We start from the raw sequence: 72,089 nt of genomic DNA, 5'->3' as shown, positions 1-72,089 counted from the left end.
TGACTTTGACCAAGTTTGACTTTAGGTCAAATGGAGTGATATGGGTAGTAGATTGAGGTTTGGTTCCAGTTTATTGCACAGGTGACATGTAGATCCGGTGTTTGGAGCAGTGAACAATTTAGCTATCTTCTAAACTTTATGGTAAGTGTTCCTTACTGTACTTGTGGATCGAAGGCACCAATGCCAAACCACAATGGTTGTGCTATATATCCTGATATATAAGATGACACTATGCTATAGGCTAACAAACCCAGGGGCAATCCAGTCGGGAGACTGTGGGACAGGGGAAATCCAGTCGGGAGACTGTGAACCCAACATGCATTTTTGTATATATTTATCGTGTGGGGTATTTTGGGGGAACTCACTAAGCTTTCGCTTACAGTTTGATTTCATGGTTTCAAGTACATCAAATGACCGGGGCAAAGCGAAGGTGTGATTGTGCACATCATGCTTGGATATTTTATTGATAAATGATTTTGGAATACTCTAATTTATGATTATGGTTTTTGAAAATAATGTTTTGTATGACTCATAGGTTATTAATTTTTATCATGATTTATGGGATGTTACAAAATTTATCAATGATAGGTTTCCAACCTAAAACAACATCCATATTTGCATTAATCGGCATCCCTAATATTTGAAAGGAAACCTATAAGCTTTACATCATGTAATTAATGCCATACAACTTGACACAATCCCCATAAACATTCGAATTTTAAAGTTTTATTTTCAAACCTAATACCAAATTAAAACATCCTATAACCACCACCATATTTTGCATGTTTATGTTAGACCATTCCCCAATGAGAAAAACGCCATCATCATAAAATAAATGATATATTCGGGGGTTAGAATTTCCAACCATAACCTTGTGTATCAAATCAGCCGCAATTGTATCTTTAATGAAACAGAAAAGGAGACAAAGCGTCCCCCTGTCTCAATCCCCATTTCAAATGAAACTCCAAAGTCGAGATTTTGTTCACCAAAACCGAAGAAGTAGTCGAAGAATGGCAAGACCGAATCCACTTGACCCACTTATTATCATAATCCTTTTCAAAATCTATGTTAAAAATCATACATTGCTACTTCTTCTTTTTGTACCAATCCACCAACTCCTCAATTAAAGTTGGATCATCTAACATAGCCTACCTTTTACAAAAACATATTGCTCCATACTAATAGTCGAACCACTAACCACAACCAATATGTCAATAATCTTGTATTGTATTCCAATTAAACTAATAGGTCTATAATATGTTACTAACAATGGACTAGTAACTTTAGGAATAAGAGTGACAAAGGAAGTATTGCAACCCTTAGGAATTTTAGCCTTCTTATAGAAGTCCATCATATATTCCATAATCGTGCTCCATTAAATCCCAATATCTTTTCATAAAAGCAAAAGTAAAATCATCCGGACCCGAAGATTTATAACCTCCACAATCCCATACAACCTGTCTAACCTCCTATATCGAAAAATTACCCTCCAAAAAGTCTCTTTGTTGTTGATCAAGAGATGGATACTGATGACTCTGAGTTTGAACTGGAACACCCAAAAACCGTTGAAATTTCATTTTAAACTCTTGAAAAAAATTGGTTTTCTACAAGAGTCAGGTCCGTCACCTACTCTTTATTTCTTTTTACCTCCCCCCTCCAAACAATCATATGCATTGTATTTCTTTTCAATATCATATGATAGTATTTAGAGTTCTCATCACCCTCAACCACCCTTTTAGTTTTCGCTTTTTGAGTTATATCTTCCAAATCATGCATTTCTACTTCTTGAAGTTTTCTTACTTTTAGAATTTGTTCCATTTTATCTTGGTCAGTGGCCACCTCATCCCTTTCAAACCAAGAATTATATATTTTAAAAGGGAAGGGTCCATAATCCACAAGTTGTTGCTTCAAAATAATAGGTCGGTGATCTGATACCACCATGTTTAACGACATACTAACCAAGTTAGGAAATATCTCTATCACATCTTCTGGCAGTAAAAATCAATCCAATTTACTCATTTTATTCGCAACTGTATTAGTACGAGTAAATGAGTAACCCCCATCATCACCTCAACAACACCTCAACAAGAGTCGTATCTTCAATAAAATTGTTAAAATGAGCAGCCGAAGATTGAGAGAACACCGACCCCAACCTCTCATTCCTCTCTGTAACTGTGTTAAAGTCTCTAAATACAAAATAACACCTTGGCTTACAATTCATAAAAGACCGAATATAACCCCACAACAATACCTTATTACTTTCTTCTTGAGGAGCATAACCATTTACCATGTAACATTTGAGCTTTTCAAAAATCCATTCCCCTTCAACTATTACAACATTATCCATACAATAATTTTTTTATTTCAAGAACACTGTACCAAACCGGTACACCGACATTGGGTGTGTTCGGCACGGAGCGTTTAGGAGCTTCTAGCTTTTAGCTTTTGACAAAACACTCTGTTTTGAACAGAAAGTCTTGTTTGACACTACAAGCTTCTAGCGTTTAGTTTAAACAAAACGCTCCAAATCCAAAATGCTACTTCATGTAGCGTTTAACAAAACGCTACAAGCTACCCACTACACACTACAAGCTACCCGCTACCAGTTAATTTTGCCGAACACACCCATAATACCACTTAATATCCCTCTAGCCCACTACAAGCATAATCAAATTGGTAGTTACTCCATAACCCATACTGCTTTAAATTTTAATAACTCCATTTTAACTGAATGTGTTTCCTGAATTGCAAGAAAAATTGTGCCATGATTCAAGCATAAATTCGCCACCATCCTCGTCGTCCAACTATCTCCCAAACCACACATATGTATGGATAATATATTCATTTATCCACAAACTAGTTTATAACCCGTGGTTTCCACGATTGTTAATTTTATAATTATTGTATAGACAAAAAATAAAATAAATTATAAACAAAAAAGTAACATAACTTTGTTTGTAAGAAAATTAAGAAAAATTAGTTTTTAAAATAAAGATATATTATAAAAAAAATAAATGATTATAAAAGAAATTCCAAAATATAATTTAAAAAATAAAAAAACTAAAACATAATTTAAAAAATATTAGTTACAGTGGATTTGTGCTTATTGGAAATTGGCCACAAAACTTTTTGGATTTGGCTCCTACGTTCCTTCGACTTTAAAGCATTATACCACCTGTTTTAAGCATTTAACTTTAATATAAAAAGAATAATAATGAAATACCATTTTTAACTTCTTTTAAAATGCATAAAATCAGAAAATAAAGCAAAAAAATCTTGTACCTCATGCTTTAAAAGTTGTACATCAGAAATATTAAATCTGGAAAAAAAAAACTACCCCTATTCAACGTAAACCCACCTACATTCCTAATATTTTGCTAAACCCAAGGAAATTGGAATATCAATTCCTGGTTTTTAGGGGTATGATATTTGTAAAATTAATACTGATTGACTAAATTTTAGGACCTGATTTATGAAATCAAATCGTATTGTGATATTAACAGGATGAATTCTGAAAGTTTATTAGGAAGACACATGACACATGACAGTTTTACATTAAACCTATTTATTTATTAGAATAGGAGATTTATCTCCCTTACTATTGATCACCTTCAATAAATCTTATATAGTACCCTTCATTTGATAACCTAATGCACCACCCACTTCAATAAACTTAATTAAATTATTTATAAGGGACACACCTTTGTTTTTCTTGTATATCTTCTTCCTTTTTCCACCACTTCCATTATACTTTGAATCCGATGTAGCTGAGTAGGAGACCGACGGTAAATCAACAAATTAGATTTCTCGCATCTCTCTGCCATTATTTTGGATAAGAATCTTTCTAATAGGCGAATATTGGCTAGGCCTGTACACTTTTCGTCTCTTACATTCTTGATTCTAAATTGAGAGATTCAATACTAAAGATGGTAAACTCTACCATCTAAATGACCAACGTTAGCCCGTGCATGGAAGGTCAATCACAGACAATGATTTGATAATGTGGTACACTCTTTTTTGGAGTGATAAGAGTTATAATATGGTTGTTTCTAATAATCCAATATTATTTTTAAAAAGAAGTTACAACTTCTTAAAGTTAATCTTAAATCCCAAAGGAGCATATATGCTCATGATGCATGTGCATGGATATATTTTTTGAATGTTATGCAAAATCAAATGTATACATGCATATTTTAAAAGTTGCGGTTTGTTGCAACTTTTATAATATTGCAATTGGCTCAGACGAGTTGGATAAATGTTTGTGTTGGGCGATTTGAACGGAAGATATTAGCCAAAAAAAAGTTTTTAAGTTCTTATGATTTTTTGAGTTTTCAAATATATATATATATATATATATATATATATATATATATATATATATATATATATATATATATATATATATATATATATATATATATATATATATACACACACACACACATGCACACACGTGAAATTAAATAAAGAACAATTATTAACAAAGAAAATGTTGTAATTTTTTACATTGGACGCGCATGCACTAGATTATACCAAAAAAACCATTTCTTCTCTCGTTTAATTTTTTAGGCAATGTATTTTATCGAAAATAAAATCAAAATATACCAAAATTTATAACTTTTTATCCTCTTTCCATAGACATCGATATTGATGTATAAAAACAAACTTTTTTTCTCGAAAAACACCAATTTCGTTTTGTATTTTTTTTTTCAAATATTTAGGTTTATTTAAAAAAAAAAACTAAATATACAAAAATTCTCAATTTTTTATCCTCTATAAATATACATCATGTAACACCTAGTTTCTGGTCATTTCTTAATTCAGGGTGTTGGACTGAAGGGTAGAAAGGGGAAAAGTTATAGATTGACTTTCTTGCATGGATTAAGGATTTTTGCTCGATATGCTTTTGTCCAAAGTAACTAGATAAGATTGTGGGGCTCTTCATTACCTTTCTGTGTATATATTGAACGCCGAAAACAGAGTCGAAACGAAGAAATTATGGCCGTTTGAAGTTGAAGTGGAAATTGGGGATCTTTGGGTTACGCATGGTGTAACGGGCCCTTAATGAGTTATGCAGGGCATAACATTTAGTACACAAAGCGTACTAGGTTGAAGTGAAAACGCTAAATTCAGGGTTTTGAGCCCTATTTAAACACCATAACCCCCATAAACCCTTTCCATTCTCAGCCTCCATCTCTCCAAACGACTCCCTTGAAACCCTAACCTCATATTTGTGCCTTGTGAGCTAAAAAGTGTGTTTTTGGGTTGTAAGGTCCCGATTCAGTGATCCAAACCAGTGATCAAAACAAATGCAAACAAGAAATGAGTAGAAGAAGATCAACCAATGCACACGTTCATTCACAAAACGTCTGGTACACCTTGAGTTACACACAGTTGACCGTAAACACTATGGATACGTCACTACTGATAGACTCTGACACATGCTATTTATAGGGACAGATTGGCCGTGAACGGGGTTCACGGCCGAACACTCGTTCACGGTCGAACACCCGTTTACGGCTGTAAACACCAACCCAGCCGTAAACACACATCAACAAGTTACAAACACTTCCAACATGACCAAGACCCTACAAAGATTTATACAGATGATTGCCTAGCCCAAACCACAAATCTATGACCTATCAATCTCCCCCTTGGTTTGCGGCTAACATGAGCTCGGTTTTTTTTTATCTTGGATTCTCCAACAGCACCACATCTGATTTATCTATTGCCCCCATCCATAGCCTCTGGTTAATTATCTTAGCAATCATTCCTGTGAACTCCTTAGTGGCTGCCGCCATGATTTCCGATCTAAAGATTATCTGATGTCTTGCCAAGGTGTAGATATCTCTCTCCCTGAACCTCATAAGATCTTTAGCTTCAACAAGTCGAAGGACAGTGTCATTGTCTGAAAACTTGATTACTGCAGTGGCTGTGACCTCATCAAAAGCCCAGAATTCCATCCGATCCAGATATCCATCATGAAAGTGTTGAGGGATTGGAATTTCTTTTAACTATTTAGTAGCAGGCCACACCACTATCTTCATTGGCTCGTTTGTTTTGGGATCGAGCACCTCCAGATCTCTTCTAATCATAGAGTTAGTTGTTGTCATTCCAGAGAATTTTTCTTTGACCTGTCACTCCAAAAATAACTTGAAATTGAAAGCCTGAGGGTCCTTGGAGGGATTGTGGAATGGAGCATTTGAGAGTTCCGTAAGATTGACTTTTGTCCAAGAACAAAAGTCGTGAGTACTCTTGTAGTATTCAGGAGCGCCAATGTTCCTCTTCACCAACCACAGTTTTAAATCAACATGATATCCCCACATCTTAGTTCCCGATCGATTTCCATACTTGTCACCAAACCTCCGTTTTTCAAGATCAATCACTATGAGTTGATGCTGGTCTGCACTTCGATTCTCATCAGAGTTCTTCATAAACAGCCATCCTTCTTTCTTCGCAGCAGTAACTTTTCTCTTAGCATGCTTGATAGTAATTCGAGGATTGGCATTGACTGGCTCAGTTTCGAATCGATCGACAATTCGTGTGGTTCTGGGAGGTGGAGGATCCACAGGGTTGTCATTTTGAGAGGACTAGATAGGGACGCTAGAAAGACCTTCATTGGCTGCAGGCAGATCCACTGATGACTTGAATTTGTCACCTAGTTCTTCATAAATTTTATTCTTCAAGTCATAGTAGCATGCAGTCAAAGCTCGAAGGTGAGTTTGGAGATCAGTTATTTGCTTTGATTTGGCCCTGTTGTCAGCTTCAACATCTGAAAGACAAATGCCAAGATTACCTATCAAAACATCTTTTTCAATGATCGTCTGTTTCAATACACCAATCTCAACCTTGAGCTCTGTGTTGGAAGGCTCAACTCCCCCTGATCTACCTTCTTCAATAGATATTCCTTTTTCGCGAGGAAGAAGGCCTGTTGCTTCTAGTATTGCCAAGGACTGTGCAAGTCTCTCAGAAGCGATGTTATGATCAGGCCTTGGGAGGGATGAACCTCCAGGAGCTGAAGAGCTCCCTGCTTCAAAGAGGGTTCTTGGTCCTTCATGATCAGGAGCAGTTGAAACAGTTGGAGTAGTAGCTGAAGTTGTGATTGTAGGCTGAATGGGTGAGGTCTGATCCCGAATTAGCACCCCCGGCCTCGGATCATGTCTTCTTCTCTTCAATGGAGGCTGGGAGGTATTTGTCACAAGCGGATCACTCACAGATGGCGTAGATATTGGAACATCAACATTAAGGGGAGGAATCCTCGATGTTTCATCCGTATCAATTGGAATACAGGCCATCTGTTCAGAGGTAGGAGGCGGCATAGCTTCTTGAACATTATCCATTTCCCGTGTCTCTGTTGTCGGTTGAGAAACTTCATAGACACCGTCAAAGAAGGAGTCAAGGTCCTCATTTGTTGGGCAATAGTTATCCATAAATTCAAAATTCATTTCCACATCATCATGTCTAGCCAGGTTGCCACCAAAAATTGAGTCATCATCACTGAAACCCTCATCTTTACCATCATCATCACTATCACCACCCGCGTCTTGACTCTTGTTGAAATCACTCTGTACCTCCATATTGATCATGGTGTCATGTTCCTCTGCTACAATTGCAACAAGAGGAACTCTTTCTAGTTCATGCTCTGAGACGGTAATGACATCGTCTTCAGATTCCAAGTGGTCAGAGGAATCACTGGACTTAGATGCATCATTCAATTCAGCAAACGCCCCAAACTTCACCAAAGGGTATTTTTGGAACATAAATTTACCCTTACGGTTCTGTTTAATTAACCCGATGGTGTTTGACCCAAGGGATTTCATATCTAAAGTTTCTCCTTCCTTCTCAATCTCCGGGAATTGGTTGTTGATGAGCAGCTGAATGAACCTTGGGTACATGAGAAATTTATCTCTTATCTTTCCTTTAATATTCCCGATAAGTTCGTCCAAGATAAACTTAGAGAAGTTGAAATCAAGTCCCGCAGCAAGAGCGGCGATTGCACCTGTGTTCCGTAAAGAGATTTCATCCGCTCCAGATCTCCTTCCCGAGATGCAGCTCACAAAGACATGAGCTAGAAACCTCCAGTATGGTGGTAACAACTTCTTTAGGGTTGGAGGAAATTCTCCTTTATATCCCATTTTACCGAGGAGTTCTTGAGCTTGATCCATTTCAATCTCGGTCAAGAAACTTGGTTGGTCTTCAATTTTCAGAACATCCCGGATGATCTGCTCTGTTGCAATGACCTTGCTTCCTTTAACAATAGCTTCAACAAACATTGAGCCATCATTCCCCTTTTTCACTACTGCAGTCTTACAGAACTCTTTAATCATGCTTTGGTAGATTGCTGGATTTAGAGTCAAAGTAGTAGCTAAGCAGCATTTGTTCAAACCATGGATCATGGACTTGAATTCAGCATGAGCTGCATGAGGGTCAACTAAAAAAATCGCCAAATTGTGACTATCAGCAAACTTGATTCCATCCATTTTGATCTGCACTTAACCAAGCCAAGTGAGAAAACAACTTATTTAATCATTTAAGACTAAGGTTTTACTCATGTAACAATTTAATTAGGCTTTAATGGTGATTAAGTGTTAAAAACAGATTTTAATGTCCAAAAAATTGAGTTTACGGTCAGATAGGGAGTTTACGGCCGTAAACGGGTGTATGGCTGTAAGCCCTTCAATGTCGTAAACAACTCAAGAGCCATAAACGCCGACAGTTTCAATTTCGTTGATTAATCCTTCGATTCAAGGTTGTTTCACTGTTAAAATGACATTCAGATGATCGCAATGGGCATACCTAGGGATGTTAATCGGGTCGGGTCCGAACCGAACCGAACCGACCTGAACCCGAATAAACCGAAAACCGAATAAGGGTAACTGTATGAAACGAAAACTGAACCAAATAAGAAATACGGGTTCAGTTCGGTTCGGGTATTATTCGGTTCGGTTCGGTTCCGGCCCGAATAACCCAAATAACATGTACAAGATGATTAATGAGCCGAATAACCTAAATAACATTTAGAATGTTATTATAAATATTGTATTTTGTATGACTTTTGTAGCTTATGATTTCATAACAAATCGTTTAAAGGAACAAATTAAAAGATTGAGTAGTAGATTAACACATTCAAATTTCAATGAGTAACATACATAATAACACATTGAAAGATTGAGTAGTAGATTAAGATACAAATACTTACTTGAGTTTCTTGAGTTGGAACCCAATTTTCCATGACTTGAATGGAGTTTGATCACACTAGAAACTAGAAAACAAGGATGAGGAGACGATTATTTTTTTCTAGATGCAAGGGCCGACTTTTTTTTTCTTATCGTGAATGGACTTTGAAGTTTGAACTTTGAACTAGTGATGATCGATCAATGAGTCCAGGTTATCGCAAGTCGCAAGGGCAGTAGCCGCAACTGTCGATCAAAGAGTAATGTCGCAAGGATGAGAAAAACCTCAATCGATCAAAGAGTAATGTCGTCGACTCGTCGATTTGGTGTAATACGCTACTATCGATTTGGTGTAATATGGATGATCGAATTCGATTTCGTTGATTCTTTTGGTGTATTACGTGGGTTTTGTTGGGTAACGATCGATAGAAAAGAAGACCGAATAAGTAATCGTGTTAGGAAAAAAATGTGACTTTTCATATTCGGTTCGGTCCTTTTGGAACGAATAAGCCCTTATTCGGGTAACCCGGACCGAATAACCCGAAAACCGAATAAGCCTTATGTAGATACCCGAAAACCGAATCGAATTGCTTATTCGGGTCTATTTCGATTCGGTTCGGGTTTTCGGGCAAAATTCTCATCCCTAGGCATACCTACAAACGTAAACAATCAATTTCGAGTTATAAACACAAAGATAGATGGATCGATGAACAACCTTTGAGGGGATTTGAGGGAGTTTACGGCCGTAGAAAGAAAAATGAGAGTAAAGGAGTGTACAGCCGGACTCAACACCTTATATACCCGGACCCAAGACCCGGTCCAAAACCCATGGACTACAACCCAAAAAGCTTCAAAAATTAAGCCCAATACCCAAAAACAATTATAAAATAATGCATTTTGAGGACTAAAAAATAAAATAAAATAGAAATAAAATAAAGCAAATTCTAAAAATTAAACTAAACAAAATTTTAATTTTTATCAAGATAAAAATAAAAATAAACATAAAAATAAAATTTGAAATTAAAATGAATTAACACTAATTTCACCTCAATTAACGCTAATAATATTTTTATGAGATTGGTATCAAAGTTTTTAGACAGTCCAAATCCGTTTATCGGTACCTCTACCTTCATGTCTAGATCTGGTCGATCGCCAGTATTGTGGTCCACTTAAACACGAAAGATTGTGATAAATTTTTGACATACTATAAATGACAAGGCATTGTGACCTTGCGTTTCTAGATAAAATTCCTAAGGACATTTCATCGACGACGACCAAGGATATTGTTGTCCACCTAAATTGAGCAGCGAGATCTACAGGCAACCTAGTGATTGTTCAATTTTAAATGTACTAGAACATGTTTCCCGCTTCCTGACATACCCCAATAATCAGGGACTTCCAAAGTACTCCTTACTTTAGGTGAGCAAACAATTATTATGGGAGAAGTCAGATTTAGAATGCATATGCTGTACACCCAGGTCGGATCTCTTCCAATCTCGCAGAGGGAGAAACATATGACTAACCAGATTTGGAGGGATTGAGAAGTAGAATGGTGCATATGCTGTGTACCATGTCGGATGTATTTCAATCACGCAAAGGAGACAACATATGGCTAAAAGATAGGAAGAATTGCATAGATAGAAGATGCAGAGAAATAGAATTGCATATGTTGCAGTCCAGGTCGGATGTATTTAGGTACCATATGACTAACATAAAGAAAGCAAGAAAATAATTTCCTACAGACCTACTTTATCGGAATTCCTCAGTTGCCCCGTCAATACCGGAATTAAGGACAGAGTCCGTACATCGAGGAAGAGTTAAACCACGGTTCTAGATACGGATTACTTTAGTGATATCGGTGGATTCTCATGTATATCTCCCTGCTCAATCTACCCAAGCGTCGTATTGTCAGGCTAAATGGAACTATCTAAGTTAAGATTTGTCAAATCTCTAGATTCCTTAAGTTCATCTACACCTAGTCAAGTCCATTTAAATCTTTCGTGTCTACCAGCGCATCGAACATAGTGCCTACACAATTCAACTTTGGTACATTACACATATTCAAATTGCCTGTTATCACATGAATATATCACTTCCCTTCACAACACTTACAGAAAAGCAACTGTTTTCGGATTTTTTTTCTAATTTTTGTTTGGTTTTTGTTTAATTTCTCCCCTAAATTTGTGCATGGGTGAGAATGAAAATTAAATGCGCAAATTTAAACTAACCTAAAACAAAATTTAGTCCTCAAAGCGAATCATTTTTAAAAATCCCACAAACACATTGAGTCGAGCTTTGTTAAACGGTTATGTGAACAAGTCCGCCACATTATTAGTAGTGGAAACCTGTTGCAACCGAATGAGCGAACGCTCATAACAATCTCTGATAAATTGCACTTTGATATCAATGTGCTTGGTTTTCTAGTGTTGGACTGGATTTTTACCAATTTGAATTGCAGCTTCATTATCACAAAAAATAGGGGTTTCTAGAAAATTCAAACCGTAGTCCAGTAATTGATGTTGTATCCAGATAACTTGAGAACAACAGATAGAAGCAGCTACGTATTCCGCCTCTGCTGTTGAGGTTGAGACTGTATGCTGTTTCTTGCACTGCCATGACACCAGCCGGTCTCCAAGAAATTGACATCCGCCAGACGTTGATTTCCTGTCAAGCTCACAACCTCCATAATTACTGTCAGCAAAAGCATATAAATCAAATTCAAAATTTTTCGAATACCAAAGACCCAATTTTGGTCTGCCTTTGAGATACCAAAAAATTCTTTTGACAACAATAAAATGTGAAAGTTTAGGATTAGCCTGATATCGTGCGCATTGACAAACCGCAAACATGATGTCTCGCCTGCTTGCGGTTAGATACATCAACGATCTGATCATCGATCTGTAGTCAGTCTGATCTACGGATTCGCCTTTAATATCTGGAGTCAGCAGGGGTCTCTTAGTCATTGGCGTCAGTGCAGGTTTTGCGTCTCGAAACCCGAACTTCTCTAGCATATCTTCAACATACTTGGCTTGATGTAGCAGGATTCTGGTTGAGTCTTTTTTGACCTGAAGCCCCAAAAACATGGTCATCTCCCTCAGAGAACTCATCTCGAACCTCTTCTTCATCACACATTTGAACTCCTTGTATAGCTGTGGACATGTTGACCCAAAAATGATGTCATCGACGTAGATTTGAACAAGAATCTGATCGGCACCAACATGTTTAAAGAACAAGGTTTGATCAATTATTCCCCGTGAATAGCCATGCTCGAGCAAGTTCTTCGTAAGATTTGCATACCACGCCCTTGGAGCATGATGTAACCCGTATAAAGCCTTGTCAAACTTGTAGACGTGATTCGGAAACTTCTAATTGACAAACCCAGGAGGTTGATCAACATAGATTTCTTCCTTCACAGTGTCGTACAGGAAGGCAGTCTTGACATCCATCTGGTAAACCGTGAAGTTCATGTAAGAAGCGTACGCGAGGAAAATGCGAATAGCCTCCAAGTGAGCCACTAGAGCATAAACTTCAGTGTAGTCAAGACTCTCAATTTGGCGAAATCCAAGTACAACCAATCGGGCCTTATTCCGCACAATAACCCCTGAATCATCTTGCTTGTTTCTATAAACCCAACGCGTGTCGAGTGACTTCTTTCCGTTAGGTAATTCAACCAGCTTCCAAACCCCAAGCTTTTCAAACTGATTCAAATCCTCATGCATAACATCCACCCAACTAGGCTCATTCATAGCCATTTCAACATTCTTTGGCTCTATTTGAGATATGAAGCAAGAATAGAGACATGTATTTACATCTCCACTCCGACTCTGCGTTTGAACACCGTCGCCCAGCTGCCCAATGACGTTTTCAATCGGGTGATCACGTTGAATTCTGGAAGGTAGCTCCTGGATGATGTCATTGAGCGTTACGGGAAGGTTGTGAATATTGACAAATCCATCATCTGCTGAATGATCAACCTCAGACGGTCTGGAATCGTGAGAGGGGCCTGCCACAAACTCATTAGCAATTGGTTTGGGAAAGAGAAGTTCCATGAATGTTTGAGTAAGAGCGGAAGCATCTTTGGACATGAACTCTCTTTCATCAGGAGTAAGAGGAGTAGCATCAGCATCTGGATTGTTTGGTTGACATGGAGACTCTGACGAATCGCTTGGAACATATGCAACCACTGTAGGAGTCGTAGAGGACACCACCGGCGGTCTGTAAACAACTTCTTCGTCGTCATCTTCAATCACAGCCTTCGAACCAGAGATGCAACCATACAAATCATCTGAAAACACATTGAACGACTTGAATAGAGATGTATAATCAAACAACCAATCTGGACCGACTTTGGTATCCATTTCGTTCTCCTCTAACCAGCGCATGTCGAAGGATTCTACGATTTGCTTTGTCTTCTTATTGTAGACCCTGTACGCCGTACAAGCAGCATACCCCACAAAGTAACAATCATCGGCTTTGGCGTTGAATTTTTGATTGGATTCCAGATGAAGGAGGGTGCAAGGACAACCAAAAATACGGAAGTGACTAACAGATGGTTTGTGACTGTAGAGAATTTCTTATGGAGTCTTCATCTGAGCTTTGTTGATCAGAACACAATTTTCAACATAACACGCCGTGTTGATCGCCTCGGCCCAAAAGAAAACTGGATGTTTGGAGTCACATAACATCATCCTTGCGGCGTCTTGTAATGTTCGGTTCCGCCGCTCAGCAACACCATTTTGTTGAGGAGTGCGAGCGGCACTGTATTGATGCACTATCCCCTTTTCCGCACAAAAATGATCGAGAACAGCATTCTTGAATTATGTCCCGTTTTCAGTTCTGAGCGCCTTCACCCGGTGGTTGGTCTGGTTCTCTATCATCACAATAAACTTCTTAATCAAGTCAGCAACCCCAACGTTGTTGGACAAGAATAAAACCCACGTGAACCGCGAGAAGTCATCGATCACAACCAGACAATATGAATTTATGTTGATGTTGAGGACGTTGACCGGACCAAATAAGTCCATATGTAACAATTGGAGCACCTGGTTGATTGAATTGACCTGTTTAGGTAGGTGTGGCTTTCTGTGATGTTTTCCTTGGGCACATGCCACACAGTTTTCAAACGTGATGAAATCCTTGATAGGAAGCCCGCACACTATTTCATTCTTAGCAATTCGATTCAAGTTCTTTGTGTTAGCATGTACGAGTCTTCGATGCCACATCATAGCATTGTGCTCGGAAACTTTTGAGAAAAGGCAAGTGACTTGTTCAGGAAGATTGTTGTTCATGTCAATGATATATGCATTGCCATCCCGTTTTGATTTCACAAGAATCCATTCTTCTGGAATAACAATGTTTGGCTTCAAAATTAGACATTCTTTATCTGTGAAATGCATCGAATAACCCTTGTCACAAATTTGAGAGACGCTCAATAACCTGTGCTTTAAGTCGGGCGCGTAGTTAACATTCTCGAAGCTCAGCACTCCATTGGAAACTGTTCCTTTTTGAGTGATTTTCCACCATCTCCTCCCGCAAAGGAAACGTATCCCCCATTAAAATTCTGAATGTTGTGCAGTTGGCAGATGTCTCTTGTCATGTGCCTGGAACAACCGTTGTCGACATACCATGGTCTGGTGACATTCCTCCGCAGTTGTTCCTGCACAATGAGCGGGATTATTTAGATTTTTGGAATCCAGGTCATTACAGCCCTGGGTGTACCCTTGACTTTGACAGATTTATCATTTTGATTTTTCAAAATTGCATTAATATTATAAATACTTTCAGAGGATGAAGATGATCGGACAATTGTAGATTTGGGCACCCATTGGTAGTTAGGTTTTAAAGTATTCACAGGTGAATTAGAAACATTTTTCCTTTTCTTTGAGCGTTTAGATTTTCGGCTACAATTAGTCGAAGATCCAGACGCACCCTTTGACGAAATTGACCTTGGCTCAGCCGCAGTCGATTTCGGAAAAGTACCTGTGGCTGGTTTAGAGAAAACCTGTTTGTTCGATTTAAGATCATCCCTTTTCTTATTATCATGAATTTTCCGATCATCATCACGAAGATGAGATCTCGAGGACTTTCTCGTTAGAGACCTTCCTTGAGACTCGTTTTCTTTCCTCGGTGATGAAAAATGCACAAATGCCCTGTTGAGACAATTTCGAGCAATGTGTCCGGCAGTACCACAGTTGAAACATATTTGCTTATTATCATTAGACCTGGTACCGCCTTTATCAGATTTCGTGCTCTTATTGACTTTTCTAACTTTCCCACACGTGCAAGTGCATGAGTCAGATTGTGTGACAGGTGTAGAAGATGTGGATGTGCTAGTGTCAGATTCAGATTCAATAGGTTTCACAAAAACAACACCACATTTATCATAAACATTAACATTTGACACCAAATCATCACAGATTAAAACATTAGTCTTAACATCAAAAACAGACTCATCAACTTTTTAAATAGGAACACCAAATTTTAACACAAACTTATTATCAGACTCAATTCTTCCATTCTCCTGCTTTTCCTGGCTTACTGATGAATCTGCATCGGAAGTAGAAACGTTAGTATCTAAATTCCTAGCACTACATTTGGTTGCCTGTTCAGCAACTGGTTTACCATAAACCATAAATCGTTCATGATCAATCTCAGCTTGAGTTAATGGAGTAGCAGTATAATTGTGATTGAATGGGGGATGGACACTCTCATAACCTATTCCTACTTGCTTCTGGTCCCTCCATTTCATTTGGTGTCAATTACTGTTGCAACTCTTATCACTTGACACATCGAATTTCTTGAAGTTAAAATCAGCATTTTCAAAACGTGTCTTCAATGTGTCAAGTTCCGCAGTTACAAAATCAAAATCCTTTTTAAGATATCTATAATGAACACACTTTTCACTATAGTCTGCCTGTAATTTCTTAAAGTCGTTTGTCTTGGCCTCTAATTGATATTTCAATGGTTTCTGGCCTTTCCTAAGTTGGTATCCTTCATACTTTAGTTCCTCTATTTCTCTACGCATTAAATCAGTGTGTTCACATAAAAAGTTGATAGTTTTAATACAAGATGGAGAGCAAGTGATTTCACTGACCTCTGACTTTACAGGCTCTGGCATAGTTTGAACCATGAACGCAAATTGTAGATTCATCATCTCCACCTTTGGATCCACCTCAGCTTCTTCTTCTGCAATGTCGTTAATTTGAGCAAGATGCGCATTTTCAGGTCCTGAGATGTTCAGGGCCTGAATTTGGTCGTCCCAGTCAAACGAATGAGCTACCACAGCAAGATTTGCAGTCTGGTTGCTGGTGGTAGCTCCCCTGTTGTTACCCACTGGCACCATTGTTCTTTCGTTGTTTTCCCTCCTGTCAGGCTTCGGGCAGTCTCTGGCAAAATGGCTAGGTTCATGGCAGTTAAAGCATCGAAGTTTGCCTTTGTTGAACCCCACCTTCTTTTCAGCATTCATTCCCCAATTATTTTTTCCAGTCTTCTTGGAGAACTGTTTTGCCCTGAACACCGCCATAGCGATTTTCCATGTAATATCCATCTCCTCAACATCTTCGGGATGAATTTGATCCAAATCAGCGAAAGATAGTTGAGGAGGTAGCTCGCCAACTACAAAAGCATTGTAGCAGTTGACAAGACCAGTAGCAAGAGCCAAATTTTCATCATTTTCCTTGGGAGCAAGAGATGGAGCAAGTGCTTTTGAAGAAGAAGCAACTTGTGGTAAGATACTGGAGGTTGAACACTTTGCATGAATGGAGTGGCATATGATGATGATTGAGGAGCAACAAACGACTGAACTTGAGGAGTGGTGAAAGATGAGAATACATTGTTGGATTGGATCCCGAGATTAGCAGTGGAGTACGAATTGACGTGATTGATCTCCCTTTGCTTGTCATCCAGGTCACAAGCTTTAATAATTGCCATGGTTTCAGCTAGACTCAGACGGTTAAGGTCCTTCGTCTTCTTAATCATAGACATGTTCATGTCCCATGACTTTGACAAAGAATTGAGCAGCTTCTTATTTATTTCAGACTTGGTGACCAAGATACCTGCAGAGCTCATCTCAGTTGTTAGAGCAGTGAACCTCTGCAGTTGAGCCTCAAGAGATTCTCCCAAAATATGATTGAACATGTTAAACTTTTGTCTCAGCATATCCTGTCGACTTTGTTTCATGTCCTCATTCCCTTCATAAACTTCTATCAGTGCCTCCCATAGTGCCTTCACAGACGTGTATTCACGGAAACCTTGAGCAATCTCTGGTGACAAAGCAATAGTAAGTGTAGCAAGTGCTCTCTCTTGCTATTCAACTTTATCAAATTCTTCATCGGTATACTCTTCGACAGCCTTGTCAACGATCGTTTTATCCGAAAGTGTTGTAGTGATTCTGATAGGTCCTTTCAAGATACATCTCCAAATCTTGAAATTTTTCATCTTGATATATTTCTCCATTCGATATTTCCATTCCAGGAACCCCTCAGCCGATAACAAACGGGGGATGCGCGTGGTTGTGCCCATAACGGAATCAAGTTCATGGTGAGAATTTTGTGAATCCATTTTTTGATTTTGTTTTGTTTCTTTTTTAAATTTTCTTGATTGAATGAAAAGATACTTGAAAACAAAAATTAGAACAATATAAGTGTTTACGGCCGGAAATTGATTACGGCCGTACACTCAATTCATGGTCAACAAGTTACGGCTAAGTGAAACTTTTACAGTCCAAGATACTTTACGGTCAAGCAAGAGTTTGCGGCCTTTGAAGATGAACTAATTACGACTTTTGAAGATCAACGATTTACGGCTACATCAAGTGTTTACGACCGTACTCCCTTCAACACTACTAACCGTAAACCCCCAGAAATGATGAGAATAAGTGTTTTTCGTGTAGATTTTGATTCCCTTAGCTGTGAAAACCCAAACAGATGCAAAACCAAGCTTGAACAATGAAGAAACTGAAGATACTTTCAACCGTAAACACAACTAAAGTTGTTTTGACACCATATTTACTCTGATACCAATTGTAAGGTCCCGATTCAGTGATCCAAACCAGTGATCAAAACAAATGCAAACAAGAAATGAGTAGAAGAAGAAGATGATCACGCAATGCACACGTTCATTCAAAAAACGTCTGGTACACCTTGAGCTACACACAGTTGACCGTAAACACTATGGATATGTCACTACTGACAGACTCTAACACATGCTATTTATAGGGACAGACTGGTCGTGAACGGGGTTCACGGCCGAACACTCGTTTACGGCCGAACGCCCGTTTACGGCCGTGAACACCAACCCAGCCATAAACACACATCAACAAGTTAAAAACACTTCCAACATGACCAATACCCTACCAAGACTTATACAGATGATTGCCTAGCCCAAACCACAAATCTATGATCTTGAAGGAAGAAGAAGTTGGTGGTGTGTCTTGGAAAGCTTCAGGCACTGTAGATTTGGGATTTTTACATCTCAAGCATTCTCCAAGAAGTATAAAATTTAGAGCTTGGTGAACGATTTGTTAGATCTAGTCAGTTCTTAGCTTTATGCCCTTTTTTATCCCATATTCTTGGTCTAGTTGAGTAGGAGCTACTCTAGACCCCGATGAGTAGCATTTTCAGACATTTTTATGGGCATGGAATCATAAAAATGCAATCTTGATTCTTTCTTTCCATCCATGCATGAGTTATGGAACTTAAGACCTTGTGATAAGTTAGGGTTTTGGTTTTGGGCACCTTTTGTCCATGCAAAATCATAAAGTTGGAAATTTTATGATTTAGGATGTTATTTGGGAATTAGATCTAAGTTTATATGAAAGGTCTATAGGGAATTGTAACACTCCAATTCAGGTATTACCACAAAAGCCCTTGAAGTTAGTAAGTTTTACATATTAATCCCCTTAAGTATGCTGGGCGTACTTCATGAGTACGCTTAGCGTACCACGAATAAATGAACGTGGAGGGCCAGCACGTACACTGGGCGTACCAAAAGTACGCGGGGTGTATGTGACGGGTGTGCAAACCCTAATTTCCGGACTTGAGACCTATATAAGCATCCTTATCTCATTTGAGCTCCGCCCTAACCAGCCTCCCTTACCTTCAAACGTCCCTAAAAACCCTAGAACCATTTGAGAGTGTGTTTTGAGCTTAAGGAGTGCATTTGTGGCAATTTTTGTGTCCTTTCAAGAAGGACGAGTTGCTAAAGCAAGCTTGGAGTGGCTTTTGGCTTCAAGAATCTGCATCTTGTTCACCTTGAGGAGCTTCTGGAGGTATAAAGCTTTGATCTGGCCATATCATTCATTAGATCTAGCTAGGGTTTTCTATTTTGTCCCTTTAGTTGGTTTTAGACCTCCTTTTGAGAATTGAGCAACTCCAGAGGCTGAAAAGGGAAGATCTGAGGTCCTTTGGTCCATTCATAGAATACAAATGAAGTCTTGATGGGTGTTTTGACCTCATGCATGGATTAAGACCCTTGGAAAGGTCTTAATGGGTTGCTGGGAACATATGAGACATGCAAAGGCATTAAGTTGTCGACTTTATGCCCTAGGACGTCTTAATGAGCTTAGATCTGACTATTGGATGTGAGAAAATCGAGTATTAAGCACTTAATGGAAGAAAGTGAAGGGTTTTGAGCATCCTAACACTCCTATGGTGTACATGCAACCCTAGAAACCTTGGATCTATGTTTTACTATGAATACATGAAAATTTGTTTTTCCAAGGTTCATAACCTATCTAGCATGGCATGGGGTACTTTAAACATAAAAGCTAGAAGAATTATATACCTTTTCAATAGTGAGTTGATTCCTTGGAGTTTGAGAGCCAAACACCAATAATGTGGATGCCTTAAATGGAAATCACAAATCACCACAAACTTGGAAAAACTATGAGAGTGTATGTTTGCTTTTAGAAATCCGCCACCTTCTTGCACACACACAACTAGTGCCATTTCAAGCATCACAAGCTCCTTTACATAGTGTGGAGAAATAGGGTTACATCCATGTAAACCCTAATACCCATGACTCTTCCTTTCCAAGGATCCATGGGTTAAAAGCTCCATGGACTATCCATGGACTCCCATGCATGCCAAGCCCACTCCAAAATGAGTATTAGCCCACACTTATATAAATACAAGAGCCCATATTTAATCACCTTTTTTATCACCAAATTAATTCTAAATTAATTTATGATCAATACTAATTAAATAATATGATTTCATATTAATATATTATAACTTATAATATATTAACAAATCATAAACATATAATTCTCAAAGGTTTAACCATACAAATAGTTCGGGTGAAGTGCAACCCAAATGGACCATGCCGGGTCGGGTCAAGTATATACCAAATAAAGTTATGGACATAGACACCTTATCCTATAGTCTCCCACTTGGATAAGTCTAATAACTATATTTGCCTATATTACTTCAGGAACCAACCGACAATCATAGCTCTTAAAACTCTGTTGAACTATGAAGCGCCATTTTAGATAAGTGATCATATAATCCTCTATTCTCAAGATATCAGCCGGACAAATACATGGAACAACGTCGTACTTATTGTCCAACAGTTTGTTTCCCGATTTCCGATTTGTTTGACATAGAACTAAATTGAACACATCAATTAGGTTCTGATCGGGCCCGATACATAGGTCAAAACAAAATCATCGAGGGGCCCATATATCACTTCTAATCCTCCAAGGACTAGAAGGAACATATAAACTTCGACTCATATACTTGTTTCTACTACTTGTTGAATTATACACAAAGGCATGTTTTATAACATCAAGTTACTGATGCGTTTTTGTGCAATCAATGCATAACCAACTCATAGGCAACAACTCATATCTCTAGGTTTGAAGACTTATATGATATTACCGTCTCACGATCACTCGAGATAAATTCCATGAAGTGATGTAAGTGAGCGTGGGTTTATTCCAATACTCAGAACTTATGAGCACTCATGAATGTTGTAGCAACCATTGCTATGGCTAAACACCTTTAGAAATCTACAAGCCCAATTCATGACAGTCTTAATTCATACCTACTTCCGACGTATGACCGACTGTGGAAGTTTGAATAAAGTAACTTATTCTGGAAGTCAAAACATGCAAAGCTGAAACAATAGTAAATAATTGACAAGAGACAGTAACACCTTACTCATAAATAAACACACCTTTTATTCATCATCAAATGTCGATTACATTTTACAAGTTTCAGAAATAGCTATCTAATCTGTAAAACTAATATCATCCTTCAGCCTGATGCGCCTCGCATGCTGTAAATGCCTAACCCTTGCCAGTCCCTTCGTGAGGGGATCTATAGAATTCTCTTATGATGATACACTCTTTGCCACGAGGAGTCCTTCTTCTATCTTATGTCTTATGAAGTGACATTTTCTATCAATGTGTCTGGATCTTCCATGATCTCTCGGTTCCTTGGCTAAGGCAAGGCAACCGTACTATTATTGTCAAAGAAAATCTCCATAGGCTTCTTAATAGCTGGTACAACTCCAAGGTCTCCGATGAAGTTCTTCAGCCATATCGCCTCCTTTGCCGCTTCACTCACTGCTATGTACTCTGATTCACAAGTTGAATCAGCTACAGTCTCCTGCTTCGAACTCTTCCAAGTGATTTCCCATCCATTTAGAGTAAAGACCCAGCCCGACTGTAAGCGGAAGTTATCCCTATCAGTCTGAAAGCTAGCATCACTATACCCTACTACTCTCAAGTCATCACTCCCACCAAGGGTAAGAATCCAATCCTTAGTCCTCCGCAGGTACTTGAGAATATTCTTTACCGCAGTCCAGTGAGCCTTGCCAGGGTTCCCCTGATATCTGCTGACCATGCTCAAAGCGAAGGCCACATCAGGGTGGGTACAAGTCATAGCATACATGATCGAGCCAACAGCGAAAGCATATGGTAATCAACTCATCTCAACTATCTCAGCCTCTGTACTCGGACTCTGAGCCTTGCTCAATTTGGCATTGCTTTGGATCGGAAAATTCTCCTTTCTTGGAATTCTGCATGTTGAACCTTTTGAACACCTTATCCAAGTAGGTACTCTGATTAAGTCTAATTATTCTTTTACTCCTGTCTCTTAATATCCTTATCCCTAGGATATAGGCAGCCTCTCCAAGGTCCTTCATAGCAAAACACTTCCCAAGCCAGGACATCACCTCCTGTAAGGTTGGGATGTCATTTCCTATGAGCAGTATGTCATCCACATACAACACCAAAAAGCTAACTACACTCCCACTAGCTCTGACATATACACAGGACTCATCTTCACTTCTTGACAAGCCAAACTCTTTGACTTTCTCATTGAAACAAAGATTCCATCTGCGAGGAGCTTGTTTCAATCCATAGATGGATTTCTCAAGCTTACACACTCTATTCGGGTGCTCTGTACTGACAAATCCCTCTGGCTGAATCATGTAAACATCCTCAACACCTTCCCATTAAGGAAAGCGGTTTTGACATCCATTTTCCAAATTTCATAGTCATGAAATACAACAATGGCTAACATAACCCTAATAGACTTAATCTTTGCTACCGGTGAAAAGGTCTCATCATAATCAACTCCCGGAGTTTGAGAAAAGCCCTTTGCAACCAGTCGCACCTTATAAGTGTGTACATTACCATCCATGTCAATCTTCTTCTTGAAGATCCGTTTGCACCCGACAGTCTTACGACCTGGTACATTGTCAACCAAGTTCCAAACATGATTGTCATACATGGACTCTATCTCGCTGTCCATAGCCTCTTTCCATTTAGCAGCCTCAGGGCCTGCCATGGCTTCTGTGTAGCTGTTAGGTTCATCTAGATTTATCAGTGTACTATCACTGATAAGTGTATCACCTTCCGCAGTAATATGGAAACCATAGTAATGCTCAGGTGCATTCCTAACTCTCGTGAAACGCCTCAGAGGTACAAACTCGTCAGTTGGATCAACAGGAGTTTCCTCCTCAGGTTGATTGCTAGGGTTTGAGGTTCCTTCACCACTTGACTCTTGAATTTCTTCAAGGTCAATTTGCCTCCCACTCTTTCCTTGGCTCATGAACTTTATCTCACGAAAAGACCCTTCTCTTTGCCACAAAGACCACATTCTCACTGGGTCTGTAGAAGAGGTAGCCAAAGGATTTCTGTGGGTAGCCGATAAAAATACACCTCTCACTTAGAGGTTCGAGCTTATTGTGAGTTTCGCGCCTCACAAAAGCCTCGCAACCCCAAATCTTGATGTGGTCCAAGTTGGGAACTTTCCCAGTCTACATCTCATGAGGTGTTTTGGCAACCTTCTTTGTAGGGACTAGATTAAGGATATGGGCGGCCGTCTCTAAGGCATACCCCCAAAAAGAGATTGGTAGCGAAGCTCGACTCATCATGGAGCGAACCATGTGCAACAAGGTCCGATTACGCCTCTCAGCTACACCATTCAGATGTGGTGTCCTGGGAGGTGTTAATTGTGAGACAATCCCACACTCCTTAAGATAGTCAAGGAAATCTGTACTAAGATACTCACCACCTCGATCGTATCGAAGCATCTTAATGTTCCTGCCCAATTGATTTTCTACTTCCTGTTTAAACTCTTTAAACCTTTCAAAAGTCTCGGACTTATGCTTGATTAAGTAGACATAACCATATCTACTATAATCATCAGTAAAAGTCAGATAATAGCGATTAGCATCCCTTATGGCGGTTTTGAAGGGTCCACATACATCAGTATGTATAAGGTCCAACAATCCCTCACCCCTTTCACAAGTACCAGTGAAGGGTGATTTTGTCATTTTCCCAAGCAAACAAGATTCACAACTATCATCTGACTTTAGGTCAAATGATTCCAAGACTCCATCCTTTTGGAGTTGGCCTATGCGTTTCTTGCTTACATGTCCAAGACGACAATGCCACAATGATGCTTTATCCAAGCTAGTAGAAGAATCAATACACAACACATTATTTCCTAGGTTATCTACAACCGACACAGTTTCATACACACCATCACAAGGTAATGCTTTAAAATAAAGAACATTATTAAATAAAGCATTAATACCACCAACTTCATCATCAAAAGAAAAGGTAAACCCTTGTTTGTAAAAACCATGAAAAGAAATAATATTCCTCGCCATTTCAGACGAGTAAACACATTTATTCAAATATAACTTTAACCCACTACCTAGCAACAAAGTATAAACTCCAATCTTGGTAACAGGTGAAACCTTCCTATTCCCCATGATTAAGTTTATCTTCCTGTGCTCCACATCCTCACTTCTTCTTAGGCCATGTACATCAGAACATATGTGAATACCACAACCTGTATCAAGGACCCAAGAATTAGAATATGGTGAGTTATTCGACAATATAGTGTAAATACCTTCATGGGATGGTTTCACTTTCCCATCCTTGACATCCTGCAAGTACTTTGGGCAGTTTCGCTTCTAGTGCCCCTTATTCTGGCAGTAAAAGCAATCAACATCCTTAGGGATGGCAGAAGGAGTAGAAGAACCACCTTTGGTTCCACTTAATGAGGAGCCATCAAGAGGCATTCCCTTGGTACCCTTCGAACTGGTTTTTCTCTTCTTCCTTTTGCCTTGCCCGATAGCCAAAACAGGGGTAGCGATAGGAGTAGGAGTAGTAACAACCGAATTACCTTTAAGACCACTTTCGGAGGTCTTCAGAAGTCCTTGAAGCTTGCTGAGTTTAACTTCCTCCTTGTTCATGTGGTATGTCATGCAAAATTGATCATAACACGAAGGTAAGGAGTGCAAAATGATGTCAATTGCCAACTCCTTAGGGAATTTCACATTCAATTTCAGCAAACGGTCCACATACCTTTGCATTTTTTGCATGTGGCCCGTGATGGGTTCACCATCCTTCATCCGGGTTGTTATCATGGAGGAGATGATTTCATACCGCTCTTGACGAGTACTTTGATGGTAGCGGTCCATCAACTCTTGGTGCATCTCAAAAGGGTAGAAGTCCTCATAGGACTTTTGGAGCTCGACTGTCATTGTGGCCAACATGATACATGCCACTTTGGTAGCATCTCTCTCATGTGTCTGGTATTCAGTGATCTCCTCAGGAGTAGCAGTAGACTCATCGAGTTCCTTAAGCTCCTTGTCGAGGACATATTCCTTGTTCTCGTAACGAGTGACCATCTGATGTTCCGGATCCAATCCATAAAGTTGGAACCATCGAAGATGACTCTCCCACAAAGGTTCATGAGAGAGAAGGAGCCGGTAGGGTTAGAACCCGAAGCATTGTAGGTGAATGATGATTCACCAATTTCCACCATGAAAACGAAATGAATTATTAGGTTTAATTGGTTTTGAAATTCCTAGATTCTTTTGAGATTCATTGAACTTTTCAATGGCATGTTTCAATCTCGATTCTGTCCTTCAGGTTTTGTGACTGGGATGCCGAGGATCACAAAACAAGGTGTGAATAACCATGCAAATTCACTTGGTACCCTTAATATTATCACCTAATCAATGTGCCGGTTAACCACACATGCTCCACCGATCTATGATAAACATTAAGTCACCCTTTGTTATCCTTACTAGTCCAAGTTAGTGTGCCAGTTAACCACACACACTCCACCAACGAATTGGTAAGGTACAAAGTGTGAATTTCATGGGTTAGCACAATTTTCACATTTTCCTAAAGTAAATAAGATTGGGAATTTATAAAAACATTTAGTTATATTATAATAATCATTATACTTTTAATGAGAATTTAAAGTCATTGTCCTACCCGTTCGGCTAACGACCCTCCACCGATCAAGGAAGCGGTGGGTGAGAGTGGACACCCATTAAGATGCCATTTTATAGGCAACAACCTTATACCCCCCCTTATAGACCGGCTTCGTGAATGAGGCCTACTAACGGTAAAACGACTTGATCTTATACATATATATATATATATATATATATATATATATATATATATATATATATATATATATATATATATATATATATATAAATTAACCATTAATCTTATAATAGTATAAGGGTTGAATTTTAACTTTTAAAATCCTAAGGGTTGGAACTAAAGTGTGTGTGACTTTACAAATTCCAAAACTTAAGGGCAAGTTTTGAAACTATTGAAAACTTTTCATTTCATAACATATGAGTTAATGGTTCATAAAAGTGAAGACTCTTCATTTTTATGCAACTTATGTGTTTTAAATGTACATTAAAGAAAGTGACCTTTGGAAATCCATAACGTGAGGACAAATTATGGATTCCATTAAAACACATAATTGATCAAGAATTAATCATTTAACAATTTAGAAAGTAATTCCTATGATCTAACAATAACTCATAAGAACATGAATATCATATCAAAATTTCAATAATCATATGAACACATATAAAAAATGGGATTTTGATATAGGCCATTGTAAATGGATTAGCACAACCATTACACCATCTAAAACATGTTTTAAAACATCAAAACAGTTTAGGGTAATGTTTCTAGTCCATTTCGAGCAGCAAAGCTCCAAAAACTGCTCACTGGATGACAAACTCGTCGAGTTAATGTAATAACTCCTGAACTCGGCGCGTTTTTGGCCAGAACTCATCGAGTTTTCTTGTTTGGGCACTTTTTGGCTTTTGAAAAACCGGTTTGCATCAAGTATCAAGTAAACAAGCCTAGGCTTTGATACCACTGAAGGGTTTTGAGCATCCTAACACTCCTATGGTGTACATGCAACCCTAGAAACCTTGGATCTATGTTTTACTATGAATACATGGAAATTTGTTTTTCCAAGGTGCATAACCTATCTAGCATGGCATGGGGTACTTTAAACATAAAAGCTAGAAGAATTACATACCTTTTCAATAGTGAGTTGATTCCTTGGAGTTTGAGAGCCAAGCACCAATAATGTGGATGCCTCAAACGGAAATCACAAATCACCACAAACTTGGAAAAACTATGAGAGTGTATGTTTGCTTTTAGAAATCCGCCACCTTCTTGCACACACACAACTAGTGCCATTTCAAGCATCACAAGCTCCTTTATATAGTGTGGAGGATTAGGGTTACATCCATGTAAACCCTAATACCCATGAATCTTCCTTTCCAAGGATCCATGGATTAAAAGCTCTATGGACTATCCCTGGACTCCCATGCATGCCAAACCCATTCCAAATGAGTATTAGCCCACACTTATATAAATACAAGAGCCCATATATAATTAGTCACCTTTTTGATCACCAAATTAATTCTAAATTAATTTAGGATCAATACTAATTAAATAATATGATTTCATATTAATATATTATAACTTATAATATATTAACAAATCATAAACATACAATTCTCAAAGGTTTAACCATATAAATAGTTCGGGTGAAGTGCAACCCAAATGGACCATGTCGGGTCGGGTCAAGTATATACCAAATAAAGTTATGGACTTAGACACCTTATCCAACAGAAAGTGCTTAATTTATTAGTAAATTGGGCATATCTTATCGTACACAGCGCGTACGGCCCAGGGAATCAGTACGCTGCGCGTACCAGGGTGGTACGCTAGGCGTACACACATCAGATGGATTTGGACTTCTTTTGGGTTTGTCAGGTTTTGGGCCTTGATTAGTCATTGGGCCTGGTCATGTTTTGGATTGGTAGGTGAACTTATATGTTTTGGGCCATGGATTATATGGTTGGGCCTTATTGGGCCATGAGGCCCATTAATGATAATTAGACATGGACTTTGGGACCAATAGCAAAGGAAGACTTTTGGGCCTTTGAGAAAGGACTTGGACTTTGGACTCTTCAATTGGATTGTGTTCAGTCCTAACCTTGAGTAATATTATTATTGTTTAGCACGGGTGGTTACAGATTGTTATGAGAGAAGCTTTCGAATTCAGCAGACAAGGTGAGTCTTCTCACCACACCAATGGGTCTAAGACACCAAGGCCGGCCCATTTTATGTAATGCAGATTGTTGATTGATTATGCGATATGATAGTATGACATTTTCATGGAAGACCACATGGGGGGTTCCCGTGTCATTGGGTATAAGACCTTGGAGGGTTTCCATGGCATCCTAGTATATCTGCTTGTATAGTTTGCATTACGTCTTGTTTGGCAGTGAATACCTTGTGGGGGTTCCCAAGTCAGGAAGACGTTGTGGGGGTTCCCAAGGCAGGAAGACCATGTGGGGGTTCCCATGGCAGATAAGACCACGTGGGGGTTCCCGTGGCATTAGGTGTAAGAGCCTAGAGGGTTTCCATGGCTTCCTTATATGTTATATGCACGGATTATGTGATATATGTAGCTTTTGTGATATGTGTTATGTGGATTGTGTATGGGGTGTGCTCTGGGAGACTAACTAAGCATTAGCTTATAGTTTGTGGGTTGTAGCAAGGGCAAGGCTTGATGGCGTGGCGTGCATTCTCACTCGGGTATTTTATGGGACACTATGATATTTAAAATAAAGTTGTATTTGATATGGTTTTGAAAACAATTGTAACTGGTTTTTGTGGATGATGGAAATGTGTTTTGGATAATTTAAAATGAAAATTTTTGTTTGAAAATTTGGGCTGTTACAAGTTGGTATCAGAGCCTTGGTTTGAGGGATTCGGGCACACTCTCGGGTGTGTGAGGACTCAAAGTAAGGAAATGGTAAAATTGTTTTCAAAAATAAAAGTTAAAAACTTTTGAGACTGGAAAAGAGGAGAGTGCAACGCGCGTGATCGGCCGAGCCAAGTAAGTAGTTCCCCAATGTGTTAGCCATGTTATACTGATATTTGAGCTTTAATAATCGTATAGATTTTGCTATGTGTATGCTTTTAAAATTGTATACGGTTAGGAGCTTATAGCCTTAGAATGATTGATTTGGCCTTATTTCCTGTTCCTCGTTTGGTTGTGGTCCTAAGGTAGAATCTCTTATTCAAAAGTCTATTTGATCCTTTTCTGTGTATAATTTGCATGCATAAAGGCAACCTGTTATGATTGGTCTGATCGATATGGGTAGAGGAAATCTTAGGACAACCTACGATTTGGGTTATGCGGTGATTTGCGGGACATGATTTATTTTGGGACAAATTGGAGATGTCAGGTAGAGCTTTGGGAAGGTACAACTAGGTGTGGAGGGTAGTATTTTGCCTGTACTACTGAAAGCAAAGGACATGTACCCAAACTAATGTTAGATCTGACAGCTCTAAGGAGGATCGGCGTGGGAAGATCCCCTATATAGATGTCCTAATTATTATGGTTTATGACATTTCAGTTCAACATGGTGATGACACGTTTTGGGACAGGGGGATCAAGATCAGGATCCGGATCGGGTAGTGGTACTGAGCCCATTGATGAGAGGCTGCGCGAGATCATTGCAACTGAGGTTACGAAGGGCATCCTTGACGCTACCCCAGTGATCTTTGGGACGGTCAAGGAGGGTATGATGGAGATCATGGAGGAGAGGCTCAGGTCATTCAGAGCCGAGATTGCAGCGGGACAGATCGGGTCCCGAACTCCCTCGTTTCGGGAGTTCAAGGCGTGTGGAGCGCCGGAGTTTTTCGGGGTTAGGGACCCCATTGTTAGCCGACACTGGGTAGCGGACATCGGGAACACCCAGTGCACGAGTTCTTGCCCGGACTCGAAAAAGGTGGGATTTGCTTCCTGTATGCTGAGAGACAGAGCCCGAGACTGGTGGGGCAAGGTGACTTGTCAGGTGGTAGCAGTCGGTGTGGCTGAGATGACATGGGCCGAGTTTGTTTGACGATTTGACTTGGAGTTTGCACGAACTATTGAGGTGAAATGGATGGTGAGGGAGTTCCAGGAGCTCCAGCAGACTACTGAGACTATCGCGGAGATCACCGCCAAGTTTCGGGAACGAGCATTGTTGATTCCGCAGTATGCTACCGATGAGGACATGACGAGCACGAGATATCATTCTATGCTAAGGGATGATATCCGGGAGTTTGTTAGCTTTATAGGGTGCAAAACCCTGAATGAGATGGTGGAGAAGGCCCGTGAGAGGGAGATGGAGTTAAATTTCCACACCAAGCGGAAGCCTGAGCAGGCACATGAAGCAGTAGGTCGGGCTAAAAAGCCTAAGACCTCAGATTCATCCAGTAGGGGCCAGCATGGCCGTGGCCGGTGTGCTAAGTGTGGGAGATCTCATGGGGGAGTTTGCTGGGGGACGAACCCGGTGTGTTATACGTGTGGTCAGCCGGGCCAAGTGAGCAGGGAATACCCCAAGAAGGGCTTGATATGTTTCCACTGCAACCAGACAGGCCATAAAAAGGCCGACTGTACGAGGTTGCAGGGAGGGGGAGGAGCAGGGGCGGTCTCTGCGCCCGCCACGATGAGGATTACTAATGGCCGCCCTGCTAAGGCGGATGCTCCAGCGGTGAAGAGCCACGCATTTCAGCTGACTACCGAGGAGGCTCGGGGAGAGCCAGACGTTGTGGATAGTACGTATTTATTCTTCTCTGCTCTCTATTTATTTGTATTGCTTATATGTGCATTGTATTTATGTATAGGGATCTTTTTGGTCAATGGTATGTCGGCTCATGTTTTGTTTGATTCGGGACCTTTTTGCACTTAGTAAGAAGTTTCAGGATGCGTCAGGAACTTTGGATTCCCCATTTGAGGTAGAGATTGCTGACGACCGCACCGTGAGTGCTGCGAGGGTGTATCAGGACTGTGTCCTGAATGTGCTTGGAGAGAGGTTTCGCGTTGACTTGGTTCCGATACCGTTGCGAGGGCTGAAAGTGATTGTCGGGATGGATTGGTTGAGGGCCAATGGGGCCTTGATCGACTGCGAGCGCCAGTTAGTGAGGGTTCGAACCCCAAGTGGGGGAGAACTGGTTATACATGGTGAGAGGGCCTCGTAGGGGCCGACCCTTTGTTCGGCTGCGAGGGCAAGGAGATTTATGCATCAGGGATGTACGAGATTTCTGGCTTATATCTCGGATACGAGGGTTGAGACCATGACAGATGTGGGCAATGTGCCGGTTGTACAAGAATTTCAGGATGTTTTTCCCGAAGAGTTACCAGGAGTGCCTCCGGAGAGGAAGGTTGATTTTCGTATTGATTTGGTGTCGGGTGTCGCTCCGATAGCGAAGGTACCATACCGGCTAGCACTACTTGAGATGTAGGAGCTATCTACGCAGCTGCAGGAGCTTCTAGACCGGGGGTTTATCCGTCCGAGAAGTTCCCTGTGGGGAGCTCCGATCTTGTTCGTGAAAAAGAATGATGGATCACAGAGGATGTGCATTGATTATTGAGAGCTGAACAAACTAACGGTGAAGAACCGTTATCCACTACCGATGATCGATGATTTATTCGATCAGCTACAGGGTGCGTCTTGGTTTTCCAAGATTGATCTTCGGTCGGGATACCATCAGATAAGGATTCGGGATGAGGATATACCAAAGAGAGATTTTCGGACTCGGTATGGGCATTATGAGTTTGTGGTGATGTCATTTGGGTTCACCAATGCCCCAACAACGTTCATGGATCTCATGAACAGGGTGTGTAGACCAATGATGGATTGGTCGGTAATCGTTTTTATTGATGATATCTTGGTCTACTCTAGGACCAAGGAGTAGCACGAGTAGCATCTGAGGGAGGTATTGGAGACGCTGAGGGCGGAGAGGTTGTATGCCAAGTTCTCCAAGTGTGATTTTTGGCTGCGGGAGGTACAGTTTTTGGGGCACATCATCAACCAGGAGAGTATTTCGGTTGATCCAGCTAAGGTTGAGGCAGTAATGCAGTGGGAAGTACCGAAGAATGCTTCCGAGATCCGTATCTTCTTGGGTGTAGCGGGCTATTATCGGAGATTCATCCCAGATTTCTCCAAGATTGTTGTGCCCCTGACCTACTTGTCCAAGAAGAATGTGACATTTCTATGGGGTACGGATTAACAGCTGGCTTTTGAGACCCTGAGACGGAGGTTATGCGGGGCTCCGATTCTAGTACTACCCAAAGGGTTAGATGATTTGGTGGTGTACTGTGACACATCGATTTCAGCGTTAGGTGAGGTACCGATGCAGATGGGGCATGTGATAGCTTACGCCTCGATGTAGTTGAAGCCTCATGAAGCGAATTACCCCACTCACGACCTGGAATTGGGGTGAGGTGCACCATCTATATGGATCACAAGAGTTTGAAGTATTTGACGGATCAGCAGAACCTCAACATACGACATAGGAGGTGGTTGGACATGTTGAAGGAGTATGATTATGAGATCCTGTACTATCCCGGGAAGGCCAACATGGTGGCCGATGCTTTGAGTCACAAGGTGGCAGGTTCCCTGATTGGGAATGTTTGTTTGAGGATGATCGTGATCTCTCCATCATTGGATATGATCAAGGAGGCTCTGGTCGAGGGGGTGAAGAAGGAGAATTGGAAGATGGAGCGGATTCGGGGACAATATCCTTTGTTTGTTAAGGATAGTCGTGGCCTTTTGACACAGTGTGGCCGGGTATGGGTACCGGTGACTGGAGGGGTGAGGCAGAAGATATTGGAGGAGGCGCACAAGTCCAATTTCTCTATACATTGTGGGGCTACAAAAATGTATAAAGATTTGAGACTGAGTTACTGGTGGCCCTGCATGAAGCGGGAGATCGTCTGGTTTGTGGAGCGGTGCTACCCATTCCCATGTGGAAGTGGGAAGAGATCACTATGGACTTCATTACGAAGGTACCGAGGACAACAAGGGGCGTGGACGCCATATGGGTGATCGTAGACAGACTGACGAAGAGTGCCCATTTTATTCCGATCTCTGAGAGTATATCCGCCGAGAAGTTGGCGGATATTTATGTGCGAGAGGTGGTGGCTAGACACGGGGTTCCAGTATCGGTAGTCTCTGACAGGGATGTTCGGTTTACATCCAGGTTCTGGAAGAAGTTCCACGAGGAACTGGTCCCTCAGCTGCATTTTTGTGACATCCCAAATTTCACGGCCAGAAAAGACCGGTTTAATCTATGCTTTTAAAATAATTTCAGAGTAATCATTTGATTAAAAGTGTTGCGGAATTTGTTCCCAGAAAAACATGATAAATATATTATCAAATCATTTCTGAAGAAATGTATTTTATTCACTTAAACCATTGGGATGTCATTGTCAATACAAAAAAATAAGCATAAACAAAACTTACATTCATTTACACTAGTGATCTACTTCTCTTTTAATCTCTCAGTGTAAAGCAACTTTGTATCGATACCTGTGATATAATTAAACTGAGTGGGTCAGGCTTGGGAGCTTGGTGAGCATATAGGGTTTTCACCCCACAATAAATAAATTTATTATGCTTATACATCAAACAATCAACCCAATTACCCAATCCCTATTATCTTATTTATTTCTTAAGGATTTACCCTAAGAATCAACTATCACTCATTCCTAAGGATTCATCCTAAGGAATAGGCACGAAGTCCATCGCTGCCCAAGGTTAATATTACAAGCACTAACAACGTCGATCCCCACATACTGATCCTATACATTGATCTTACTAGATCTAGCCTAAAGGATCGATATGAACAACCAACTAACAAAACTGCTTCGGAAATTCCCTAGCAGCAAACGAGGATCGAAGAAGACATCAAATGAATAGAATAAGTTTAACCACGAACCTTTGTTCGTAAAAGAAATAACCACAAGACAATTAAGTCAGGGGTAGTTATCAATGCCTAGGCTGTGGTCTGAATATCGTGAGGCATGTAACCCCCAGACGCACCCTATCCAGCATCGAACTTTGCCTAGGCTGTGGTCTGAATATCGTGAGGTATATAACCCCCAGACGCACCCTATCCGACAATGGAAATGCTGAATCATGCCTAGGCTGTGGTCTGAATATCGTGAGGTATATAACCTCCAGACGCACCCTATCCGGCATCAAGAATGGAAACACTGACTCATGAAGCTCATCCGATCACTTGATAAAAGCAACAAAGACTCCAAAGCTCTTCAAAATAAAAGTAAAGGGAAAATACTAATAAAGTACTCCCGTACGCTCCCATACCCCGACACGTAATAGTGTCAAAAAGAAGAACTAACGGATGAACACATAGTTCAAAAACAACTAATGAACATATAGTTCGAGAACACCTTATGAACATATAGTTCAAACATACCTACCGATTACAAGTCTGCTAACGTTCCACTGGACTATCTAAAATAGTCTGTGGCCATTGTCTATATGACTAGATCATCTTAAACATCGATACCTCTCATCACTTTTATTTCATCACACATCATCTAATTCATCTACGCATGTTTTACCCAACATATTTGTAGATAAAAATACATATACAGTTTAAAACTTGTATAAAACATCTATTCAACAATCACCTTAATTAAACAATTAATATAATTACACATAGCACGTATTTTAAAGAATATACTTCATATATGTGTGTAAGGTGAAAGTGACTATACACTCACTTGATTTAACGATAACCGGGCAGCACTTCGTTGCCTAAAACGATCGTTTCTAATAAAACCGGGAGTTTTATTGAGAAACCGGGCTCTGCGAGGGTCGGGCTTCGAAACCGAAAAAATAAATTTCCCGGGCTTCTCGGGCACTCCGGGACGTGTTCCGGGCGTTGGAAATGATCTCGGGGCATCGGGGGAAGTCAAAATAGCTAAAATATTGAAAAAGGGGCCAAAATTGCCAAATTTCCAACTTTAGCCGGTAGGGTTTGCACCCTCCTATTTATAGTGTGCGAGACCGAGGATCAACGGCTGAGAAGGAGACACGCGGCAGCAGATCCGAAGAGGGCAGCACCTGCTCGCACGTGGGCTGCGCATGCGAGGGCCTCGCTGTCGCCTCCTGATTGGACCGAGGTCTAGTCCGAGGCTTCGGTCGTGGTACCTGGTGCGAAGGTCGGACACGTGAGAAGAGGGTACGCGTCGCACTCCCATTGGACCGAACTTCGGATGCGAGGGCAGGTGACACGTCTCGCCAGGTGGCTTCGGTGACTAATCAAATTTCGGACACGTGGCACGCTACGAGCGAAAGTGACGTGGCATTTCCGGGTGAAGCTCATCCATGCGAAATTTCTCGAATTTTGTGCCAAAATCTTCTAAAATTCATAACTTTCGGATACGAGCTCCGTTTTTGACGTTCTTTATATACACGCGTAGGTAAATTTACGCTCTACAAATTTTGTTTAGACTTCGTCGGCTAATTTTGACTTTAATTTTTATATTATTATTTTTAACAGACCGGGACAGGAAATCCGTTAAAAATTCATAACTTCTTCATCCGACGTCCGTTTTCGTCAGACTTTTTACCGTTGTGCTACTATTGACGAGACCTTCGATTCTCGTTTAGGTCATGTTGGCTAAAAATCACTTGATCTAAATTTCGAGTTTTTAGCTGTCTACTGCTAAGCTGAAACTTAGAAAAATCATAACCTCCTCATACGAAGTCAGATTTGGGCGTTCTTTTTATACATACTCTCGGTTTAACGCACACTACGACTTTCGTTTAGATCACTAAGGCTAAAAGTAGTTTATCAAAAACTCACTTTTTACGGCATTCGGCACCATGTCGGTTTTGTCACGAAACTTCGACAGGTCATAACTTCTTCGTTATAACTCGGATTTCGGCATTCTTTATATATCTGTAATCCTTGTCACGACCAATACAACTTTCTTACTAGATATCGGCTTTATCTAATATTTATTTTTGACGCTCATTTTATTCTTAATTAATTAAACCCTAATAATTAAGCATAAAACACATAATTTTCACATAATTCCTTTTCATTTCTTCTAAATGAGTTACAAAGGTCAACCTAGACTATCACATCTATATTAATGCCTAGCCTAGAAACACGGGCGTTACAATTTTAGTACAGCGTACCACCCTCAGACAGATGGCCAGAGCGAGAGGACGATCCAGACACTGTAGGATATGCTGCGAGCATGTGTGTTGGATTTTAGAGGGAGTTGGGATACGTACCTTCCACTGACAGATTTTTCATACAATAACAGTTACCATGCCAGTATCGATCAACCTCCATTTGAGATGTTGTATGGCAAGAGATGCAGGACTCTGGTTTGCTGGGACGAGTGTAACATCCTGAGATTTTACAGGTAGTTCCGAATCCTCTCTTCTATCATTATTGTCATTTGTAGTCCTTGAGGGTGGAAGTGTAGAGGCAAGATAAGTCTAAGGGCCAAGGTTGCAACCTTGGATCAGGAAGGATTACGCTGAGCGTACATAAGGGTACGTTGGGCGTACTTATGTTAGGAGAAAACCCTAAGATTTAGGGTTGGGGGATATATAAACATCCTTATGGTTCATTTTCTCTCATCACCCTTAGCCTCCATATTCCAGAAAACGTCCCAAACCATAGTTTTTTGTGTGAAAGTGAGTTGGTGTGTGTTTTGAGCTCTTGAAGGTGAAGATGTTGCATCAAATAGTTGTTGAAGGAAGACAAGCTTGTAGATCTGAAGTTGTTTTGTGCCCTAGAAGCTCCAGAAGGTAAAAATCTTCAAACTTTATGCTTGTATGACATAGATCTAGCTATTCTAGCTTTATGGAACCATTTCTTGTCCCAAAAGTCCCCAAGTTGGTGCATGTTATGATTTTGACGAAATAAGTTGTCCTTTCAGACCCTAGAAGAGGTCCTAAGTGATAAAAATGATGTCCTGATAGCTAGATGTGTCTCATGCATAGAGTAGGAAGGTCTTAATGATTTAAGACCATGTGTTAAGAATTTTCTGGACGTCCAAAGTGATAAAGTTCAAGACTTTATGGTTCTAAGGCACTTTTGGTCGATGGATCTGGGGTTTGGACTTAAGTGCTTATGCCATTAAGCACTTATTAGGGTTTTGGAAAAACCCTGCATACGCCCCGCGTAAATTCTATACGCCCAGCGTACTGGGTCAACCACCCTGATGGTGGTCAACGTCAGGCAGAGTACGCCCAGCGTACCAGAGGAGTACGCCCCGCGTACGTCCTATGTTGGGCTTTTGACAAATTGGGCTTCGGGTTTGGGCTGCTTTTGGACTAATTGGACTTGGGCCTTGTTGGGCCCTCTGAATAATTGAGGTTGGGCCAGTTTTGATAAGGATCCTATAATAAGTCCCAATTAGGATGTTAGTGTTGGATATAGTGTCTAAGTCCATAAATATAATTGGTATGTACTTGAACTGACCCGACATGGTCCATTGGGTTGCATGGCATTGCAATACTTGGATAGACCAAAATGAGAGGAAGGACACTTAAGGTTTATTAATAGTATTATAAGTACTAATATACTAATAATAGTATTTATTTAGTATTGATCAAAGAATTAATCTTGAATTAATTAAGTGATCAAAGGGAGACTAATTAAATATATGGGGTTGATTGTGTAAATAATCTATTCGTGTATAGTGGGCTAATGATCCATGGTTTGTATGGATTGGGTTAAAACCCATAAGGTGCTCCATGGATAGTCCATGGAGGTTACAAACCCATGGATCATGGAATATGGAAAGCCATGACAATTAGGGTTTACATGGTGTAACCCTACTTGTGTCACAACTATACAAAGACCCCTTATGCAAGCAAAATCGGCATTACTACAAGCAAGTAAGAGGGCTAGCCGATTTTTGAGTATAGTGTAATTCTCTCAAGGTTATTCCAAGAACTGTGGTGTTGTGTGAAGCATTTGAGGCATCACATTTGGGGTGTTAGGCTCACAAAGTCATCAAAGAATCCAAGCTTCTAAAAGGTATGTTATTCTCCTTGAATTTTGTATTACAAGTTCCCCATTACATGCTAGATAGAAAGTAAACCTTGGAAAATCAAATTTGCATGTATTTAGAGAAAACATAGATCCAAGGTTTCTAGGGTTGCATGTACACCATAGGAGTGTTAGAATGCTCAAAACCCATCAGTGGTATCAGAGCCTAGGCTTGTTTGCTTGATACTTGATGCTACATGTTTTTTCAAAAGTTGAAATTCTACATTTTTTGCATCTGACTGCTCCCCACGACGTGGCAGTCTTTACCACGACGTGGTGACGCCCCTGTATGCAGATTTTCTTTTGCTTGGTATTGGATGAGGATCATTACCCTAAACTGTTTTTGAACCTTAAAACATGTTTTTGATGTGGTAATGATTATGCTAATCCATTTACAATGGAAAATATCAAAATTCCATGTTTTATATGTGTTAATATGATTCTTGAAATTTTGATATGAATGTTCATATTCTTATGAGTTTTAGAAGATCATAGAAATTATGTGTAACTTGCTTGTTAATATGATTCTTGATCTTAATGCCTAATGATGGAGTCCATAACTTGTCCTCAAGTTATGGATAACCAAAAGTCTCTTCTTTAAAAGTGTCATTAAAGAATAAGAGGTTACATAAAATGAAGAGTCTTCATTTTAATGGACCATTAAACTCATAAGTTATGAAATGAAAAGTCTTGAATAGTTTCAATACTTGCCCTCAAGTTTTGGAATTTTTAAAGTCTTACACCCTAATACTTTAATTTCCAAATTGAACCTTAGAGTTTTAAAAGTTTAAAATTCAACCCTTATACTATTATTATATTAAAAGTTTAAATATATAGATATGTATAAGAATAAGTCAGTATTACTGTTAGTAGACCTCATTCACGAAGTCGGTCTATAGGGGGGGGGGGGTATATGGTTGTTGCCTATAAAATGGCAGCTTAATGGGTGTCCACTATCACCCACCTCTTCCTTGACTGGTGGAGGGTCGTTAGCTGAACGGGTAGGACAAGGACTTTAAATCTTCATTAAAAGTATAATGAAATTATAAAGTAACTACACTTTAATAATTCCCAATCTTAGTTACTTTAGGAAAATGTGAAATAGGTGCTAACCCATGAAATTACACTTTGTACCTTACCAAGTCGTTAGTGGAGCGTGTGTGGTTAACCGACACACTAACAAGGACTAGTAAGAGTGACAAAGGGTAACTTAATTTTATCATAGATCGATGGAGCTCGTGTGGTTAACCGGCACATCGATTAGGTGATAAAAGTTAAGGGTACCAAGTCAATTTGCATGGTTATTCACACCTTGTTTGTGATCCTCGGCATCTCAGTCACAAACTTGAGAGGGCACAATCGAGATTCAAACATGCCATTGAAAGTTCAATGTATCTCAAAAGATCTAGAAATTTCAAATCCAATAAAACTTAATAATCTATTTCATTTTCGTGGTGGAAATTGGTAAATCGTCATTTACCTACCTTCAAATATTTTATAACTTGGATTACGGAATCCCTCTTCCAACTATAAATAGTTTGTTGGGTCCTAGCCTTAATACTTCATTTGGGTGACTTATTAAGGACTATTTATCTAATAAAACTTGTCTTTCTTTCTTTTCAGATGTCTTCCAACACTGCTACTGGCTCAAACCCTACACGCTCCTTTTCCCTAATGAACTTGTGTGGGAAAATCATTTTTGATGGTTCAAATTTCAATGAATGGATTAGGAACAACAGAATGATTACTTACTATGAGGGCAAAGAGTATGTCCTTGATAAGGAGCTAAAGGTTATCGATGAGTCAACTTCTACTCCTGAGGAGATTGCTGAGTACACTACCCATGAGAAAGATGCCACTAAGGTGTCTTGCATCATGTTGGCCACAATGACAGCAGAACTCTAGAAATCCTATGAAGATTTCTACCCTTTTGAGATGCACCAGGATCTGATGGATAGGTACCATCAGAGTGCTCGTCGGGAGAGGTTTGAAATCATTTCCTCCAAGATAACAGCTAGGATGAAAGAGGGAGAATCCCTCATCGGTCACTTGCATAAAATGCAAAGGTTCGTGGACCGGTTATTGAAGCTTAATGTGGACTTTCCTGAGGACATGGCGATTGACATCATTCTCCATTCCTTACCTCCAAGTTATGATCAGTTTCGTATGACTTATCATATGAACAAGGAGGAAGTCACACTAAGTAAACTTCAAGGAATTTTAAGGACCGCTGAAAGTGGCCTTAAATCAGCTGTTACTCCTACTCCTACTACTGCCCTTGTCTTGGCAATTGGGCAGGGAAAGGGGAAGAAGAGAAAGACCCCTTCGAAGGGTACCAAGGGAAAGTCTCTTGATGGCTCCTCTTCAAGTGGAACCAATAAAGGTTCCATTCCTCCTTCTTCAAACCCAAAGGAAGCACAATGCTTCTACTGCCAGGAAAAGGGGTACTGGAAGCGAAGCTGCCCCAAATACTTGCAGGATGTAAAGGATGGGAAAGTTAAACCCACCCATGCAGGTATTTACACTATATTGTCTAATAACTCATTGAAAACTAACTCTTGGGTGCTTGATACAGGTTGTGGTATTCACATTTGTACTGATTTGCAGGGCCTAAGAAGAAGTGAGAAAGTGGAGCACGGGAAGATAAACTTAATCATGGGGAATAGGAAAGCATCACCTGTTACCAAGATAGGAGTTTATTCTTTATTTCTTAATAATTGGTTAATGTCAAATTTGAATAAATGTTGTTACTCGTCTGAAACGGCGAGAAATATTATTTCCTTTCATGGCTTGTACAAACAAGGGTTTTCTTTTTCATTTGATAATGATAATGGTGTTATTAATGTTTATTACAATGATGGATTCTACTTTAAAGCATTACCTTGTGATGGTGTATATGAAGCTGTGAATGTTGTAGATAATCTAGGAAATAATGTGTTGTGTATTGATTCTTCAAATAGCTTAGACAAAGCATCCTTGTGGCATTATCGTCTTGGACATGTCAACAAGAAGCACATAGGCCAACTCCAAAAGGCTGGAGTTTTGGAATCATTTGACCTAAAGTCGAATGATAGTTGTGAGTCTTGTTTACTTGCAAAAATGACAAAATCACCCTTCACTGGTACTTGTGAGAGGGGTGAGGGTTTGTTGGACCTCATACACACTGATGTGTGTGGACGCTTCAAAATCGCCACAAGAGATGCTAATCGGTATTATGTGACTTTTACTGATGATTATAATAGATATGGATATATCTATTTAATCAAGCATAAGTCAGAGACCTTTGAGAAATTCAAAGAGTTTAAGCAGGAAGTGGAGAGTCAACTGGGCAGGAACATCAAGATGCTCCGATCCGATCGGGGAGGAGAGTATCTTAGTATCGAGTTCCTTGACCATCTTAAGAAATGTGGGATTGTCTCACAATTGACGCCTCCTAGGACACCACAGCTGAATGGTGTAGCTGAGAGGCGCAATCGAACCTTATTGGACATGATTCGTTCCATGATGAGTTCAGCTTTGCTACCAATCTCATTCTGGGGGTAGGCCTTAGAGACTTCCGCCCATATCCTGAATCTAGTCCCTACTAAAAAGGTTGCCAAAACACCTCATGAGATGTGGACTGGGAAAGTTCCCAATTTGGACTACATCAAGATTTGGGGTTGCGAGGCTTTCGTGAGGCGCGAGTCTCACGACAAGCTCGAACCTCGAAGCAAGAGATGTATTTTCATCGGCTACATACAGAAATCCTTTGGTTACCTCTTCTATAGGCCCAGTGAGAATGTGGTATTTGTGGTAAGGAGAGGAGTCTTTCTTGAGAGAGAATTTAAAAGACAAGGAGACAATGTGAGGCAAATTGACCTTGAAGAGCTTTAAGAGTCAAATGGTGAAGAAACCTCAAATACTTGCGACCAACCTGAGGAGGAAACTCCTGTTGATCCGATAGATGAGCCCATACCTCTGAGGCGTTCCGCGAGAGTTAGGAATGCACCTGAGCATTACTATGGTTTCCATATTACTTCAGAAGGACTTATCAGTGATAGCACACTGGTAGGTCTGGATGAACCTAACAGCTACACGGAAGCCATGGCAGGCCCTGAGGCTGCTAAATGGAAAGAGGCTATGGACAGCGAGATACAGTCCATGTATGACAATCAAGTTTAGAACTTGGTTGACAATGTACCAGGTCGTAAGACAGTCGGGTGCAAATGGATCTTCAAGAAGAAGACCGACATGGATGGTAATGCACACACTTATAAGGCGCGACTGGTTGCAAAGGGCTATTCTCAAACTCCGGCAGTTGATTACGATGAGACCTTTTCACCAGTAGCAAAGATTAAGTCTATTAGGGTTATGTTAGCCATTGCTGCATGTCATGACTATGAAATATGGAAAATGGATGTCAAAACCGCTTTCCTTAATTGAAACAAGCACCTCGCATATGGAATCTTTGCTTCGATGAGAAAGTCAAAGAGTTTGGCTTTTCGAGGAGTGAGGATGAGTCTTGTGTATATGTTAGGGCTAGTGGGAGTATAGTTAGCTTCTTGGTGTTGTATGTGGATGACATACTACTCATAGGAAAGGACATCCCAACCTTGCAGGAGATTAAGTCCTGGCTTGGGAAGTGTTTCGCTATGAAGGACCTTGGGGAAGCTGCCTATATCCTAGGGATAAGGATATTGAGAGACAGGAGTAAGAGACTAATTGGACTTAGTCAGAGTACTTACTTGGATAAGGTACTGAAGAGGTTCAGTATGCAGGATTCCAAGAAAGGGGAGTTACCAATCCAGAGTAACGTCAAACTGAGTAAGACTCAGAGTTCGAGTACAGAGGCTGAGATAGCTGAGATGAGTGATGTACCATATGCTTCCGCTGTGGGCTCCATCATGTATGCTATGACTTGTACTCGCCCTGATCCGGCCTTTGCCTTAAGCATGGTCAGTAGATATCAAGGGAACCCTGGCAAGACTCACTAGACTGCGGTAAAGAACATTCTCAAGTATCTGCGAAGGACTAAGGACTGGGTCCTTACCCTTGGTGGTAGTGATGACTTGAGAGTGGTAGGATATAGTGATGCTAGTTTTCAGACTGATATGGATAATTTCCGCTCTCAGTCAGGCTGGGTCTTTACCCTAAATGGAGGAGCAATTACTTGGAAAAGTTCCAAGCAGGAGACAGTAGCTGATTCTACTTGTGAATCAGAGTACATAGCAGCAAGTGAAGCAGCAAAAGAGGCGATATGGCTAAAGAACTTCATTGGAGACCTTGGAGTTGTACCAACTATAAAAGAGCCAATGGAAATTTTCTGTGACAGTGAAAGTGCGGTTACTTTAGCTAAGGAACCAAGGGATCATGGGAGATCTAGACACATTGACAGAAAATACCATTTCATTAGACATCGTATAGAATAAGGACTCCTCGTGGCTAAGAGGGTATCAGCAGATGAGAATCCAGCAGATCCCCTCACGAAAGGACTGACTAGGGTTAAGCATTTATAGCATGCGAGGAGCATCGGGCTGAAGGATGATATTAGTTTTAATAATTAGATAGTTTGAAACTTGTAAAATGTAATTGACATTTGATGATAAAATAAAAGTTGTTATTTATTTATGAGTAAAGTGTTACTATCTTATGTTAATAGTTTACTATTGTTTCAAGTTTGCATGTTTTGACTTCCAGGATAATTATATTATTCAAACTCTCCACAGTCAGTCATACTTTGGAAGTAGGTATTGAATTAAGAATTTCATGAATTGGGTTTGTAGAATGTCTAAGGTGTATTAGACATAACAATGGTTGCTGCAACATTCATGAGTGCTCATAAGTTCTGAGTATTGGACTCAACCCACGCTCACTTGTATCACTTCATGGAATTTATCTCAAGTGATCGTGAGACGGTAATATCATATAAATCTTCAAACCTAGAGATATGAGTTGTTGACTATGACTTGGTTATACATTGATTGTACGAAAACACATTGGTAACTCGATGTTATAAAACGTGCTTTTGTGCATAATTCAATAAGTAGTCAGTACAAGCATATGAGTCAAAGTTTATCTGTTCCTTCTAGGATTAGAAGCGATATTTGGGCCCCTCGATGATTTTGTTTTGACCTATGTACTGGGCCCGGTCAGAATCTAATAGATGTGTTCAATTTAGTTCTATGTCAAACAGATCAGAGATCGAGAAACAAACGCTGGACAATAAGTAAGACCATGTTCCATGTATTTGTCCGACCGATATCTTGAGAGCAGAGGATTATATGACCACTTATGTTAAATGGCGTATCATCATCATCATCTTAGTTCCAAGAGACTTTGAAAGAGCTACGATTGCTAGTCGGATTCTGAAGTCATATCTGCAACTATAGTTATTAGACTTATCCAAGTGGGAGACTGTTGGATATAGTGTCTAAGTCCATAACTATAATTGGTATGTACTTGACCATACCCGACATGGTCCATTTGGGTTGCATGGCATTGCAATACTTGGATAGACCAAAATGAGAGAAAGGACACTTAAGGTTTATTAATAGTATTATAAGTACTAATATATTAATAATAGTATTTATTTAGTATTGATCAAAGAATTAATCTTGAATTAATTAAGTAATCAAAGAGAGACTAATTAAATATATGGGGTTGATTTGTATGGATTGGGTTAAAACCCATGAGCTGCTCCATGGATAGTCCATGGAGGTTACAAACCCATGGATCATGGAATATGGAAAGCCATGACAATTAGGGTTTACATGGTGTAACCCTACTTGTGTCACAACTATATATAGACCCCTTATGCAAGCAAAATCGGCATTACTACAAGCAAGTAAGAGCGCTAGTCGATTTTTGAGTATAGTGTAATTCTCTCAAGGTTATTCCAAGAATTGTAGTCTTTTGTGAAGCATTTGAGGCATCACATTTGGGGTGTTAGGCTCACAAAGTCATCAAGGAATCCAAGCTTCTATAAGGTATGTTATTCTACTTGAATTTTGTATTACAAGTTCCCCATGACATGCTAGATAGGAAGTAAACCTTGGAAAATCAAATTTGCATGTATTTAGAGAAAACATAGATCCAAGGTTTCTAGGGTTGCATGTACACCATAGGAGTGTAAGAATGATCAAAACCCATCAGTTAGGCCCAAATTGGGAAATTTGGGCCATTAATGGGCTTGGATATAAGGGCTTTTAAGATCATGGATTTGGCAATTGGGCCTTGGCCCAATAAAGAGGAAGGAAAAAATGGATTATGTGGACCCTTAGTCAAGATTGGTATTCCATGTATTGACATAATGTTTATTTTTTTGGATAGTTCGGGATTTTGGTGAGCCAGAGATTCGGAGTTTGATTCTTCAGTTCAGAGCGACATTGCGAGGTGAGTTATCTTCACTATATCAACAGGGTCTAAGGCACCAGTGTCGGCCCTTAATGGATTTGTATCCGGGTTTATTGCATGATATGCTTATTGATTTACATCCTCGTAGTTAATATGGTGATATGCTTAGTGACCTAGTTAGGTCGGTATCCTGGTATATAGGATGATACTATGCTACTGACCTGGTTAGGTTCGTATCCTGGTATATAGGATGATGCTATGTTAGTGACTGGTTAGGCCTGTATCCTATTATAGGATGTTGCTATGATTGATGATCTGATAGATCAGTTGACTGTTATATATTATAGTGTATTATATTATGTGCACATTGTTGTTTGATTGGGGGTTGGGTTGAGGCGATCCTGATTTTTGCTGAAGGCCAACATACCCAGGGCGGTCCAGATAGACTACAGGCCCAGGAGGGCATATTAGTTAGACCGAAGGCCCGACGAGTGGTCTGTATAGGCTGTAGGCCCTGCAAGGCGGTCCAGACGTGTCGAAGGCTCGGAGAGAGGTCCAAATAGGGTGAAGGCCTGCGAGACGGTCCAGTCAGGCTGAAGGCTCATTATGCATGTTGTTTGTTATATTTTATTGATATGTTATGGCGTTGGTAACTTAGGGGTAACTTACTAAGCCTTCGAGCTTACATTTATCAATTATTGTTTCAGGTATTTATGATGATTACGGGAAGGCGAAGGCATGATCGTACCGCTCCTCACATTTTATGACTATGTTTTTGGGATACTCTGATATAGAACTATTTTGAAAACAAATTTGTAATAACTGTTGGTTTCTAAATGTTTTAAAAAGTTTAAATTTGACTTGAATTTTATGGATGTTACGACGAGGTTGGACACCGAGTCATGGGTAGCACTAAGGTGTTGCTCAAGAATATCGGGCTGATTCAGCAGGTGCGCGACCGGATGCAAGTAGCGTAGAACCGTCAGAAAAGTTATGCCAACCGGAGGCGATCGGATCTTGAGTTCCAGGTGGGGGATTTCGTGCTATTGAAAGTGTCACCCTGGAAGGCGGTCATCAGGTTTCGAAAGAGGGGCAAGTTAGGGCCACGATATATAGGCCCTTTCAGGATTACGGCCCGGGTGGGCAAGGTAGCATATCGCTTGGATCTGCCAGATGAGCTTAGCCAGATTCACAACACTTTCCATGTGTCACAGCTCCGGAAGTGTGTCACAGACGAGGCCGCGGTCGTTTCTTTGGACGACATTCAGGTGGACGAGAGCCTGAACTACATTGAGAGGACCGTTGTGATTTTGGATAGGAAGACGAAGGTTCTTTGGAACAAGGAAGTGAAGCTTGTAAAGGTGCAGTGGTAGCACCGAAGGGGCTCCGAATGGACATGGGAGCCCGAGGATGAGATGCGGGAGCATTTCCCCGTTCTATTTGTGTCTACAGACTTCAAGGACGAAGTCTAGTTCAAGTGGGGGAGAGTTTTAAAACTCCAATTCAGGTATTACCACAAAAGACCTTAAAGTTAGTAAGTTTTACATATTAAGCCCCTTAAGTACGTTGGGCGTACTTCATGAGTACGCTTAGCGTACCACGAATAAATGAACGTAGAGGGCCATCACGTATGCTGGGCGTACCAAAAGTATGCGGGGCGTACGTTACGGGTGTGCAAACCCTAATTTCCGCACTTGAGACCTATATGAGTATCCTTATCTGATTTGAGCTCCACCCTAACCAGCCTCCCTAACCTTCAAACGTCTCTAAAAACCCTAGAACCATTTGCAAGTGTGTTTTGAGCTTAAGGAGTGCATTTGTGGCCATTTTTGTGTCCATTCAAGAAGGAGGAGTTACTAAAGCAAGCCTGGAGTGGATTTAGGCTTCAAGAATCTGCATCTAGTTCACCTTGAGGAGCTTCTGGAGGTATAAAGCTTTGATATTGCCACCTCATTAATTAGATCTAGCTAGGGTTTTCTATTTTGTCTCTTTATTTGGTTTTGGACCTCCTTTTGAGAGTTGAGCAACTCTAGAGGCTGAAAAGGGTAGATCTGAGGTCCTTTGGTCCATTCATAGCATAAAAATGAAGTCTTGATGAGTTTTTTGACCTCATGCATGGATTAAGACCCTTGGAAAGGTCTTAATGGGTTGTTGGGAACATATGAGACATGCAAAGGCATAAAGTTGCCAACTTTATGCCCTAGGACATCTTAATGAGCTTAGATATGACTATTGGACGTGAGAAAATCGAGTATTAAGCACTTAATGGAAGAAAGTGCTTAATCTTTTAGTTCGCTAGGCGTAACTTAGCGTACGCAACGCATACGGCCCAGGGACTCAGTACGATGCACGTGCCAGGGTGGTACGCTAGGCGTACGCACATCAGATGGATTTGGACTTGTTTTGGTCTTGTAAGCTTTTGGGCCTTGATTAGTCATTGGCCTGGTCATGTTTTGGATTGGTAGGCCAACTTATCTGTTTTGGGCCATGGTTTCTATGGTTGGGCCTTATTGGTCCATGAGGCCCATTAATGATAATTATACATGGACTTTGGGCCCAATATCAAAGGAAGACTTTTGGGCCATTGAGAAAGGGCTTGGAGTTTGGACTCTTCAATTGGATTGTGTTCAGTCCTAACCGTGAGTAATGTTATTATTGTTCCACACGGGTGGTTACAGATGGTTAGGACAATAACTATCGGATTTAGCAGACAAGGTGAGTCTTCTCACCATACTAATGGGTCTAAGGCACCAAGACCGGCCCATTTTATGTGATGCAGATTGTTGATTGATTATGCGATATGATAGTATGACATTTGCATGGAAGACCATGTGGGGGGTTCCCGTGGCATTTGGTATAAGACCTTGGAGGGTTTCCATGGCATCCTAGTATATCTGCTTGTATAGTTTGCATTACGTCTTGCTTGGCAGTGAAGACCTTGTGGGGGTTCCCAAGGCAAGAAGACCTTGTGGAGGTTCCCAAGGTAGGAAGACCATGTGGGGGTTCCCATGGAAGATAATACCACGTGGGGGTTCCCGTGGCATTAGGTGTAAGACCCTGGAGGGTTTCCATGGCTTCCTTATATGTTGTATGCATGACTTATGTGATATGTGTAGCTTTATAGCTAATGTGATATGTGTTATGTGGATTGTGTGTGGGGTATGCTCTGGGGGACTCACTAAGTATTAGCTTACAGTTTATGGATTTGTTTCAAGTACATCTGAGCCCAAGGGCAAGGGCAAGGCTTGATGGCGCGGCGTGCACTCTCACTCGGGCAGTTTATGGGACACTCTGATATTTGAAATAACGTTGTATTTGATATGGTTTTGAAAGCAATTGTAACTGATTTTTATGGACGATGGAATTGTATTTTGGATAATTAAAAATGAAAATTTTCTTTTGAAAAATTGGGTCGTTACAGGAATAAGTGCTTAATCAAGAGTGTAAATTTGGCTTGAGTACGCAGGGCGTACTAGGTTTGAGTCTCGTACGCTATGCGTAAAAATGGAGTACGTTGGGCATACTCAGCCTGATGTGGACTTTGACTTTCCATGACCGTTGACTTTTTGACGAAGTTTAACTTTGGGTCAAACTTAAGGGTTTTGAACTGTTGATTAAGATTCTACCTGGTTTTGGTGTTAGTGGATTTGCGTGAGCAAGTAGTGCAAAAATGGGAGTGCGTCGTAGTGTTTCCAGGTTCTTAGATTAAGGTGAGTTTTCCTCACTGTACCTGCGGGTCGAAGGCACCCATGTCAGACCACTAGTTTTGGTTGTCATTTAGTAGAGGGATCTCATAGGTATTGTATGTAGTCATGTAGGATAGCATGCGAACTCTTGATCTGGGCTTTCTTGCATGTTCCTAGTTTGGTTGTGGATCTAGAGTAGGTTCATCTATTTGGGTGGCTATCTCACATCTGGTTACTTATGGTTATGCTTTCCATGAAGGTTAGCTAGTAGCGGAGCAGTCTGCTATCAGGGGTTTAGTAGGCGGTAGTGAGTTGTATGATTGATAATTGCTTGTATTATGTGCCTACTTGATCCTTGATTTTTATATGTCGAAATATGGTGGCAGGCGAGGTTAAGACGTTCCTGTTGTGTGTTGTAGACCAAGATACCAGGTGTAGGCCGGCTGTAAGCCGTACACACGGAGGCTCGGGAAGATCGGTTGGGTTGAGGCGACAGGAAAACATACTCGGGGTAATCTAATCCGATGATTGTAGACCCTATATGCATGCTAGTATGTTTGTTGTATGGGTTATCTTGGGGGAACTCACTAAGCTTTATTCTTACCTAGTTGTTTATGTTTTCAGGTTCTTTCGGTGATTATAGGAAGGTGAAGGGGGGACTGTACACACTCATTAACAACATTGAGGATTCCGCGTTTGTTATATTACTTTGATTTTCGATAAATGTAATTTGGAATAAATGGTTTTATTTAAAATGGATTTATAATTGGAAAGTTTTAACTTAATAAAAATGAAAAATTTTGGTTGTGAAAATTGGACGTTACAAGTTGGTATCAAAGTTGGGGCACGGGTCGATGTGTTCGACGGGGACATCAAACCCTATATTGGGGGATCAAGTGGGTTGCACCTGCTCCTGCATCGGCTGGAAATGAGAACTAAGCATTCCTTATGAGGGGTGTGGATACCTTCCCTGTTACAATGCGCTTTAAAGTCGTGAGGTCAACATATCTCATTAGAACTCTGCAGTTAAGCGTGCTCGGGCGATAACAATTCATGGATTGGTGAGCCCATGGGAAGTTTTCGTACCGGGAGCCCAAAGCGGACAATATTGTCATACGTGACAGAGGGGATATTACAACTGGTATCAGAGCCCTGGTTTGAGCGATTTGGAGGTACACTTGTGTGAATCCAAACTCAAACTAGGATCCGATAATTTTCACAAAACGTTTTTGAAAAAGAAATTTATAATAAATGGGTTGGGTTAGGTACATAGGCTCGGTCTCTTGTCATGTTCTTTTTTGGTTGTTGGCTTGGGATTGGGAACATGGACCTTTGACTTAACCTTGGTTTTTACAGGAAGATGCGGTGTGTAGTACACCCAACCAAGAACTCTGGTACATTGAAGATATGTGGATGTCTCGTCAGGTTGTGTTTACATTGAAGAATCTTTTTTAGGTTTTTTAGATGTAAATGATAGAACCGGCCAAGGACTTTTTGATGTTTTACAAAATGATTTAAATTTTATTGATCTTGACATTAATAATGTGCGTGGACAAGGTTACGAAACTGGATCAAATATGAGAGGAAAACATCAAGGAGTGCAAAAAAACTTTTACATATAAATTCTAGAGCTTTTTATATTCCTTGTGGTTGTCATAGTTCAAATTTAGCTTTGTGTGATATAACTATGACTTGTGGTAAAGCTAAAGATTTTTTTGGAACAATACAATGAATCTACACAATATTTTCCAATTCTACTAGGAGATGGAAAATATTAAAAGATGATGTGAAATGGTTAACTCCTAAATCTTTATCATCAACTCGTTGGGAGAGTCGTGTCAATAGTGTTAAAGTTATAGGATTTCAAATTTTCAATATGCAACAAGCATTATTACAAGTAGTTAAAAGTGATAATGATCCAAAAATAAGTAGTGAAGCTAAATCCTCAGCAAAAAATGAACTTGGTAACTTTGAGTTTATATTGACACTAGTAATTTGGTATGAAATATTAAATACCGTTAATTTAATTAACGAATAATTGCAATCAAAAGATATGCTTTTTGATATTGCTATGGAAAAAAATAAATGGGTTGATTTCTTTTTTTAAGGAATATAGAGAAATTCATTTTTTAAATGCTTTACAAACTACAAAAGAATTTGCCTTGGAAATGGAAATTAATCCAAAATTTCCTCAAAGGTGCGAATATAAAAGAAAAAAACATTTTAATGAGATTTCAAATGATACTTCTTCTAGTGTTTCACAATCCGAACAAGAGTCTTTTAGGGTAAATTATTTTATATATATTGTTGATCAATGAATTACTTCTCTAACTACAAGGTTTGAACAATATCAACAATATGATAATATATTTGGTTTTTTGTTTAATTCAGAAAAATTACTTTCCTTAGATGACATGACCTTAAAGTCTTGTTGTAAATCTCTTGAAACTTCACTCAAAAAAGATTAACAATCAGATATCAATGTAAATGACCTATATGTTGAGTTAAAATTACTTTTACATCTTTTTCCTAAGGAAAAAATGTCATCAATTGATATTCTCATGTTTTTAAAACAAGTTGATTGTTTTCCTAATACAACTATTGGATATAGAGTTATGTTGACTATTCCTGTTATGGTTGCATCTTCAAAAATAAGTTTTTCCAAATTGAAGATTTTGAAGTCCTACTTGTGATCTACAATGACTCAAGAACAACTTAATGGATTGGATTTGATGACGATTGAGAGAAACCTTTTGGATAAAGTTACTTATGAAGATGTTATAGAAAAGTTTATTTTAAAAACTATTAGAAGGATGACAATTTTTAAGTAAAAGCATTTTTTTTGTATTATTTTGAATGATATTTTAATTTATGTATTTTGCAATTAAAAATAGAAAAATTAAATTTTTTTTAAGTAAATTGTTTTTTAAATTTTCAAGTTTTAGGGCCTTTTTTCTTAAATTGCACATGACCTTCAAATTCTCCCAGTCGGCCCTGGTGTGTACAATCAGCCAGAGCCCAAATAGGAGAGTGGTTTCCAAAATACCCATACTTGTTATTTGTGTTGAATTTAGAAAAGCATGCTACTAGATAAGATAAGCTTCTTTTAGAAGCTATTGGATAGAAATTCCTGATTTCTGTGATGCCTTATGGAATAGGGAATTGCTTGATATATGTTATTTGATTGTTTGATTGCTAAGTGTATGTTGTATAGTTCTATATGGTCGGGATTAAATAGCCTTAGAATGATTGAGTTAGCCTTATTTCCTGTTCCTTGTTTGGTTGTGGACTTAGTGTAGAGTTAATTATTCGACACTCCATCTGACACCATAGTGTGTACAACAAGCATGCACAAAAGAAACCAGCAGTGCGAGAGCGAGGATAATCCTAGGAGGAGTGTCTAGGAAGTTAGTTGTGACTCTTAAGTAGTAGATGGGTGTCAGTACACCTAGGAGTGGTCTAGTGCAGCGACTTAGGACCTTGGGATGAATTCTGAATCAACTATGAATAGGTGTGGAAGGTAGTATGGGCTCGTACTACTGAAAGCACAAGATCCGAATGAGATTTAGAAGGAATATCGAGGCTACTAAGGAACTAATAGGTGGAGGCTTGGTATGTAGAGCACCGTATTTTGATGTCTGAACTTTATGTTGTATATTTTCAGTATAGTGGCTATTGGAGGTTCAGGATCAGGTGTTGGTGAGGGCGGGTCCGAGAGATGAGGAAATTGATGGGTTTTGAGCATTCCTAACACTCCTAAGTGTACATGCAACCCTAGAAAACCTTGGATCTATGTTTGTCTAAAATACATGCAAAATACTTTTTCCAATGTTCATAAACCTATCTAGCATGCATAGGGAACTTTAATCATAAAAAATGGCTAGAATTACATACCTTGTAGTTGTTATGATTCCTTGAAAACCTTGATAGCCTAGCACCCCAAGTGTGATGCCTCAAATGTTTCACACAACACCAAATGCTCTTGGAATGACTTTGAGAATGTATAACACTTGCAAAAATCGGCCTTCCCTCTCTTGCTCTTAGTGTCACCGATTTTGGTGAGTATCATGTTCATTATATAGTGTGTCACATCTAGGGTTACACCATGTAAACCCTAATGTGACATGACTCTTCATTTCCATGACCCATGGGTTTGTAACTCGGTTTAACCCAACTTGATAATCTATGGAGCCTTTTAGCTCACTATACAAGTTATGGATAATTTACATAATCAACCCATATATTTAATTAGTCATCTTTTGATCACTTAATTAATCCTAGATTAATTCTTGATCAATACTAATTAAATAATATTATTAATATATTAGAACTTATAATATATTAATATACCACAAGTGTTATTTCTCTCATTTAGTCTATCCAAATGCATGATGCCATGCAACCCAAATGGACCATGCCGCATCGGGTCAAGTACATACCAGAAATAGTTATGGACTTAGACACCTTATCCAGCAGTCTCCCACTTGGATAAGTCTAATAACTATAACTGCAAGTATGACTTCAAGAACCGATCAGCAATCGTAGCTCTTTTCAAGGTTTCTCGGAACTGAGAAGATGATGATACGTCATTTTAGATAAGTGATCATATAATCCTCTGTTCTAGATATCAGCCGGACAAATACATGGAACAATGTCTTACTTTTGTCCAGCTGTTTGTTTCCCGATTTCCGATTTGTTTGACATAGAACTTAATTGAACACATCAACTTAGTTCTGACCGGGCCCGGTACATGGGTCAAAACAAGATCATCGAGGGGCCCAAATATCGCTTCTAATTCAAGAAGGAACATATAAACTTCGACTCATATGCTTGTTCTACTACTTGTTAAATCACACACAAAAGCACGTTTTATAACATCGAGTTACCAATGCGTTTTCGCACGATCAATGTATAACCAACTCATAGGCAACAAGTCATATCTCTAGGTTTGAAGACTTATATGATATTACCATCTCAAGATCACTCGAGATAAATTCCATGAAGTGATAACAGCGAGCGTTTGATACCAATCTGTCACACCCCCAAACCGGAACGGCGGAAACGTTCGGGGGCGGAGGACGTCATGTTTTGTATCACAAGACATGCATCATAGTAATCAAAGTAATAAACAACCATTTCATTAGAAAGAAAGTGTTTACAAAGTATGTGATTCACAAAAGATAGAACACAAAAGTAAATGACAAAACAAGACATGAAGCTACTATGCTCCATCTTCTGAATCCCAGCACGTGTACCTGTCTACTAGTTACCTGAGAATACAAGTTATTTTGAAAGGGTAGATCAGCATTTAAGCTGGTGAGTTCATAAGTATTTAAGTGATGTATTAGTAACTTGAAAGCTCTTTTAGAAAAGTTCGCATGTTCCTCAGAGGATCCTATATCTTCTGATATGATGAGAGATAAGTATAAATGACTCTACAATCCTTTCTATGAGTACTAAATGAATATAAGTTATATAGAATACAGATCAAACAAACAATCGATTGTGTGAATCTGCCCCAAGCCCACAACCAAACAAGGAACAGGAAATGAGGCGGAAGTCACGCATCCCATTGTTTGTTAGATCTTCATTGTATTTAACTCTGGTGCATTCCTTTGGTACTCACGGAGTTAACTGTAATAGTTCCTTTAGTAAAAATAGTATCCACAATAGTTCCATCTATAATCACTTAAGATTCTTTAAGTTCTACTGGTTTAATAAAATGGATTAAACCTTTCAATGTTAAGTTTCTAGTTTAGTTTACTCAATGTTCTATCTGAAAGTATGTTTTTGTACTAGAAAACGATGTATTGAATTTGTATACTATGACTTGATCTATACCTGGTACTCCTTGTGATTTCTTGGTGTATACGGAATATATATATATATATATATATATATATATATATATATATATATATATATATATAGTTAAGTTTGAATAGATAGTAGACTGGGTGCATCTGCTCTAAGCCCACAACCAAACAAGGAACAGGAAATGAAGCGGAAAGCACACATTCTACTATCTGCTGGACTCAATTATTATATATCCTTGATGTATCTACCGAGAAATCATAAAGTTATCATTATAAGTCACCTTCTAACTGAATGTTTATGTTATACATTTTACTTATGTTTAATGTTCTTCCTGTATCATACATCCTGTTTGCTAACCCTGGTACATTGTATTTGTACCTTTGTTATTGAAACGCGGTATGACATAAGTGTCATTCTTCAAGTTTGCTAACCCTGGTATGTTGTATTTGTACCTTTGTTATTGAAACTCGGTATGACGTTGTACCTCGTGTTTGCTAACCCTGGTACGTTGTATATGTACCGTTGTTTGTGCAAACCCGGATATGTTATTACTTCATGTTTGTTAACCTGAGTTTTACATATGTTTATGTGTTTCTTGTATCATACTCCGTGTTTGCTAATCCTGGTACGTTGTATTTGTACCTTTATTATTGAAACGCGGTATGACATAAGTGTCATTCTTCAAGTTTGCTAACCCTGGTACGTTGTATTTGTACCGTTGTTATTGAAACTAAGTATGACGTATGTTTCATTCTTCAAGTTTGCTAACCCTGGTACGTGGTGTTCGTACCGTTGTTATTGAAACTAAGTATGACGTATGTGTCATTCTTCAAGTTTACTAACTTTGGTACGTGGTGTTCGTACCGTTGTCATTGAAACTCGGTATGACGTATTACTCTGTTTCATGATTTGTTCTTCCGTTATAGTTATAGAATGCTTCTACTGTTATGATTATAATATGTTCTTCTCTGCACTAGTTTTAGAATGAACTCCTTGTACTAGTTATAGAATCTAGTTATAGAATGAACTTCCTCTACTAGTTATAGAATAGACTCTATGTACTTGTTATAGAATAGACTCTCTGTACTTATTATAGAATGAACTCTCTGTACTTGTTATAGAATGAACTCTCTGTACTTTTTATAGAATGAACTCTCTGTACTTGTTATAGAATGAACTCTCTGTACTTGTTATAGAATGACCCTCTGTACTTGTTATAGAATGATCCTCTGTACTTGTTATAGAATGACCCTCTGTACATGTTATAGAATGAACTGAACCTCTAAACTATACCTATTATAGTTTACTAGTATGTTTATTTGAATTGTTATTACCTTGAAATAAGACTTGTTTATCTATCAAGTTATGATTGTTCTCTAAAACAGAGTTTTATAAACCAATAAGTAACATAACTTTAATAGAGTTTTTGAATTGGTTTGATTACTTATAAAGGACATAAGCAATCTTTTGAAAGTTATTTATAACAAATAATTTCACAATTATCATTGTGTTCAACTTGTATCCCCCCCTTTAAAATCATTTAAAATGAATTAAAATATTGATTACAGGGGTAGGAACTCACCTTATGTGGGTGATTCAAACGAATAAGCGCGTAAGGATGAGAAGTTCCACGAGTGAAGTCCCGAAACATAAACGCGTCCTAAATGACATATATGGCATGTTTTGTATGAATATAGTGTTTATAAGTAACTAATATGCAAGGAAACACCTTCCGGGACTAGGAAACACTTTGACCAAGTGTTGGAAGCACATCTGATTCATTTAAGGGGTGTTTAAGGTCACTATTAAGTGTTTACGGCCATGGATTTATGGCCAAGGGAGTTTACGGCCGTAAACTCCTGATAAAAGGTGCATAAGAGGGTGTTTGAAGGCTAGGGAAACTTGAGGGACCATTGCTCTACACAAGGATGAGAAAGACCAACTTATTGGAGTGTGTTGAGGTGTTTACGGACACACCTTAAACTCTATGGCCGTAAATCCTCCAAATGATGTCTTATTGGGTCCTAAAGGCAAGGAGTTTCAAAGGTTCAAGTGTCCCAAAAAGGTTAGCAAAGGTCTAGAAGTGTATAAGGAACAACAAGAGTCTCGTCGGACAGACACTTTTTCAAGTTTGAGATGTGGAAAACGGGATGTATGTTACTTAGTTCTTGAGGTAGACGGAGTTTGTAAGCTACGGGACCGATTCTAGCAAGAATCTCGAAATTCCTATCTTGTATAACTCTTAAACTCAATCAAAGTCTGTCTCATTTCTGCAATCTTCTAGCACTATTTTGAGTCCGTTTTTGAAATTTTTGGTACGTTTGAAATTTTTGCAATCTCGAAATTCTGAGCCTAGTACTCCAAAGGAATGAGTGAAAGGAAGTGTCAATTGAAGTTGGAACCTAACAAACAGGCTTTAATCTTCATCATGTGAAGTCTGTCTTAAACTCAATCAAAGTCTGAACAAGTCAAAGTTTGTCTCATTTCTGCAATCTCGAAATTCTGAGCCTAGTACTCCAAAGGAATGAGTGAAAGGAAGTGTCAATTGAAGTTGGAACCTAACAAACAAGCTTTAATCTACATAATGTGGAGTTTACGGCCACACCATGTGAGTTTACGGCCGTAAACACATGGTGGCCGTAAACTCATATTATATACATGATATTCCATCATTTCTTGTTAGCTTCTCCATCTTGTCAGTTTCTCTGATCGGTAAGAAGTGCATGGATTTGGTTAATCTATCGACAATTACCCAAATAGTATCATAACCACCCGTTGTCTTAGGTAACTTGGTTATGAAATCCATTGTAATCCGTTCCCACTTCCATTCTGGTATTTCAAGTTGTTGCAATAAACCTGAAGGTTTCTGGTATTCTACCTTTACTTTGGCGCAAGTAACGCACTTGCCCACGAAGGTAGCGATTTCAGCCTTCATGTTAGGCCACCAATACAGTTTCTTAAGGTCTAGATACATCTTGTCTGAACCTGGATGAATAGAGTATCGAGTTTTGTGAGCTTCATTCATGACTACGTCTCTGTAACCACCAAACTTAGGTGTCCAGATCCGGTTCATGAAACAATAGACTCCATCATCCCTGACTTTGAAATTTTTATCCATTCCTCTCAAGGTTTCACCTGCCACGTTTTCAGGTTTTAAGGCCTCAAGTTGAGCCTCTCTGATCTGTGTGGAAAGATGTGAATGGATTGTCATGGTCAACGACTTTACTCGGCATCCCGAGTATTTTTTTCTGCTAAGGGCGTCAGCTACAACGTTAACTTTACCAGGGTGATAAAGAATCTCACAATCGTAGTCGTTCAGTAGCTCCACCCATCGTCGTTGTCTCATGTTCATCTATTTCTGATTGAAGATGTGCTGGAGACTTTTATGGTCCGTGAATACTGTGCATTTTGTTTGACGGGGGCTGTAGTGGCAGATGAAGTGCCAGATATTGAGACTGCTGTTGTGATCACAGGGGTAGTCACAGGCTGTCATCTCTTGTTAGAACCTTGAGTCGACTTTGTCCCCTTTTTATCCGAAAACTTTCGTTTCTTGTTCTTAGGTTTATGGTCTGGGGTGTCCTTGTTAACCGACACTCGTTGTTTCCCTTGATTGTTACTGCGATTTGCAAGACTGGCACCGCTTCCGCTTCTGCTGGTGTTATTGAAATGTGCCATGATGGCAGCGACACATTTCAAGAACACCAGCGGAAGCGGTGTCGGTCATGCAAATCGCAGTAACAATCAAGGGAAACAACGAGTGTCGGTTAACAAGGACACGCCACAACATAAACCTAAGAACAAGAAACGAAAGTTTTCGGATAAAAAGGGGAAAAAGTCGACTCAAGGTTCTAACAAGAGACGACAGCCTGTGACTACCCCTGTGATCACAACAGCAGTCTCAATATCTGGCACTTCATCTGCCACTACAACCCCCGTCAAACGAAATGCACAGTATTCACGGACCATAAAAGTCTCCAACACATCTTCAATCAGAAATAGCTGAACATGAGACAACGACGATGGGTGGATCTACTGAACGACTACGATTGTGAGATTCTTTATCACCCTGGTAAAGCTAACGTTGTAGCTGACGCCCTTAGCAGAAAAGAATACTCGGGACGCCGAGTAAAGTCGTTGACCATGACAATCCATTCACATCTTTCCACACAGATCAGAGAGGCTCAACTTGAGTCCTTAAAACTTGAAAACGTGGCAGGTGAAACCTTGAGAGGAATGGATAAAAATTTGAAAGTCAGGGATGATGGAGTCTATTGTTTCATGAACTGGATCTGGACACCTAAGTTTGGTGGTTACAGAGATGTATTCATGAATGAAGCTCACAAAACTCGATACTCTATTCATCCAGGTTCAGACAAGATGTATCTGGACCTTAAGAAACTGTACTGGTGGCCTAACATGAAGGCTGAAATCGCTACCTTCGACGGCAAGTGCCTTACTTGCGCCAAAGTAAAGGTAGAATACCAGAAACCTTCAGGTTTATTGCAACAACCTGAAATACCAGAATGGAAGTGGGAACGGATTACAATGGATTTCATAACCAAGTTACCTAAGACAACGGGTGGTTATGATACTATTTGGGTAATCGTCGATAGATTAACCAAATCCATGCACTTCTTACCGATCAGAGAAACTGACAAGATGGAGAAGCTAACAAGAACTTACCTCAAAGAAATCGTTAGACTACATGGTGTTCCAATATCTATTATTTCCGACCGAGATAGTAGATTCACTTCTCGCTTCTAGCAGTCTTTACACAAATCTTTGGGAACTAGGCTGGACTTGAGTACAGCCTACCATCCTCAGACTAACGGACAAAGTGAGAGAACGATTCAAACTATAGAAGATATGTCACGAGCTTGTGTGATAGACTTTGGTAATGCATGGGATACACATTTACCCCTTGTCGAATTCTCATACAACAATAGTTATCACACTAGCATAAAGGCTGCTCCTTTCGAAGCTCTCTATGGCCGTAAGTACAGATCCCCTCTGTGCTGGGTTGAAGTGGGCGATACGCAGTAAGCTAGAAGTCAAGTTCCTGACGGTGCCCTCACTGGTCCGAAAATCATTCGCGAAACCACGGAGAAAATCGTACAAATCCGGGAACGACTTAAAACTTCCAGAGATAGACAGAAAAGCTACGCTGACAAAAGAAGAAAACCTTTGGAGTTTCAGGTTGGTGACCGCGTCATGTTGAAGGTCTCACCCTGGAAGGGCATGATACGCTTTGGAAAGCGTGACAAGCTAAATCCAAGGTATATAGGACCATTCGAGATTCTTGCTAGAATCGGTCTCGTAGCTTACAAACTCCGTCTACCTCAAGAACTAAGTAACATACATCCCGTTTTCCACGTCTCAAACTTGGAAAATTGTCTGTCCGACGAGACTCTTGTTATTCCACTCGACGAAATCGAGATCGACGAGAGCCTCAACTTCATGGAAGAACCTGTAAAGATCATGGAACGAGAGGTCAAGCAGACAAAACAAAGCTGTATTCCTATAGTGAAGGTTCGCTGGAATGCCAAACGAGGACCTGAATTCACTTGGGAGCGCGAGGATCAAATGAAACTGAAATATCCTCATCTTTTCGTTTAGTTATTTGTAATAGCTTATTTGTGAAACTTTAATTTCGGGACGAAATTCTCTCTAACGGGGGGATGATGTGACAACCAGAAATTCCTATCTTGTATAACTCTTAAACTCAATCAAAGTCTGTCTCATTTCTGCAATCTTCTAGCACTATTTTGAGTCCGTTTGAGCATTCCGAGCCTAGTACTCCAACGGAATGAGTGAAAGGAAGTGTCAATTGAAGTTGGAACCTAACAAACAAGATTTAATCTTCATCATGTGGAGTTCACGGCCATACCATGTGAGTTTACGGCCGTAAACACATGGTGGCCGTAAACTCATGTTATATACATGATATTCCATCATTTCTTCCTCATTCTTCATATTTTCAAGGCTAGAATTCGATTTTTGCTCTCATCTATCATTAAGGATCTTCATTTTCTTCCAAAAATGTAAGTGATTTATCCCTTGATTAGTTACTACATCTTCTTAACTATCATAACCCCTTTGATTCCATCCATTGACATCATCTTTTGGGTTAGATCTTCAAAATCATCAAGAATACCAAGAACACACTAGTGTTTTTGGACATTAAACACCCTTTGAAGCTTCTATATCGTAAGTACTCTCTCCTAAGCTTGTTGTATACTTGTAATACTTGAAGAACACTTAGAAAACATCCATTTGACAAGAACAAAGGGAGTTTACGGCCAAGACAATCCCCCTTGGCCGTAAACCCATAAAATGGTGCCATATTGACCCTAAACTCTTCTAGGAGCTAAACTTGTGAACTGGAATACTTCTTGGAAGACCATTAGACCATGAAAGCATCTAGAATTCAAGAACAATAGGATTTTATGGCCAAGACAATCTCCCTTGGCCGTAAACCCTTGTTAAGGATGCATTTGTCGGCCTTAGACCCCCTAAAGGCTTTTAAACTCTTAAGTACCTTCCTTTGTGTGGTACTTACTAGTTATGCTACTTGAAATCACCCAATATCCAAGATCAAAGAGAGTTTACGGCCAATACAATCTCCCTTGGCCGTAAACCCTAATTAATGATGCATATGGATCATAAAGTTTTCCTAAGGCTTGGATTTAGGGTTAGAACACTTCCTTGTGGATGTTAGGACTTCAAAATACCATTTGGCACAAAACATTATGAGCTTACGGCCGTAAACTCATAGGGTCGTAAACCCTAGACCGTAAACTCATGTGAGACTTACCATGTTGGCCGCAAACTCCCTAGAATGGCCATACACCCTTAGTATACAATCATATGTGATTGTAGTACTTCAATCTTAGGATTTCCTAGTCTAATAGGGTGTTACCTTTCATGATTAGTTGTTTATGCACTAATTATATACATATGTGTGTGATTATATGCTAAATAGGATCCGTGTGTGTGATCAAGTCTTCACTTGACACCTAGCATCCTATACCGATCTTTCATTTGTATCACTCACTACAGGTGAGTTCATACCCCCGTATTTTCATAGTTTTTACTGTTTTAAGGGGGAGGGGAATACAAGTCTAACACAAAGATTTTGTGTTATAACAAATGATTTCAAATGGATTACAGTTATCAAAAAAATGGTTTCAAACATCTTATCAAATCAAGTGGTTGTAAGTGATTATTTCAAAAAGACATCAAGTCACTAAAATGGATTTCAAAATATGAAACTTCTTTTAAATGTTTTATAAACTTATATTCTCCCCCAAAAATCATACTAGTATACATATATTTATATAAATAAGATTTAAAATATTTAGGACTTACAACCCACTTTGGTTCCTTTTCCTTGTTTGGATGTGGGATTTCAAGTATCCGTTGTTTGTCCAAGTGTCATTTAGATTTTAGTTATATATATTTGTATATGTATACAAGTATAAAAGTTTATTCAATTAAATTCAATTACCCTTTGTAACATGTTGAGCAAAGGATCCCATTCATGAATACTCGTTATCAAACCAGAAAGTACATATAAATTATAATAGGTATAATTTATGATTCACAGAACATTAATTCACGATACAAGTATACTAGAGTACATGGTTTTACAAAAACAAAGGTTTAATTCAAAACTATTCAAGGGTATACATTCATTCAAATACATGTTAAGAGTACTAATTCAAGAATATACTATCAATCATTTACTTCAGAATGATTAGGTTTTCATAACTGTTATCCATGTAACGTTATATGCTTTTATGAGACAAGTAGTACAGTTTGTTTAATTCATTTTAAACAATACAGTAAAGTCCTGATATTATAACCAGAGTCTCCAGCAGGGGATCGAAACAATAGGTGTATAGATCTATATTGGGATTGACAATCCCGCACTCGGACTGCTAGCTACAGTCAGGCATACACACCTGTAAGTGACAATTGTTATCATCAACTTTCAGCGCATTCATAGCGTTGGGTCAGACCATCTAGTACTAGTGTATAATTAACAATGGTTATAATAACTCATTAAAAGATATTAACAATACGTTAGTGTATAATTAACTAAACTTAAGTGCATTTTCAAAGTACTAGTTTACAAGATACAGTTTACAAGATACAGTTTACAAGATACAATTTACAAGATACAGTTACAATCCTTTCTATGAGTACTAAATGAATATAAGTTATATAGAATGAAGATCAAACAAACAATCGATTGTGTGAATCTGCCCCAAGCCCACAACCAAACAAGGAACGGGAAATAAGGCGGAAGTCACGCATCCCATTGTTTGTTAGATCTTCATTGTATATAACTCTGGTGCATTCCTTTGGTACTCACGGAGTTAACTATAATAGTTCCTTTAGTAAAAATAGTATCCACAATAGTTCCATCTATAATCACTTAAGATCCTTTAAGTTGTACTGGTTTAATAAAATGGATTAAACCTTTCAATGTTAAGTTTGTAGTTTAGTTTACTCAATGTTCTATCTGAAAGTATGTTTGTGTACTAGAAAATGATGTATTGAATTTGTATACTATGACTTGACCTATATCTGGTACTCCTTATGATTTCTTGGTGTATATGGAATATATATATATATATATATATATATATATATATATATATATATATATAGTTAAGTTTGAATAGATAGTAGACTGGGTGCAGCTGCTCAAAGACCACAACCAAACAAGGAACAGGAAATGAAGCGGAAAGCACACATTCTACTATCTGCTGGACTCAATTATTATATATCCTTGATATATCTACCGAGAAATCATAAAGTTAGCATTATAAGTCACCTTCTAACTGAATGTTTATGTTATACATTTTACTTATGTTTAATGTTCTTCCTGTATCATACATCCTGTTTGCTAACCCTGGTACGTTGTATTTGTACCTTTGTTATTGAAACGCGGTATGACATAAGTGTCATTCTTCAAGTTTGCTAATCCTGTATGTTGTATTTGTACCTTTGTTATTGAAACTCGGTATGATGTTGTACCTCGTGTTTGCTAACCCTGGTACATTGTATTTGTACCGTTGTTTGTGCAAACCCGGAAAGATATGTTATTACTTCATGTTTGTTAACCTGAGTTTTACATATGTTTATGTGTTTCTTGTATCATACTCCGTGTTTGCTAATCCTGGTACGTTGTATTTGTACCTTTATTATTGAAACGCGGTATGACATAAGTGTCATTCTTTAAGTTTTATAACCCTGGTACGTTGTATTTGTACCGTTGTTATTGAAACTAAGTATGACGTATGTGTCATTCTTCAAGTTTGCTAACCCTGGTACGCGGTGTTCGTACCGTTTTCATTGAAACTAAGTATGACGTATGTGTCATTCTTCAAGTTTGCTAACCCTGGTACGTGGTGTTCGTACCGTTGTTATTGAAACTCGGTATGATGTATTACTCTGTTTCATGATTTGTTCTCCTGTTATAGTTATAAAATGTTTCTACTGTTATAGTTATAGTATGTTCTTCTCTGCACTAGTTATAGAATGAACTCCCTGTACTAGTTATAGAATAGACTCTCTGTACGTGTTATATAATGACCCTTTGTACTTGTTATAGAATGGACTCTCTGTATTTGTTATAGAATGACCCTTTGTACTTGTTATAGAATGGACTCTCTGTACTTGTTATAGAATGACCCTTTGTACTTGTTATAGAATGGACTCTCTGTACTTGTTATAGAACGAACTCTATGTACTTGCTATAGAATGACCCTTTGTACTTGTTATAGAATGGACTCTCTGTACTTGTTATAGAATGAACTCTTTGTACTTGTTATAGAATGACCATTTGTACTTGTTATAGAATGGACTCTCTGTACTTGTTATAGAATGACCCTCTATACTTGGTATTACCTTGAAATAAGACTTGTTTATTTACCAAGTTATGATTGTTCTTTAAAACAGAGTTTTATAAACCAATAAGTAACATAACTTTAATAGAGTTTTTGAATTGATTTGATTACTTATAAAGGACATAATCAATCTTTTGAAAGTTATTTATAACAAATAATTACACAATTATCATAGTGTTCAACTTGTATTCCCCCCTTAAAAACATTTAAAGTGAATTAAAAGATTGATTACAGGGGTATGAACTCACCTTATGTGGGTGATTCAAAGGAATAAGCGCGTAAGGATGAGAAGTTCCACGAGTGAAGTCCCGAAAAATAAACGGGTCCTAAATGACATATATGGCATGTTTTGTATGAATATAGTGTTTATAAGTAACTAATATGCAAGGAAACACCTTTCGGGACTAGGAAACACTTTGACCAAGCGTTGGAATCACATGTGATTCATCGAAGGGGTGTTTAAAGCCACCATTAGGTATTTACGGCCATAGGTTTACGGCCAAGGGAGTTTACGACCGTAAACTCATGATAAAAGGTGCATAAGAGGGTGTTTGAAGGCTATGGAAACTTGAGGGACCATTGGTCTACACAAGGATGAGAAAGACCAACTTATTGGAGTGTGTTGAGGTGTTTACGGACACACCTTAAACTCTATGGTCGTAAACCCTCCAAATGATGTCTTATTGGGTCTTAAAGGCAAGGAGTTTTAAAGGTTCAAGTGTCCCAAAAGGTTAGCAAAGGTCTAGAAGTGTTTATGGTCAAAATCGCACCTTTATAGGGGTTTACGGCCAAGGGAGATGCTCTTGGCCGTAAACTCCTTTTGTTCTTGAGAATTGGATGATTTCAAAGTGTAGATCAAGTGTTTCTAGCATACAACTTAGTTAGGGGAAGAGTACTCACGATATTGAAGCTTGAAGGGTTGATTTCGGTCCAAAAACACTAGTGTGTGTTCTTGGTGTTCTTGGTGTTCTTGATGATCTAACAAAATGGAATGATTTCATGGATGAAATCATGGAATGATACTAGACAATGAAGGATAACTACTAATCAAAGGTTAGAACACTTACATATATGATGATCTATATGAAGAAATGGATGACACTTGAGAGAATTTTCGAGTTCTTAGTCATGGAAATGGTAAAAGTGAAGAAAAATGACTAAGTATCATCTATATGCCAAGAGTTTACGGCCACCATGAGTTTACGGCCGTAAACTCATGTGTCTTGGCCGTAAACTCCTCATCAAAGGGGTTTATGACTTGATCTTTATACAGTGGCTCTAGCAGATACTTCCTAACACTCATTCGTTGAATGTATTGGGCTTAAAACACTCAAACAGACTCTAAACAGTGCTGAATGATAGCAGGAGTGAGTCTGACTTAAGGTTGATTGGTTTGACTAAAAGTAAAAATTTTCAGGTTGTCACATCATCCCCCCGTTAGATGGAATTTCGTCCTGAAATTAGCTTTCTTAGCAGTACTACTGGGGTTGCGCTCCTCTGATTAGCAAAATACTCACTCGTAGACCTGACACTTTGCCTTATTGCTCATGATAGGAGTCCTACTCGGTCCATCTATCATTACTTCATGTATACAAGTCGTATGTAATTTGGATTAGTTAGACGGTCGGATGTGCGACTCTGCCCCAGGTCCACAACCAGACAAGGAACATGAGATAGGGTAGAAACACACATACTAGATCTGCGTAATCTTTGTGAATACTCTAAGTAGTGATAGGTGGGCGGTATTCATCCTTTAGCCTCTATGCTTGAACTTGGTCTGTTGGATGAGTGGTAGTTCGGAAGGTCTGCTGACATATGACGGCAAGGCTTCGGAGGACAAAGTACTCTTCGCACGAGTACTTCGGGGTTTAGAATACGAAAGACAAAACTGAGGTTTAGGTCGGACTGTCGTTACGAATGACGAAGGTTTCGTGAACTTGACGGTCGAGGTGATAGAAACAAATGAACTTAGTATGGTGAGGACCACGCTAACTCATGACGAATGATAGAAACAGACTCTTTACTGAACAAAGTTTTGGCCGATTTGAAAGAAACGTTTGTTATACAACGGTGTATTCCGAGTGTGTTCAACAATGTACTCTGTGTAAACTTTCTAGTGCTTTTAGTGTTCTCCTTGATATTACCACTGTCACAAATCATACTGCGATGAGCAAGTACTACTAGTGCAAGTGTTTTGATAACTAGTGTCAGTACTTTATGTTTTGATCCTCTTTGGCACTTCTATGATCGCCTGACATGTACAAGTTATGTATAATTAAGATAAATAAGACGGTTGAATGAGTAACTCTACCCTAAATCCACAACTAGACAAGGAACAAGAATTAAGGCGGAATTACTCACTCTATGTCTGCCAAATCTTAGTATGCACAACTCGGATGTACATACTAAGCCATTATAGCTTCCCTGAACGGATCTTTAGTTCTCTTGTGAATACGGTGACTTGTTCAGACGAATGAGTTATCATAATTACTTTTAAATGTTTTCCCCCAAGTTTTCATCTTATATAAATATAAAATTTTTGAAGAAATTTTATTTTAAGAAATGTACCAAAAATTTCAAAAGCGGGGTTTTTCGGATTGGTATCAGAGCATCAAGTTAAAATACTATAGGAGTATTTTATGATACTATAAGGCAACAACAAGTACAAGACATATCAAGTTCAATACATTAAAATACTGTAGGAGTATTTTAGGCACTATAACCAACTTATGTGAGAACTTAAAAGACCCTTCTGGTAGGTCTATGATTCTGGAGTGTATGCTTTCAAAGTTTTATATAATTTAAGATTAAATAGACCTTCGAATAAGTGATCTTACTCCAAAACCACAACCATACAAGGAACAGGAAGTGAAGCATAGATCACAAATTCTAAGTCTATAAAATCTCAATTATATAAAACTTTGAAAGCATACACTCCATAATCATAGACCTGCCAGAATGGTCTTTTAAGTTCTCACATAAGTTGGTTATAGTGCCTAAAATACTCCTACAGTATTTTAATGTATTGAAATTGATATGTTTTATACTTGTTGTTGCCTTATGGTATCATAAAATACTCCTATAGTATTTTAACTTGATGCTCTGATACCAATCTGTCACACCCCCAAACAAGACGGTGGAAACGTCCGGGGGTGGAGGACTTCATGTTTAGTATCACAAGACATGCATCATAGTAATCAAAGTACAAACAACCACTATATTAAAAAGTATAAATATTTACATGTGTTTCATATTGTATACTGAATCTACAAAGTTGTACAAAAGAAGAAGACAAGACATAAATAGCTCCATCTTCTCAAAAGCTTGGGGTGTACCTGTCTACTGGTTCCCGGAGAATACAAGTAATTTGAAAAGAGAGTATCAACATAAAGTTGAGTGAGTGCATAAGCATTTATGTTTTGTAAGAATATCTTCTGTTTCTTGAATATGTAAACTGTTCCAGAAAATCCTATATTTTCTGTTGTATATGAAAAGTAGTTGTATTTGTATAAAACTGTTCTATTTGTAAACCAATGTTCTGTGTTTGTAATCTTTATCTAAACTTGTATCTTATTAACTGTATCATGTAAACTGTATCTTGTAAACTGAATCTTGTAAACTGTATCTTGTAACAGTATCTTGTAAACTGTATCTTGTAAACTACTACTTTGAAAATGCACTTAAGTTTAGTTAATTATACACTAACGTATTGTTAATATCTTTTAAAGAGTTATTATAACTATACTGACTACATGGCCTGACCCAACGCTATGAATGCGCTGAAAGTTGATGATAACGATTGTCACTCACAGGCGTGTATGCCTGACTGTAGCTAGCAGTCCGAGTGCGAGATTGTCAATCCCAATATAGATCTATACACCCATTGTTTCGATCCCCTGCTGGAGACTCTGGTTATAATATCAGGACTTTACTATATTGTTTAAAATGAATTAAACAAACTGTACTACTTGTCTCATAAAAGCATATAACGTTACATGTATAACAGTTATGAAAACCTAATCATTCTAAAGTAAATGATTGATAGTATATTCTTGAATTAGTACTCTTAACATGTATTTGAATGAATGTATACGCTTGAATAGTTTTGAATTAAACCTTTGTTTTTGTAAAACCATGTACTCTAGTATACTTGTATCGTGAATTAACGTTCTGTGAATCATAAATTATACCTATTATAATTTATATGTACTTTCTGGTTTGATAACGATCATTCATGAATGGGATCCTTTGCTCAACATGTTACAAAGGGTAATTGAATCTAATTGAATAAACTTTTATACTTGTATACATATACAAATATATATTACTAAAATTTAAATGACACTTGGACAAACAATGGATACTTGTAATCCAACATCCAAACAAGGAAAAGGAACCAAAGTGGGTTGTCAGTCCTAAATATTTTAAATCTTATTTATATAAATATATGTATACTAGTATAATTTTTGGGGAAAAATATAAGTTTATAAAACATTTAAAAGAATCATATTTTGAAATCCATTTTAGTGACTTGATGTCTTTTTGAAATAATCACTTAAAACCACTTGATTTGATAAGATGTTTGAAACCATTTGTTTTGATAACTGTAATCCATTTGAAATCATTTGTTATAACACAAAATCTTTGTGTTAGACTTGTATTCCCCCCCCCCCTTAAAACAGTAAAAACTATGAAAATACGGGGGTATGAACTCACATGTAATGAGTGATACAAATGAAAGATCGGTATAGGATGCTAGGTGTCAACTGAAGTCTTGAACACAACGGATCCTATTAACATATAATGACACATATATGTATATAATTAGTGAATAAATAACTAATCATGAAAGGTAACATCCTGTTAGACTAGGAAACCCTAGGATTGAAGTACTACAATCACATATGATTGCATACTAAGGGTGTATGGCCATTCTAGGGAGTTTGCGGCCAACATGGTAAGTCTCATATGAGTTTACGGCCTAAGGTTTACAGCCCTATGAGTTTACGGCCGTAAACTCATAATGTTTTGTGCCAAATGGTGTTTTGAAGTCCTAACATCCACAAGGAATTGTTCTAACTCTAATCCAAGCTTTAGGAAGAAGTTATGATCCATATGCATCACTAATTAGGGTTTACGGCCAAGGGAGATTGTCTTGGCCGTAAACTCTCTTTGATCTTGGATATTGGATGATTTCAAGTAGTATAAATAGTAATTACCACACAAAGGAAGGTACTCAAGAGTTTAGAAGTCTTTAGGGGGGTCTAAGGCCGACAAATGCACCCTTAACAAGGGTTTACGGCCAAGGGAGATTGTCTTGGCCATAAACTCCTATTGTTCTTGAATTCTAGATGCTTTCAAGGTCTAATGGTCTTCTAAGAAGTATTCTAGTTCACAAGTTTAGCTCCTAGAAGAGTTTAGGGTCAATATGGCACCATTTTATGGGTTTACAGCCAAGGGAGATGGTCTTGGCCGTAAACAACTAATCATGAAAGGTAACACCCTATTAGACTAGGAAATCCTAAGATTGAAGTACTACAATCACATATGATTGTATACTAAGGGTGTATGGCCATTCTAGGGAGTTTGCGGCCAACATGGTAAGTCTCACATGAGTTTACGGTCTAGGGTTTACGACCCTATGAGTTTACGGCCGTAAGCTCATAATGTTTTGTGCCAAATGGTATTTTGAAGTCCTAACATCCACAAGGAAGTGTTCTAACCCTAAATCCAAGCCTTAGGAAAACTTTATGATCCATATGCATCATTAATTAGGGTTTACGGCCAAGGGAGATTGTATTGGCCGTAAACTCTCTTTGATCTTGGATATTGGGTGATTTCAAGTAGCATAACTAGTAAGTACCACACAAAGGAAGGTACTTAAGAGTTTAAAAGCCTTTAGGGGGTCTAAGGCCGACAAATGCATCCTTAACAAGGGTTTACGGCCAAGGGAGATTGTCTTGGCCATAAAATCCTATTGTTCTTGAATTCTAGATGCTTTCAAGGTCTAATGGTCTTCCAAGAAGTATTCCAGTTCACAAGTTTAGCTCCTAGAAGAGTTTAGGGACAATATGGCACCATTTTATGGGTTTACGGCCAAGGAGGATTGTCTTGGCCGTAAACTCCCTTTGTTCTTGTCAAATGGATGTTTTCTAAGTGTTCTTCAAGTATTACAAGTATACAACAAGCTTAGGAGAGAGTACTTACGATATAGAAGCTTGAAAGGGTGTTTAAGGTTCAAAAACACTAGTGTGTTCTTAAGATACTTGAGATAAAATCCGATTTCTAGGCTTGAAATGTGAAAAGTGATTGAAAATGACTAAGGACCATATATATATAGCATGGAGTTTACGGTCACCATGGCCGTAAACTCATGGTCTCTGGCCGTAAACTCCTCATTTGAAGGTTTATGGCTTGTTTGGTAGGTTACAACTTAAATTGGCACTTCCTTTCAGTCATTCCTATGGTGTACTAGGCTCCGAATGCTCAAACAGACTTTAAACAGTGCTAAAAGTTAGCAGAAACAAGTCTGACTTTGATTGAAGTGAATGTTTTGTACAAGATAGAAATTTCGGGTTATCACATCATCCCCCCGTTAGAGAGAATTTCGTCCCGAAATTAGAGTTTAAGTGTAACAAATCGTTATTTCAAACCTATGTAATAGTATATGTCAATGTGTAGTTCTTTTTATAATAATAAAGAGAAATTTTAGCATAATGTGCATATTTACATAATTGACCCTCAAAAATAAATTATTTAGCAATCTCGATTGGGATGAACCAAGTGATAGAGATTGTAACAAGGTTTCCAAAAACATAAAGAACACTAAAATCCGAGTTACAACGAAGAAGTTATGACCAATCGAAAATCCGCGACAAAACCGGCAAAACACTGTTCAGTGTAAAAACTGAATTTTCGATAAAAGGCTTTTTAGCCTTAACAATCTAAATGAAAGTTGTAGTTTATGTTAAACCGAGAACTTTCATAAAAAGAACGGAAAAATCTGACTTCGTATGAGGAACTTTCATAAAGTTGTAGTTTATGTTAAACCGAGAATTTTTCTAAGTTCCTATATAGCAGTGTACAGCTAAAAACTCGAAATTTAGATCGAGCAATTTTTAGCCGACACAACCTAAACGAGAAATGAAGGTCTCGTCGGTAGTATTACAACGGTAAAAAGACAGACAAAAACGGACGTTGGATGAAGAAGTTATGAATTTTTAACTGATTCCCGTCCCGGTCAGTTTAAAATAATAATATTTAAAATAAAGTCAAAATTAACCAACGAAGTCTAAACGAAAGTAGTAGAGTATGATTTTACCTACGCGTGCATATAAAGAACGCCAAAAACGGAGTTCGTATGCGAAAGTTATGATTTTTGCAAGTTTTGGCACAAAAATAAAGAAAAAATAAGAAAACCGGGCAATTTCGCAAGTGACACGTCACCTCGCACGTGGCATCTGTTGAGTGG

This window comes from Lactuca virosa, chromosome 1 (assembly GCF_052849685.1).
Source record: "Lactuca virosa cultivar CGN04683 chromosome 1, Lactuca_virosa_CGN04683_v6, whole genome shotgun sequence".
Taxonomy (NCBI): domain Eukaryota; kingdom Viridiplantae; phylum Streptophyta; class Magnoliopsida; order Asterales; family Asteraceae; genus Lactuca; species Lactuca virosa.
Note: the sequence above shows the minus strand (reverse complement) of the source record.